Source organism: Streptopelia decaocto (assembly GCF_964273445.1).
Source record: "Streptopelia decaocto genome assembly, chromosome: 3".
NCBI classification, from domain to species: domain Eukaryota; kingdom Metazoa; phylum Chordata; class Aves; order Columbiformes; family Columbidae; genus Streptopelia; species Streptopelia decaocto.
This window is the reverse complement of record NC_138656.1, coordinates 34,162,990-34,234,911: the sequence shown is the minus strand read 5'-3', so window position 1 is coordinate 34,234,911 and position 71,922 is coordinate 34,162,990. Positions and strand designations below refer to the sequence as shown.

The following is a 71,922-nucleotide window of genomic DNA, read 5'->3' as shown; positions in this document are numbered from 1 at the left end:
ATAAGGAGCCAACTCCTATTTATTTTGATTTGTCTCACCATTGAAGTGTGGTAAATGGGGGGTCAACAGCACTGGATCTGATTGTTTCCAGTTTCCACAGGCACCACTGGATCATCCTGAGTTATTTGGTGACTAAACTGAGGCTGTTCTTGAGGCTTCAGGCCAATTTCTTCCTTGCAGTGTTGACTTGTCAGAGCTCCGTGTCCTGAATGTGCAGTGCAGACCTGGCCAATGCAGGGCACCCAGGAGAGCTGGCTGAGCTGCTGGAGGAGCTGCTGATGAGGCAGGGAGTGGCACTGCCCTCTGCACCAGTACCCCACTGGGGTGGCTGGACGTGCAGTGCCAGAGGCTGTGACGTTCGTGAGTCACTTTGCGGGACTGAGCGTGATCCACGCCCCTGCTGAATCGTGGGGACCAGTCATGGACTCAGAGACATCCCAAGAGGAACAATTTCTGTGTTTATGTTGTCTTGTCAATGAGTTGCGAATGTGTTGCTGTTCTGAATGTGTCCATCGTTGTGTAGGTTGTACCCCACAGCCTAACGTGTTGTACTGTCTGGACTCAGTCCTGCTCTTTAGCCTTTGTTTTCTCTGCCCTAATTTCACCCTATTGCTCTAGGTTTGCAGACGTCTCCGTAGATAAGTTCCCTCCCTCTTTGAAACGGACCCCTCGGATGCTTGTGGAGTCTCATCACATCTCCTCTGTGAACGTTTCTTGGCCAGTGGCATAAAAGGAAAGGTCTTCGAAGCCTCTGGCATCAGGTCATCGAACTCTGCCCTTGATCATTCCTGTTCCTCATGTCTCAACACCTTTCATGTATAACAATAATGCTCCTTTTCCCTCAAAAGACTACTGAACACAGGCAAAGGTGGATCACTCTAGAACCACAGAAGAAGAAACAGACAGCTGGCTCTGAACATATCCCCTTGTGTCCCTCTCTGGATGCATCCCTCCATGGTTGCTTTTTCTCAAGCTGTTCTGGTAGTTTTGCTTTCCAGGTGTCCCCTTCCACTGCCCAAGCAGATTTGCCCCAGATACATCAGCTTATCTTTTCCCAAGTTAAATCTCATTTTGTTTCCTGCCCATTTCTAATCTCTCAAAATCCTTTTGGAGAATTTCTGAGTTTGCACTGGAATTCACAATCACTTCTGCTGGAGGTGCGAGCTCAGGGAGTTCACGGGGGAACCTTCTCCTTGGTGCTGCTGAGTCAGGAGGCTCCCAGTGCTGGGGTGCGGGTGGTGGTGCCCCACAGTGTGGGTGCAGGTGCAGCCCTGCACGTAGCTGTGTTCAGTCATCTGGTGAGCTGTATTTCTCCCTCACCATCAGATAGGAATTGGCTGGCGCAGCTGGAGGAACCGTGGGAGTCAGTGGGTCCTGGTCTGTGGAGCAGAGGTGTGGGAAGTGAGGGAGCTGGCTTCAGTTCCCAGCTGGGCCACCGATGCTCTGCTTTCCCTCTCTGCCTTGATTTCTCCATGGATAAGACAAATCCCATTCTCCTTTTTTGGGACCCTTGACAGACAATCGAGCACCATTCGCTGCTTATTATTTTATTGCCAGTTAGTCGAAGGCTTCCCGTTTTGCTGACATTGTTAGAGAGGATCTCTGTGTACTTTCCTGAAAAGCAGGTAAGTCATTGTCCCCACACCACCCAGTCCCAGCTCCTGCTGTGTCTCCCTGCTCCTCTCCATCATTTGAGAGAGAACCTCAACAGGCATTTTGGTACTGATAGCACCTCTTTCCACCTGCGCTTTTGGAAGGGGACAGGAACATAAGGGAGTGAAGAGGAGGGGAACAGCAAGGCACAGCTTAGGAGGGGCTTTGCTGGCTGGGGACAGTGCAAGGGCAGTGAGGGGAGAAGGTAAGGGGTGCTCTGCGAGGTGGGAGGATGAGGAGACTGTGTCTCAGGAGTGGGGTGGGGCAGGCCTGAGATTATCTGGCAGCCTCAGGCACAGGGAACCCTCCCAGTTGTGAAACCTCCTGCTCTCCCATGGACGCATCTCTTGCTGGTGTGAATTGCTTTGAGTGCTGGAAAACTCATGGTTAGGGTTTGCAGGAGTGCCCGAGCTGCTAGCTTCACCAGCACCTGGGGAGCCTTCTCTGGGCAGCCCCTGGGCCTCCCTGTGCCACGGAGAGGCTGGCTGCAGGAAGGGTGGTGGTGAGATGCTGAATGGCTGCCTCCATGGCTATCAACTCCCTGGAGTCTCTCCTCTCTGTGGGGTGACCATGCAGGCAAAGAGGCAGCTGCTAAAGCCCAGGGGGCAGCTAGCGCTGAGAATCCTGTACTGCTTACACTAGGACAAGATCTGTGTGATGTGCCAGACTACCTGCTTTAAGTCGAACCAAAAAGCTTTCCATCCTTCACGCTTGTGAAAAAATGAAATCCAACACGACCCAAGCATACTCCAAAAGCGCGGAAGGCAAGCGTCCCTAGATTGTGTGAGTTTTCAAATGGCTGTGGGGTTCAGCTGGGCGGGTGATTTGCCAGAAATGACTTTCCTTCCTTGCCTTAAATCCTACCAGTGAGTCCCTTTGGGCACACTTCAGTCTGCTCTCCAGGCTCTTGCCATATCCCTTTACATCCTGGTTCCACCCTGTTTTTAATCCACTCCACATCTTCTGGTGTTGTCAATCTCAGACCTTTCCTAAGCCTGAAAGAGGATTGTTGTCTATGTCCTTGTCTCGCTGTGGATAGTTTTTACAGTTTCTCTCTCATTTTTAAGTCACTTGAGACCTGTTTGCCTTTTGGGTTGTAGATAGACACAAAGCCCATGCATCCTATGAGAAGTATCCACAGCAACTGCTAAATATTTTTTCCAGAGGGGACCTTCAGAGCCTATTAGTGGAGAGGTGAAGTTTTGGCTGTTCTGTGCCAGGGTACGTCACCTTGCACCTATCCAGGGGCTGTTTCAGAGGGCTGTTGCCCTGCGTCACTCCAAAGTATCTTTACATCCCTTTCAGGCTCCTCAGATATCTGAGCTCCATGAGCCAAACCCATTAGCTCCTCATGCCTGCTGTCCTGGGATCATTCAGCAGTGACCAGAGCATGGGCACCCTGCAGCTTCTTCATTGGAGCATTGAGTTTTCACTTTTTCTTTAATCACATCACCAAGTTTTAATGCTCAGCAAGAACTTTGACCTTTATCCAGGGATTAGTTGTTATCCCTAAGAGCTTTCTGTGGCAAGACCTATAAAAGAACTCCAGCTTTGGGGAATGTGGGCAAATCATGTCCACTGGGTTAATTTTCTTTATTAGCTGACTACCTCATTTTTCTGTACACAGCCCTCAGATATTGTCTCCTGTCTCAGATATTGTCTGCTGTGGGAGAAGGGCCATTCCCATCAGTTCACGGGCAGTTCACTGCCGAGATCCTTGTGATGACCAAGCCACCCTCAGCAAGAAGGGGAAATCTTGGCCTTCGTGAAATTAAGGGAAAATCGTTATGTTCTCTTGTCAGGCTGTTTTGCACCCTGCCCTGGCAAAATTAGGTGCTGATGGAGGGCTGCCAGGCAGAGACAAAATGTGTTAAATAGGGGGTGTAGAGGCAGCTGGGGTTAAGCAGAGTTAGCAAAATCTATTCAACTGTTTAACAAGTTGTCTTCATGAAAAGAAATGTGGGCATCTGTATGTCTTTCCTCGTATCTCTGTCACAGCCTCTTTCAAGTATAATCCTGCTTACTGGGCAGGATTTTATTAGGGCAGAAAAGGGAATTTTTGTTCTGGTTATTGACTGTTATTTTTCATGTGTGTGTGCAACGTACTCGGATACGGGAAAACTGGGAGCACGGTGTTTTTTGCTGGAAGTAATTAGAGGCAGGATTCACAGGTATATTCTGGCTGCTTTCAGCCTTTCCCGTGACAGAAAGCAGCTGCACACCCAGCATTAGCCAATCTGCTAATAGGCTGTGTCACAAGACACAGCATCACCACGTCTCACAAAGCAACTGCATTGTCCTCTCTAAGCTTATTGTGTGAAATATCACGGGAACACCACCAAATCATGTCCCGCAGACTGTTCCAGACTAAACATCCATGGCCTGGCTCCCTGACCCGGATTGGGGTCCTTGAGGGAGGAGAGGAGGTACCTCGCTTTTGCTGTGCTGGCAGCACAGGAGCACCCCGCGCTCGTTCTGCACCTCCACGAAGACCTGCCTGGATGCACAGTCTCTGATACATCCAGAGGCTTATTTTCTTGTTCAGATGATAAATGTACGGAACATGTTAGTGACAAAAATTGGTCTGTGGGTACCTCTGAAGCAGCTCCTTGGCTCTCCCAAGCCCAGGGGGCCAGGCAGAACGAGCCCTGCACCAGAAAAGAGTGGATCCTCTGAATCCAGGGTGCTTGCTGTGCTGGATGGCTAGTCTCTGGCTCATTGAGAGTGAGGGATGTGGGTAAAGATGGAAGGCAGGGTAATGACAGGAAACCTGCTTGAAGGTTGTTATAGAGAACAAAGGAAGTTTTTGATAGGATCTTTTTAGCCAAGAAGAACCAAAATCATGAGCTCTATGGAAGATATTCTGCCAAAGCCTGTGTTTGGGCTTGATGTGAAAGAAACTGGCTAAAAGTTATGGGCTTGTGCAGCACAGGTGATCCTGTACCTTGGTGCTGTGCCAGAGCTGGGACTTCTGGGTCCTCTTCCCACCCCTTTGCCCTGCTTGCTAATTAGGGCAGTGTCAATCACTACTCTGGTCTCTGCCTCAGTTTCCTCATCTGTCAGTGACAATAACAGTACTGAGCTACCCTGGGGGATGATCTGTGAGTGAATTAATGGTGAGGAGCTAAAGATGGATTAATTGGTAGCCTGTACTGAGTGCACAGAGATTCCACGATAGCAGGCAGTGAGCCGAAGTTTTACACACTGTGCAAAGCATGACTTTTGCTTACGCTGCAGCCTGTCTCTGAGTCTTTGCTCCTTTCTGCGTGACCCCAAAGGAAAGTCACACCTTGATTAAGACAAGCGCTCCTCGGTTACTTAATGTTATTCCAGGTGTGCAGCAGTCTGTGTTGGCAGGATGGAGTAGCTTCTCAGCTGCAACTGTCTTCTCCTGAAGCAATGTGTAAAGAGATAACGCAGGGGTAACATCCTCTAGGAGACCCCCACATATTGCTTGTGATGACAGACAAAAGGGAAAAAAAACCTAGAGAAAGAAGAGCAAAGTGGGATGTTGCTTGTAGAATACTAGTGTCATGGTAATTTAACCGTAAACTGGTAAAAGCTAGGGAGCACAGCTCTGGAGGAGAGAAACCTGGAGAGTGCGAAGCATCACACAAAGTCTGCTGGCAGACTGGTAAGATCAAGGACTGGCAAAAAAATGTCTGCTGAGAGCTGGATTGGGCCTCTGCCTCCACAGTATGAACTCCGAGTCTGGGCTGTGACAACTGCTTATTAGGTTTCAAGTTTTTTCAGTCTCTGAACCCCTGTCCCTCTTTCAGGGATGTTTCAGAGCTCTTCAGAGAGGTCAGCTGAGTAGATCTCTGCAGAACACCAAGCAAAGTGCCCTTTTTCATTCCTTCTTATGGATCACTAAGGAATTGTTGCCAGATCTGTGATCAGCTCTGGAACAGGTCGAGGATCACCCTTGGTGGATCATTTCACCTCTCTGCACCTCATTTTCCTTCTCGGTGGAACAGGAATGTTAAAGCCAACGTCCTCCTAAACAGCGGCCTGATGCCCAGGGGCTGTCAGGAGCCATGGGGCAGAAGCGAGGGGCAAAGCTGAGGGGCCACATGTAGATCTGAGTGAGACCCTGGAGGATGAGGAGTCTTCTTGAACAAGGGGTGGTGCCTCCAGCGCAGCCAAGTGCAGTTGATGGGAAGAAAGCGGATGCTCAGCACCAACACCTGCTCTGTGCCTGTTTGCACAGGTTGTGCTGCGTGTTACACAGGTCACCCCAGGGAGCTGGGGTCCCCCAACGCGTGGGTGCTGCCCTGCATCTCAGGTCAGGGTGCTCTGCTTGCAACCCCCTCCCCTGTGCGCAGCTGGTCCCCAAGGCAACTAGGCGCCCACCTCACCCCCCCATCCCCACAGCTTCTGTCTCCAAAGATGGAGCCTCTTTCCCCTGAGAATGGAGCAATGTGGCAACGTGCTCAGACCTTGGCTTGTAACAGTGGTAACCTCTGAGCTGCTGACTGTTGCTCAGCAATAAACACCACTCATGCTATTAATAAACACTATCTGTCAGCCTTGGTATTTTTAATGCCGGGACACTGTGCCCTGGCATGCGGAGCCACTCAGAGACTGAAGGCCGGATTCAGAGACGAGTCTAAGCTGGCGTAGGGTGCTGCATTGTGCAGCCTGTGCCTGTTGCAAGATGGAAGATCTCTGGTCTCCTTCATGTATTAGACAGGATCCAAGTTCCTCCCCACAAGGGATTTCCTCTCCCGCCTGTTGCAAACCCAAGACAGAGACTCAGAGACAGGCTCTACCCGCTTTTATAGCCTGGGATAGATCTAACAGGATCTCTGGACCATGTGAGTCACTGAAAATACTTCAGCTTTTTCCCCATGATGTGCTGGCACACTTAGCTGAATCAGCAAGGGAACGCTGCCTACTTACGCAGTGTCTTTAGACTTGCAGTCCTGGTATAGGAGGTTTCAAGCACCAGCTTAAGATGTGCTCCCCTGTGCACAGAGGTTGTAAAAAGAGTCCTGATGGGATTGATGCCTCTGAACAGTGCTTGGATCCTGCCCACTGGGTGTGACTCCTCTGACGACAGCCTGGATGAAAAATAGGAATGAAAAGGGAATGGGAAAGGGAAAAGGAAAGGGAAAATAAAAGGAAAAGGAAAAAAAGAAGCATATATGAGAACCAGTCATGTTGTACTGAATCTCTTGGCTGCTTCCACTTGGCTGGGTGCATCAAGCTGGTGTGTTCTCTGCTGGGGTTAGTCTACACCCAGATGATACTGTGAGGGGCATCTGTGTGGGAGAGGGTCCGTGGCACTTGGAAAGAGCCAGTTTCACCTGCAGCCTCAGCGTTTGGCCCTGGCAGTGCAGCTGGGGTGGTGGGCGGGTGTCTCCTCCCGTGCTGTGGGGCAGGGAGTGGGGCTGTGGGTGCTGGAGAGCCGGGGTGGGGTGCGGGTGATGTCAGAGGGGAGCAGCGTGGCCCCAGCGCTGGCTGCTGCTGGGGGGCACGTCGGGCTGCCTGACTGGATGGGGCTGCACCCCGGGGATGCTTTGCCCTTCGCTGCTGTGAGCGCGGCAAGGGCGGTTGCAGAGGGTTTTTGGAGGAACGGGGAGGGAGGAACGGCCGAGCAAACAGTGAGCTGGCCGAGCAAACAGCCACCAAAGTGAAACAATCGGGTCCTGTCCTGGTAAAGCTCAGCAAATACTGCCTAAAGCCTGCTGCTGGCAGCGGTGCTTGCCCTAGTCATCAGGTGTAGCACTATCAGAGGGCAGATACAGAGCAGCCTAGAGAGGCAGGGAGAGGTTGTGTAAGACAAAGCTCTGGCCAGCATGACTCAACACTCATTAACAGTGGCACACCTATGAGAAGCCCATTAAAACTGAAAGGAAGATCAAGCACCTTATTTCTTCTCTTTGCTGTAAACCATCTCTTTCCCACGTGCACATCTCAGTGTCTGCAGTGACAGCAGCATAGAGAGAAGCATTAGAGGGTTGTAATCCCTGGTTCCTGGAGCTGCACAGCATTTCTGCAGAATTAGTCCTCCATCTGAAGAGCTTCCAACATCACTGAAAACAAGTCATTATAATGGAGTGCACGTGGCCAGAGGAAAGCCGGGTCGGAGAACGAAGTAACAGAGATAATTCCTTACCCCATCACTTTAACCCCCTTTGAGTTCCCCACAAGCTTCTGCCCCAGGCTCCCCAGCACTGTCTCTGCCCCTGTCCCCTGCCCCATGGCCCCTACCAGACCAGCCCCAAGCCCCTAAAGCTCTCTCCATGTGATCCAAAGCTCATTTTTTCAGCCTCTGCCTTTGACTTCAGTTTCTTCAGAGTCATCCACCCTCATATCTGCAACTTCTTATAACGGATGAAGTAGCCAAGGGATGACACTGCCCTTGTGCACTGTGTGCAGCCCAGTGCTGGGCTGACAGTGTCTGTAGCACAGTTGTAGAACTGTGCCTGGTAGAAGCCCTCAGCATTTAGGATGAAGCTATGCTCTCCGAACACCATCCACCCATCATTCTCCCCTTGCCTGCTGCCTGGTTTCTTGGACATGTGCTTGAAGAAAGCACCAAACTATAGAGGGAGGGCACTTCTGTGTGTGTAGGTATAAATTCCCTGACCTGGGGTGTGCAGAGTGGAGACACAAGCAGAAGGCATGTCTGCAGCACACCTCCCTGCCAGTGGTATCTCTTGCTGGTGCATCACTGGGAAAATGGCTTCATTTTTGTGCCCTCATTAAAGACACAAAAATGTAGGTTTACCCTGAAATGTTTAGTATGTAGCTTTGGGACTGGCCTTGGAGTAAAACTCCCTTAAGCCACTTGTCCATTAGTATTTTACAAGGAGATAGCTAAATCCAGTCATCCCTTGGGTATGTCTACATTGCATTCCAGAGGTGGGATCACAGCTTGGTAAACACACGCTAATGAGGTTGGGTTTTAATCTGAGTTTTAACCTAGTTTTCTGCCTGTCAGCATGAGTACCAGTAGCAGTGTGTCACTGAGATGTCTGGATTGTAGACCCTTCTTAGGCCAAGCTTGGCTGGCTGCTGCTGCTGCTCATTCTCTCCCATTAGTCTCCAGCTAGTTTGAAGCTGGCTCAAGGATGTGTCACCAAGGCATGTTCATGTTTTTGGACTGCTGGTTTTGCTCTTTATGTCACTGTCAAACTCTCAACCACACCCTCCAGTCCAGAGCCACCTCAAATGCTTCCTTTCTCCTTTGCTGCTCCTCATACATGTCTGAACTCCTGGGCTTGGTGGTGTGGACCAAGGTGTGCAGCCGTCTTGCAGTTTGTGAGAAGGGAATCACTCTGTGAAGGCAGAAGTTCCTGGAAGTGTGCTGCATGCCGCAGCAGGGATTGATGGTCCCAGTCGTCTGTGCCGAGGGTGGCTTTGATGTTCTAGACAATCATCTGCTGCAAAGGCGACAGGTCATCCTGCCCCATCCTTCTTCCCTGTGTCCTTCGCTCTCTGCCCCACGGTGCTCAAAACAAGTCTTTAGGAGGGATCTTCTCTCTCAGAAACACCATCCTAGGCACACTGTCTTTTATCTGATTTGGATTATGTTTCTTTCTGCTTTTCTTTTCCCTCTTTTGACACACAGAAGAGTGATACCCCCACAGGGGAGGGTCCGGATGTACTCCAAATGATGTCAGCTTTGATTTATTATTGTTTAATATCATGTTGCTTACTGTTGCCATTGTATGGAGTTAGCTCGGTTCGGGAAAGACTCTTCTTTGAACAGGAGACATGGTCTGAAAATTATTTTTTCCCCTTGCCTACCTAAATATCCAAACCAGACCTAAATATCCAAAGCAGTCTGTTCTGTCATCAAAGTTTTGCTTAGGCAAGATCTTTCCTCAGCAGAAGTGGCAGGGGAGAAGGTGGGGTTAAGGGGGAAAATAAAAGGGGGATGAGTGTGCTCTATCATGGTTGAGGTTTCTCAGTTTGTCTCCTTGTCTCCCCTCCGCAGAGCCTCCTTCCACTCCTGCCAGTTTCCCAGTGGTCTTAATTCAGAGCTGTCTGGGACGGGGCCAGTGCCAGACACTCCAGGGAAGAGGGGTGGGAAACGTGGCTGCAGGTAATTATGAACCGACCTGCTCAGATGTGTCGTTTTGTCTTAATTCCTGTCAGGCAGGGCTGGCTTGTATCCTGGAGCAAGACGGCTTAGATTTCTTAAGTTTTTATTCTATCTCGTGTAGCTCTGGATGTTCTTTTTTATCCATTGAAACATCTGATCCTTTCATGCTTCCTGCAAAGCTCTTGGCCTCCCTGATGACAATGATTTCCATCTGTGCTCTCTCTCAGATCATTTCCAGGCTCCTTTTGCTTAGTGTGTGGGTTCATGGGGATCTGAGCTCCCGTTTTGCGAATGAGCGCAAGGGCTTGCTGGGAAGGCTGCTTCAGCTCTTGCTGCCTCGCAAGCTCCACAAAGCTCAGCTCCCTGGTCCTGGCCAGTGTAGACAGGTCCTGTTTTGCTTCTTGCCAGGGTCACAGACCGAACTGTTGGGTTGTTCAGACCAGGGAGAAGACTTGAGAAATGAGGAGAGGAAGGGAAGATGCCCAGAATCCACATATTCAAGACAGCTCCAGTTTTAATCTTAGCAGGGATGCTACCTGACACACACTTTACTTCTTGTATGTCTACCAGACGGAAGATGCACACTACATTTGTTGCCACTACTACTTTTTGTATGCAGCTCTCAAATGCATAGACCTATATTGTCTCAAAATGTTCGCTTATTTTGTTTGGCGTGAATCCTAGAGGACATAACTGTGGGTTTCCGAATATTTAAGGCCAATGTGTTATTTATAAGCCATGTCGGAAACATCCCGAGCATGTGGATTTTTAGTGAGGAGAGTCTGGGTTTGGTATGTCCGCACACCTCGGGTTTGCCATTCTGCAATGCTGTCTGTGGTGATTGCATTTGAGGTTAGCAATGTCTGTAGCTGTGCTGGTCTCATGACATTCTCCTCTTAATGTCTTTGAGTCTATCGCCAACAGCAATGAAGTAACAAGGCGGGTAGCGAAGGGCTGAAGGAGACCATGTCTGCTTTTGGATCCCTTGCATGGCTTCTGTTTAAACTCCTAGCAGCCGTCATACTCCTCCTCTCTACTCTCCTTTTCCTCTCTAACAGAGCCCTCACCCTTTTCATCTGAGATGGTGACTGCCATCATTGACATGGCACCCCAACCTATCCCCTCTTCCCCAGGGAGGAGCAGGAGATGGAGAAGTGAGCCTCCTCTTCTCAGTACTGCTCTGCACACCCATCCCTCAGGGAGCTTAAATGGAGCCCATCTCCACACTGGCTGTGCACAGCATCCCTCATCAGCAGCCTCTCCTCTGGGATACATGATCCCTGCAGCACAACTGCCCGGCAACTAGCCGAGAGCCAGAGTAGTTCCTGGGGCTCATGTTTTCCTTCTCCTGCAGCAGGAATTAGGCTGCTCTGAGGCCATCTTCATCAGGCTGATGTTATCTCCACCATGACGCAGGCGAGCAGCCCTCAGCCCTTGTTTTAACCATGCCAGGGTCACTCTCTCCCTGCTGCCTGTGTGCCTCTACCTGCAAGATAGGCTGAGCTCCAGGACTCTTCCAGCTATCTTCAGCCAACGAGCAAATCTTTTCCTTTAGCAGCGCCAGACCTCGAGAAAGCCTCTCTGCTCTGTGCTTGAAGCAAGCCTGAAAGACTTTTTGGAAGGGAGATGCATCCCACAGCTCCTGCAAAAGCCACACTTTGGTGTGTTGAGGCCAGGGAGCTGCTCCAGCTGGAGACTGGTTCTCCAGGGGAGAGCAATGGCTTTCCAACCAAACCACAGAAGGTCTGAGATTTTGCTGCCTGCTAATTGAGACAAGATAAAAGTTTGTGTCAGGGACGCCAACTCCTGCTGACACTGTCATATCCAGTGGGTCTGCTCTGCTGGGATGTTAATTGTGTCTAGTAGCGTGCCCAGCTGCCCTGTGTCACTACCCAGGGAAAACTGATCTCTACCCTGGAAAGCTTTTACCTAATTAGACAAGACAGATAGGGAGGGAGACAGAAAGAAGGAAGTGGCAAAAAGGCTTGCCCAGGGCCACGTGTTGGGTGAGCTGCAGCAGCAGGACATGAAGCCAGGTTTGTGGCACTTACACTATGGATCACACTGGTTGTCTCCACGGCGGGGCTCCAGCACAGTGTGGTACCAGACCTGTCTCAAACCTAGGCATCCTCCAGCTCACCCTTGCCAATGCCTGTGGGCTGCAGGAGGGCACTTTTCTCTCCCGGCGTGGAGCACAGCTCAACAGAGAAAGCCTGGCCTGGCTGGAGGGGATGGGAGGATATGGAGGTGAGCACTGGGCAGCTGGCAGTCCCTGAGAGCAGAGGTTTTGGGGCACTGTCTGCAAGTGGGTGGTCACACCTGGGGAAATGAGGGCTATGTGGCCCTGGAGCCGGGGCAGACAGGTCTTGTGGCTGATGCTGGTGACAGACACGCAGCCATGAGTGTGAAGTAATGAGCCATTTCCAAATACCTGCGAGTAGGTTCCCCTTGCCCAGAGAGATGGCAGCATTGATCACTAGGCCTGGGGACACCTCTCCGAAGACTGTGACATCTGATGCTGCACCAGCCACCAGAGAGAGAAGACCACCAGCCAGGCTCTGCACACGGCACTGGTCCCATTGCACTCTGTTCCTCACTAATCCGAAGTTTGCCATGGGGCAAAGTGGTGGGACTGGCACCAAAACCACCTCCCTAATACCTGCCTTGCCTTGAGCGTGGATCCTAAGTAAAATTAAACCAGACTACTGACACTTCTCTGTGGTGCAGGACACATTTTCCCAGGCCAGTGAGACCCCTCAGCCCAGCCCTCATGCTGGCCAATATTCTACCCTGTATCATCCAGTTTTGCTGCAGAGCTGAGGGGTTTGAGTGACAGGTTATGAAAAAGGACCAGTCCAAGCAACGGCCCTTCTTGCTGAGCTGTTTTATTCTGTTGCCCAGGAGTATTTGGGGTACATCAAGATCTTTAGTTATAGATCCTGGCAGAACACTTTATGTCTTATGGTGATTGCACGTTCTTTAAACAGCAAACCAAGGTCTTGCAAAGGAGGGGAAGGGCAGGGGTGAAAAAAAATGGCCATGAACTGTGAGACACAGAATGGAAGAAAGATCCTTATTTCAGCTGTTTCAGCAGCCAGAGTTTCCTCTAAATTCCAACAACCACTTGGGAGCTACTTGCTGCTCCCCAGAGCCCTGAAACATGAATGGGAGAGAAGGTAAGTCAGGAACGATATGTTTCCAGCAAGCTGGGAGAACTATCGCCACTGGGCTTCAGGCTTGGCCTAGTCTGCAAACCATTTCAGTGTGTGCATGCTGGCATGTTTTTGTCCACAGGATTACATTAGTGGGACTCTTTTTGCCCCATTCAGATATTTCTGATGTTGGGGATCTCCTGACATTTTGCTCATCGGCTTTGTTAGTTGAGGAAAGTCAGCTGGGGCAAGCAACAAGGTGTTTCACCTTTCTCCCTGATCAGATGAGCTGGTCTCATGCAATTATGCAGCTTACCTCAAGGCAACAGAAGCCATTATCTCTGGGCTCCTCTGCTCTACTTGAACTCTGTTATCCACGCTAAAAATTTCAGAGAAAGAAAACATCTCCTCTTCTCCTCGGCGTCTCCCTGGCGCTGGCTGAGCAGCAGGTGCATATCTGAGATACCTGTATGTACATCTATCTGATCACCCTCTCTCCCCACTTCAGGCTTTCTCATTTGGGGTGGGGCGGGAGTCAGTCTCATGAGAGAGCAAGAACACCTGGCCAGGTGTGACTCTCAGTCTTCTTTGGGGAAAACCTCTTTGGTTTGGCAACCTTCCTACCTCTCAAGAAGAGAGTTCATCTTGGCTGTTGAAGGCACCATGCAAAATTCCCCTTCTTCTCCACTGCATCTGTGCCGGGCCTGCACCAGAGGAGAGGGGATGCGTGGGGAAGGTACGTAAAACACCTCACTTTCAGTTAAAGGGTAATACCCTGGCTTTTTATCTGGTAGGTGAAGAGCCTGAGCTTGGCATGTACTGCAGGGCTGGGATTTTTCAGGCAGATATAAATACTGCAAGGATTATTCTGTTGTGCTTACAAATGTTCATGCTGCAGTCCTGCTCTCCCTATGTGGGCAAAAATGTGTAACATTCAAAGAAAAACACACACAGACAGAAAGGGCACATGTACATACATACATACATACATACATGTGCAATGCATTGAACTGATGGCTGTACCTAGCCCCAAACATGACTAATGCTTGAGGGCTGGGTGTGTTCCCTCCTGTCCAAAAACCACAGACTCTCTCTTCCTTCACAGCTGGTCCCTGTTAATTTCCTATTTACCCAGATGTCACTAAGCATTGTTCTGTTACTCAGGTGTGTTTCCTGGTCATAACTCTGTGTGGGTTTTCATATTCAGGTGCTATTAGCACCCATTAATGCATTAATAAAGACAATTAAAGGCTTTTTTTAGAAAGAAACCTCTTTGCAGTGAAGATGTCTCTAATCCATCTTGCTGGTTAGAAGGTTGTCAGTGTCCACTGGCACGACAATAGCTGTGTTATGGTGGTTGCTTCTAGCCAAATAGTCTAAGAAGGTGTTCCAAGCTCTCTGGGTAGCTCTGAAAGGGATGGAGGCACTTCCATAGTACTTCAAATACCACTTTTTCTACTGGCTGTGAAGTGGCCCCGCAGGAGATGTTGGTGCATATCATAGCAGCTGGAAGAGATGCTGCTTAGAACAGGACAGCAGAGCTCAGGAGTCAGGGCACGAAAGGCAGAGTCCACACCCAAGCAGGAAAGAGTAGGGAGATCTGTGGAAGGAAACTAATCCAACTTGTACTGGATACTGAAGCATGTAACCTCCAACAACACAGACTACTATGGACATAACTGGACTGTAGAGAGAGACCTCTCTTTTAGGAGACACAAACCTCATACTATCACCCTGAGTGAGAGAAGATCAGAATGAACTTGTCTGGCTCCAAGATGGGCAGCCACACAAGATTAGGTAGGAATAAGAGCTTTTATCCTTGTGAAAGACCTCTGATTAGAATTGAAAGTCTCAGGCCCCTTTTCTTGAAGAGATTGCATGGGATTTAAGAGCAAAGCCGCAGTAATGAGCAATAGAACTTGCTGCCAAATGGGGAAAGCTTGTCAGGGCAGGGAGGAGAGCTTTCTGGTGGGCTAGATAACTGTCTGCAAGAGAAAAGGACAATCATAAGCCTTTCCACCTTCTGCCTTACACATGAGGGCACTTCTTCAAAGCTGCTTTCTCTGGCTGCGATATCTGGTGAGCAAAATAAACCACTTGCATTACATGCGTACTTCTGCCTGTGGGAGAGGAGTGAGGAAAGGAGGAGTCCCATAGGGCAGGTGTCAGTCAGACTGCCTCAGGTGTTACTGGGGGTGTTCAGATACAACCACAAAACATTTGTGTAAGGAAGGGAGCAATTCCAAGTTCGCGTTACCGTGGGCTGGGGGCCACGGCTGCTGGCATGGAGTGTGACATTAGGGTAAGAGTCAGCAAAGCATCTGAAGTGGGAGAAATGTCTAGTCCTATAAAAACAACACATGGACTGGGGTAGAGAAAGGAGGGCCTCTTCTTGTGAAGTGGTATTAGAGAAGGGCTTCGTTTTTCACTTTAGCAGGTAGTACGTCACCCTGGGATGGGCAATGATGGACTAATTTCTGAAGCTGCACATCCCTGTGTTCCTGCAGACACAAATATTCCCCCCAATGCTTTTACAACACAGAGAGGAAAGTGACTTCATGGTATTCCTTTTCTGACTGTTTCTCTGGCATGTGCTTTCTAAACATAGATCTAAAAATCAGAAAGCACCAGGAGAATTACGGGTTTCTACACCCTATTGTGCTTTATAATAATTATAATTATTGTAAATAGGGCCCAGACACTGTAATTTTCTGCTCTCCATTGGGTCTTTCTTTTTCATTTTCTTCTTCTTTTTATGACTGTTTTCTAAGAAAGTTTTCATATGTCACCTTATAGATGGGAAATGGCAGAGTCAGCTCTTAAAATAAAAGGAGAGGAGTGGCTTGGGAGGGGGGGAAGGATGGAGAGAGGCATGAGAAGGGATTGAGGAGAGAGAAATGTCATATAGTCTGTTCTGAGGGCACTAGTGGGGACAATCAGGAAGCCTGGTGCTGCACCTTATCTAACGCTGACCCGCTGTGTGATTATAGGCTCCATCTTTGTACCTATTTTTGATTGTGGGGTCCTTGTCTTACGTCTTACCTCTTACCCTTTATCTCATTGCTTGATTCAGCAACTATTGAATCTTAAGTTTAGAGGTGCTGAGCACCTCTCACACGCAATGTCTGGTTATTGTCAGAAGATACAGTATAGATATTTGAATAGATGGTGTTTTTGCAGCATTGTTCAAATACAGCCAGGAAAATACAGTTTACACTATGGATAGATGTGCACTATGGTATAGATTCTGGTCCTGTGCCCTATGAGTGTCAAGAACAGAGATGTGGCTGAGATGTGTCTTCCTGCCCAGGCAACTTGGTCTTATTCCTGTGGACATTAAAGCATGGGATAGAGTGGAAAGAGACTGAGAATCAAGTATATCCAGGTTTTGTCCCTCCCAGGGAATCAGAATGTGACCATGATGTGGACTTAGACAGGTAGAGTAGGAAATACTCCTATACCTCAGAGACAGACACAACTAATGCCGTGTGGAGCTTTGCACAGGAGTGGCAAGGAAAGGAAAAATGCAGTAAACAGCATCAGGAGAAACAAAAGACAAAATATCCAGATACCCTGAAGTCAAGCAAGAAAGCTTGCATTGAATTCAGACTGAACTTAAAGAAAGAATTAGAAAGAAAATGGAAAAAGATAGGATAAGGGTGGATAAGGCCTAGTAAAAGATGTAGGAGATACAGCGTGGTGGATAGTAGAAAAATAGCAAAAATATCTGTCATAGAGAGAATAAGAAAGCAGAAGACAGGCAAAAGAGAGGTCACCTGGAATGAGAATCACTATTGTTGAAAAGGAACTGAGTCGAAACATCATCACCATAAACCTAGCGGAGATGCAGATTGAACTGCAATTAATTTATCCAACTTTGGCCCAAACAGGATAGTTGAGTAGTCTCTCACCAAGAACTCAGGCTTTATATAACTTTAGAGCAAAGGGAGGAGTCTTTCTGGAGGACTTTCTACAAAGACTGTAGGGTTTACAGTGTGTACTAGGGGCTTGAGAGATGTAGGTATTATTCTGCCAATGAAAAAAGAAGCAGTTCAGAGATTGCAGCTGGTGATGGGACTCAGGATTTTGGCTTTTAGTTCGAGGCTTAGGACTGTAGACTGGAAGCGAAAAATTGGTTAGTGGAGTTTAATTCCTGCCTTTCCCACTGTCCTACAGCAGCCTACTGCATCACTCTCTTAGTACCACAACATCAATCAGTTGCCTCACAGAGGGTTTTCCTGATGCTGAAAACCGTGTTTGCAAAGTGCCCAGAAGTCTGTTGGTGAAAGGTGATTCGGTGGAACAATGAATATGCTTTTAACTTACGGGGCAAGAACTTCTTACAAGAAAGCTTGTGTATTTGCCTCCAGCCATCCATAAATACACTGCTGTTGCAGGCAATGAAATAGGCTGAGCAGAGCTCTGTGCATCAAAAAGAACAGTTGCTTTAGTATTTGGAAATAAGTCAAATCTTCTGCTATCTGCGTTTCTTACAAATACCACAGATTCTTTACGTTTGTGCCTCCACCATTCCAGGCTTTTGCTTTGACTTGCTAATAGATCTCTGTTGTAAAAAAAACATGTGTGCTGCTTTTTTTTTTTTTTTTTTTTTTTTAATGGTGCTAGCACTCAGATGTCACTGTGTGCCCAGCAAGACAGCAAGAACATGGAGTCTGCTGGATTCCAGGAGGAAAGATTTGCAGGGATCCTGGAGGGAAAACTGACAGCCAGGTATTTATGAAAAGGAGGCGATCTGGTTTGGTTCAAGAATGTACTACAAGCTAGATGCTAATCTGGTGTCAATTGACAGTTTCATTGAATTAATTGGAGCTACGCTGATTTATAACTACTAAGGATTTGGCCAAGTCTACATAAACAACTCTAATAAAGCCCCTTTCAAGACAGCAAGAATTAGTACCAACAGATAAATCCTGATGAGCTACAGTTCTTTGCCAATTGTCTTCCCTACTCTGCTCTTTCTTGTCACTGTAATGAGTGTATGGAGTTTTTGTGATCCAGGTTCAGCCAGCTCACTCTTCACCTTTCTCAGCTTTGCTGATGCAACTCCTCCAGCCTGTGCTGAGTCATTGATCGCAATTTAAAAAAACCCAGCAAACCTAAAGGGATGGGCAGCCCCACAAGCAACTGCATCGGGTGAGAGCCAGTGTATGGAGCTAGGCTCATGTGGCAAATTCTAGCTTGACCCATGGAGAAATATATAGCAATGGAGCAGGATCACCAAGACTTGCACTCTGAAGTTAAGCTTGACTGACTTTCCAAGAGATATGCTTTATCTCACTTGGCAATCACCAAGTCTCGGGGAAGAGAGGAGTGGCAAGAACGTCATGGCTGGTCCTAAGCAGGTGTTAGGCAGGAAGCTGGACTAAAGGTTAGGCATGCAGAGGTCAGGATTTAGCCACTCAGATAGCAATCATTGCTTGGTGGGCTCACATCACCTTCCTGCAGACCTGCTTGTGTGGCAGCAATGCTCAGATGCTATTTTTCTGGCGGTGGGTGGCCAATACGTTACCCACTGCACTTCATTGCAAGCTTGCCAGAGAGCTGTGCGGCACCTGCTGCACTGCTCTGGGCCCTGGGTATTTGTTTTGCAAGGCTTGACATGGACCCAGGGCCTCAGGGCTGCATATATTGCTTAGAGGACTCAAAAAAGGGGAGAACGTGAGGATCTCCAGAGTAGGCAGATGGCAGTTTAATTTCAACATGGGTAGGTACAAGGTAATAGAACATGAAAGATCAATTTAAACTACTTATGTAACATGACAGGCCCTAAATTAATTATTTCTTACTAAGGGAAACATCAAGGTCCTTTTCAGGCTCCTTGAGCAACAGGAATCAAAATAGCTAGCTAGTACTGAAAAGGCTGCATTATAATACCTTCCTATGAATCAAAATTATGTCTACATTTGAAACAATGTGCCCAGATTTTGTCAGTTTTCTGAAAGACATATCAGAAATAGAAGGCATCTAAAGATAGATGATGCGAATTATTAGAAGACCTAGAAGGATTTCACAAAGAAAAGATTAGGACCATTAATTTAGTGAAAGGGATGTGACACAGGAATGAAAAGAACAATAGCAGGGAGGAGGCGCATGAGACCCTGCTATTTATCCTTTATTAAAATACCAGAATGAGAAAGAAAAAGCTCATGACTTAAAATACTGCACTTGAAGTACTAATAAAGGAACACACTGCGTTACGCCGTATGTAACCTGTGGAATTCACTGTTTGAAAATACGACTGGGGCCAAGAGCTTGGGAAGATATTACGCTCACATTTTCCATACAAGAGCAATAAAAATATCATCCACCCCTACACCAGCTGGGATAAAAACCTACATGGGATATAAATCTTCATCTGGCATGACAATAATTGCTGCGAGCTAGACAAAGAAGCCTATTGCATTACTGTCCACTACAAGGATTTTACTACCTCCCGTGAAGGATGTGGTGCTGGCTACTGGTGGAGCTGGGCTGCTGGCAGAGACACCAACCTTTTCCCTGCCATCCCTACCCTCTCCACACACACCCTTTCATAGAGCAGGTCCTGTAGCTGTGCTGGGGACCTCTGCAGTGGTGAAACATACACGAGTTGGACCAACCTCCTCATGCCTCTTAGCAGCGAGGGCTGTATTTGAGGTGCGTGGTGTTGTTCTGGCGAGCTGGATGACGTGAGACGTGCCACTGGCCTGGAGAGATGTGAAAGCTGGTGGTTACTCACCCGGCTCCCTGCAGGAGCAAACTCTAGGGGTGGGAACCAGCAGCAGGTAAGACACCCGTCTGCTCCAGACAGCGGCGTTCCCCTCGAGACAGAGATTTCTCGGGTGAATCACTGCTGCTGTGAGCGGCAGTGAGCAGAAAGCATGAAACAGTTCCCTTAGGCAGCCAGCGCCCAGCCTATGAGCTGGTTTGGAAAGGAGGGCTGAAAGCCTGGATTTGGCCCAAAATTTGGTATGAAACTGGGAACAAAAGGGTCTGGTGTTTGAAATCAGTGCTCAACTCAGAGTCAGGGGGAACAAATTTGTGGGCAGTCATCCCTGGAAAGACTGCATCAAAAAGTGTACCCAACAGGAAAGAGGTGTTGCCTTCTTCCCAAAAGATGCTTTATTACTGTTCATCTGCAGCATGGTTAGGTGCCAGGCAAGAATGGGACTCTGCAGCTCGAGGCAATGTTCATACAGAGCAGCAGATAGAAATCTAACAGATGTGGCTATTTCAATGTCTAGAAGCGATGAGGAGCCAGGGGAACACCAAGGCCATGGGTTGTTCTAACATGCCAAAAAATGGGGCTGATTATGTAAGTTCTTTTTAGCCCTTGCCTGCTGATTTTCAGGGCAAGACCCTCAACTTTTTCATGGAAAGAGAAATTATGAAAGGTAATTGCAAGCCAAATAGATTACTTTTAGAATTTTCTCTCTAAATGGCTTCTCACAGAGTTTCAAGTTTGGGATGTTGGGTTTTGCATTTTGTATTCACATCCTGAAATTTCAAAGCACCACTTAGAAATCCAAATTCATGTCCTTTTCATGTTTTACAATGATTACTGACCATTTTAGGATAAAAATTTAAAGCATAACATGGCAAGAGATTTGAAGCCTTCCATTCTTTAATTTTAAATGCAATTAAAGGCAGCTGCTATATAGTACTAATTAAAAAATCTCGTCTTTCTCTACAGATCAAAGCAACTTTTGTTTATTTTGTAATGAAACAGTCTGACAAAAAGTCAAACACAAAAAGTGTCAAACTGCTTCATTACAAAACAAACAGGAGACACTTTGATCTGTGAAAAAAGATAAGGTGTTTTAATTAGTACCAAATAACAGCTGTCCATCATGATTTAAGAAAGGAAATAAAACTCCAATATTTCAAGTCTCTCGTATGGCCTGTGCACGCCAAGGAGCTCTCATAAAGTTAAAATACATTACAATGGATATTGGGCTAAAATTTTGAAATTTCTAAATTTATGAAAATGTATTTCTCAACCCAGAACAAAGAAGATGCCCATACTGACATATTTTGCCAGGGGAAATTTCCATTGACATCAATATCTGGTTATTAAAAACAAAGCATTAAGCAAATTGGAAGGAGGATGAAAAGCTGTGTTTAAAATAATTCCAGCCTGCTCTGCCTGCAGGCACTGGTTTCGTTTGTGGCTCTGCTGAGTGGGATATGGAGGTAAATACCAATATAATGCAGAAGGAGCTTCACCAACATGTTTCTGGCACATCTACAGCCAGCTGTGATGCAAATGCAGCACTCCAAGCACTTATCACCTGGTTAAGTCATTCTGCAGCTAAGGCTGGGCCCTTGACACCTCTCTTCACTGCACCATGAAGCCGTATGTGTTCATGGAGGTGTTGGGGGGAAGGCAGGTGAGCTCAGGTCTTGCAGATGGCACTGGCTATTGGGAGGCAGCAACTGATCCCAGCCTTCTCTGAAAGGAATGAGGCACCCTCCTGGTGCGGTCCTGTTGAGCTTTTCCATGTTCCTGGGCCAGGGTAAGTGTTTTGAAGCTGGCTGTGTCAAATATTGCCAAGAGCAATGCAAGTCTGCTCTTACAAAAACAACAGTTATCTATTAATAAGTATTTCCACTGATTCTCCCTGGGTGTCTGTGCTGTGCAAACCCAGTGAAGGGAAACTCCTGTCTCAGGGAGTTACGCTGGTGGATAAACCACAGGACGACTCCATTCCTGATAGTGCGGTCAGGGTGATGGATGACCAGGTGGTGGGTGAGCATGTCAGAGGGTCAATCAATGTTCTGAATTTGTTTCACTCTTCTCTTGCACCTTGCTGTTAACAGCCAGTGAATTTCCTACAGGAACCCCATGGAAAGGGTCCTCGAAACAGTGTCCTGTGATCTCAGGGGCAAGCAAACATCAGTCTCAGTCCAATTCCTGGACGTTAACTCTGCCCCTTGTTCCCGGATCATTGAGAGCTGCTGGGCTATGCTGCTTGCTTTTCACGGCCTCCTGTTTACCTCACCTTTGGTCCTGCTCTATGTTTACAGTTAAGCTGCTCATTCAAGTGCCATATAGTTTGTCAGGATTTGCTGAGGGAGCAAAGGTCTTCAAGCAGAAGATGAGAGCAGAGGAAAAACAGCTCCTGGCTGCCACAATTGTCTATGACCTGCTTCAGAGACGTTGCTCAAGATGGTTTGTCAGCTAATATGTACCAAAAAAGATAGCAGTAGCAGTATGTGGGCAAAATTTTGAGGTCTCTGAGACTCCCCTTTGTTGTTGTATTTCGCTGATTTCTCAGTGCCTTTATGGTGATGATGATGATGCAGTCATTGTTGATTTTAGTTCTAGTATTTTATCGGGAATGTTTTTTATGGTTGCACTAAATTCTGAAATGTAGATGGGGTGAGTGCTTCTGCTGCCTCACCGCAGCCCTTCACATCTACAGTCTTCCACATTTGTGTTAGAGCTGTGGTAGCTAAAAGAATATAAATAAATAAAGTGTCATGGGGAGAAAGTGTGCCTTTTACCTGAATCAAATCACACAATTGGTGAAAAACACAAGTTTTCAGGCACCTAAAGGCAGATTTCCCCTCACTCACTCATATCCTACAGTAATATGAAGTAGGCACAGGCCTCCAATGCTGTAAGAATCCCTCAGTCATTTCTGTGGCTGGAATACCAAGAAATTATTTGGGATGCCAGAAATTCAAGGCTGTGAGTGAAAGGCAATAACCTATTGCTTAAGAGGTAAACAGAAATGGGAACCACTGGAGGAGAATGCTAACTTAGGCAGGGACTAAGAAGAACCATCTGCATATTAAAGGACAGCAAAAATATTGTCTGAAGGTGGAAAACAGGTGATTGTTTACACAATTTCAAAGGAACTCTTGAAATAATATTTACGAAAGGCGAGGAGAGGAAAATCCAGCTATTTGTCCAGGAAACCATACTGAATAAAACTGGAAATGGCAACAATGCTGGGGTCAAGACCAGGCATGGGAGTCACATTTCAACCACTTCCCTCAGGCTGGAGGTGACTTTAAGGAAGGGTGGCCACGCAGGTGGCTTGGGCCTTGGGTTATGACTCCCATGGCAGAGCAGGTCTGAAGAAGCTAGGTTCTGTGCAGGATAAGAGTTAGTCCCCTTGGTAGGCAGTGTGGTGTGAATGTGGAGGATTAGAGCCAAGAAGCTGAGGTGAGGAGGCGGCTGGGGGAACTGAAGGAATAAACATGTTGGAGGTAGAATTATGTGTTTTACTGTATCTTCCAGCTTGAGAGTCTGAGGAATCACAGCTGGGGTTGCAGGACTGGCCCTTAGCGAAAGATATCCCAGTCCAGAAGGACCACCTCCATCCCACATACACCTAAGGAGTGCGTGCCACAGGGACTATCCTCCTTGTGTCTCTTCTGGCTGGATCTGTCATTTTGGTCATTCAAAGGTTTCCTTACTTCCCATAGCCCATATTTATGTCACAAAATCTCAGGCCCTTTCTCTGCTAACCTCTCCCTCCCCAGGCTCACCAGAGAAGGTCAATCACGTCTCCAGGCATTAATCAGTTTCCTTGTCAGACTTTCCCAGGGAGGGGACCTGATATCCACAGCACATGCAGCCCATGTGCTCCGTGGCTGTGCCAGCCCTGCCCTCACCTCCTGAGGCTGCCCCTGAGCCACCCCATTGGTGGCAATCTACGTGATATTTCTACAAAGGCCCTTCATTGCTTTTCCTCTTGAGATCGTTCCCAAGATGAAATAATTCAACACACACAACACCATGTTGTGATGGAGTAGGCCCTGCTGGAGTTGCGGGGAGAGGGCGGAATTGCTTTCACAAAGGTCATTTTGGCCACTTTTCAAGTCTGCTTATCATAGGTAGAAACCCTTCCTTTTTCAAGTACACATCAAGAAGTGAGCTAGGCCTGGTGAGCCAGTCATCACCAATGTCTGTGAAAGATCCATGACATCATGCCATGTAACTCAGATTGGCAGTACAATTACATGCATGTGCAAGCACTGCCTTCAAATCTCAAAGAAACCCTTCAGCCCCATGCTCTGGAAGCAGCACAGCACTGGGCATGCCATAAACCTTACGCTTTTCCTCAAGGATGCTAAGCTGCCTGTCCCTGTAGAGATATGTCTCTGGAGATGTCCTCATTCTCCATGCTGCAATCACAAAGTGAGGAGACCACAGGGTGCACATATATCACATAGCCAGACAAGGACTATGGCCTGATCCTGTGCTCCACCATGGCAGCCTGCATTCTGTGTTGCTCTGGTTTACACATCTGGTGGGGGATCTGCGCATGTTCTGAGAGCTGGGTCTCCAAATAGGTGCATCAGCCCTCGGCGGGAGAGGAGCACAAGTTTTCAGGAGTTATGACCTCCTCCAGGGCACACCAGGAAATTTGGGGACAGGACATCTCAAACCCTTTTCTTTCTTAACACAAGGTCATCTCTAGACAAGATTATGGACCTTTGGCCTTAGCAGAACTTCCCACCTACTGGTTCCCCAACTTAATTGAGAATTAGTTTTCAGTTACTTCCCCTCAACAGCCACTCTGAGAAGCTCTGGTCCATGAAAACAAAGCACTTGCCTTGGCCTCATGCTAGAGCTGAACATGCCAAGCAGATAGCCAGTCGGCCGTTTCTTCCTATCACTCTGCTGGGAGTGCTTTGATCATGTCCTCTAAGTGAGGGCAGCTGGGCTGTAAATCAGGGTCCCTGCTGCTCTGAACACTTTCCTTCACCCGGCACCATAGAGAGAAGAGACATGTTTTTCCACTCCATGCAGGGGTGAGCCAGGGTGAAACCTAGACCTGGCAACTGGGCCAGTAGACCTCTCTGTGTCATTCACTTGTTGCATTTGCAGGAAATTTCCACCTTAAAGACCCATCGCTCTTCTTCCAGGTAAACAACAGAGGTCAGCCTCTTTCCCATATAAAGAACAGCCACATTACACTTAGAGAATAAGCTGAAAAAGTGCCAAATTTCTTTTTATAGCTTCTTTATTGCTCCCTGTCTGTGTATACAGAATGAGGAGAGCTGTGATTTACATAGTAACTTTGAGGCTGCTCTGTGAAGGAGTCAGGGAATTGCAGAATAGACCCAGATCATCTTAAGGCAAACAGTTAATAAAAAAATAAACAAACAGTGGATAGCTACTGAAGCATGCATGCTGCCTCTTCCATCTTAAAAGGCACCAAGGCAATTCATGTGAGGGCAAGGACAGAGGATTAGGAGGGAAATTTGGATGAGGCTCCATACTGCTTCTGATGGTTGCCTGACCTCTAGCCAAAGCTCCACTTCTGCAATCACTTTTCCAGTGAGCTCATGACCTCTGTTAAGCATGCTATGACCCTGGAGGGGTTTTGTTCAGTAACTGGGCTCTGAAACAGCCTTCTACTCCAGGCAAATACTTATTCGCTTTTAAGATGGAATTCAACATATTTCTGAAATGTGGTGCCTGTGAGTACTGAAGACCAGGCTGGGTGAGCCAGGCAACCCATACAATCTCACATTCCTTGGTTGGAGACAGGTAGGAGATGTGTACAATTCTTGTACAAAGCAGGACTAGGTCTACATTACACCGGACTTTTCTCTCCCCCTCTCTGGCTGTCACTCTGTATCACCCTCCCCATTTGAAGTTCCCAAGTCTCTCTTTTCAGTTCCAGAGGGGTTTTGTCCGGCAGACAAAACATTAATTAGAGGCTATGTTGATACTATCACACTCATTTTGTGTCCTTCCAGATGCCAAGTGAGTGAAACAACCTCCCTGGCTGTGCAGTCCCCAGAGGGCTGTCTCCACATTCCACCTGGTGCAGGAAAACACCAGGGCATTAGAAAGACACCCATAACCTTTGTATGCATTTGTGAGTCCTTTTCTCTACAAAAGCGCCATGCTCCACAACTTCTCTACTGGGGTGTGCAGGCCGTGCGTTTGTATCCAGGCCCAGAGAAGCTCCGGATCCAGGCTAGGAGGACAGGGCTTCCTTGGGGGTTGTGGAGGGACTTTTCACTGCTTGCACCATGCTTTCTGGTATCAACATTAAATCCTGATGGCAGGCCTCAAGCAAATGAGGCTGGCTTTTGGACTGGAGTAATTTAATTTACCACTATGTATTTGACAGCAGACTAACTGGCTCATTGCTTTGCTCGTGGTGCTGCCCCTGCAGTGTGTTCATCAGCTGACTCTGGTGAGCAACGGCTCAAGTTGCCATGAAACCTACCTGCCTACCTTTTTTGGGATCTCACTTCCAAGTTCAGTGACAGACAAGGAAAGGACCAGGTCTAGTGAGCACTTAGCATTGAGGTTTGTTTGACTGGGCTGCACATATGCATTAGGAATTTTTCTTCTTGGGACCTGCCTTGTTAAAAGTTGGGTGAAGGGACCAATTGTCTGAGTCCTTCCTGCTGCAAACACTGGCTCCTCAGGTCACTGCTGTCTCATGTAATCCCCATTCAGGCTGCTCTGAAAGGTGCTTTGAAACAGCTGAGGGTTGAGCATTTTAGCTTGTGGTTCTTGCATGAAGGTGCTGGTGATGTGGATTTCAAGGCCTTTGGGGCACTTAGAAAATCTCAGTCCTGAGATTCAGAGCAAAGACGGAATGAAAAGGTAAAACTCAGGATGTACAAGGAAGTCATTGCTTCCTCCCAGGCAGCAGTTTCCCACAGACAAACAGGACACGTCTGCCATGCGGAAAAATGACAAGAGTAAACACTGCCCATGCCCATTGGCCAGATCTGTGTTTTGAAGAGGCAGGAAAACCCGTCACGCTGGTGCAGCTGCCCGATGAAAGCAGGTGATTAGAGAACAACAGGCAGCCCTGCAAAACCACCAGGCTGATGCCAGAATCCTGCAGTTGCTGTGGACCATGGTTGAGTCATGTGCAGGGTCCAGAGACTTCCCTTGTGGTGCAGAAAATGAGCAAGGCTTTCCTCTAAATGTTTTACTCTTCCTGGTGCAAATTGCTGTTGTGACCTCCAGGTGCAGGTACATTAATTATAAAACCACACAAATTAATGTCTGCCCCTTCCTACAAAGTACCAGCAGAGGGAACACACAGGAAACATCCTGAGCCATGGAAGAAACTCCAAGTCACTCAACCAAGCAAAACCCAGGCAGGGTAGGTAGACCTAACAGCATGAACTAGGGGTGGCAACTGTGCTACACCATGCCCCAAGGTTAGCATGTCCAAAAGTGTGCACAATTCTTAGGGCACCTGTGGGGCTTGCACTCCCTTTGAAGATAGTGCCTCTCTATTTCTGTAACTACTCAATGTTATGTCATCACTTGATCTCAAGGGGTTGCTAATAAGATCTGGGCATGTTCTGTTCCTGAAAGGGCCAAATGGGACATCCCAGCTACAACATGTGGTGCTTGGGCCAGAGGTGAAAGGCTAGAGCTCAGAACCAGAATCTAGGGTGCAAGTGCAGCATCGAGTACACCAACAGATCTGCCCGTTTGTAGCACTTGTCACTCCTGGTCTTGCCTAAAGAAAAATTAGAATTAGGTTTGTTCTGAAATATGTACTTAGTCAGGAATAAGCTCTGCTCAGGACTCACCTCTAGAGATTTTTATTTCACCCGTAACAACATCGCTCTTGAGAACCTTCCAATATGACATGAGTTGTGGTGAATGGATTAAAATCCAGTTGTCAGTGGGTCACAAGTGGTGTTCCCCAGGGCTCAATATTGGGGCCAGTTCTGTTTTATCACTTTGTCAATGATGCGGATGAGGGGATTGAGTGAATCCTCAGTAAGTTAACAAACAACACCAAACTGGGTGGGAGTGTTGATCTGCTGGAGGGTAGGATGGCCATACAGAGGGATCTGGACCAGCTGGGTCATTGGGCTGGAGACAATTATATGAGGTTCAGCAAGGCCAAGTGCCAGGTCCTGCACTTGGGTCATAACAACCCCAGGCAGAGCTACAGGCTCGGGGAAGAGTGGCTGGAAAGCTGCCTGGCAGAGAGGGATCTGGGGGTGTTGATTGAAAGCTGGCTGAATATGAGCCAGCAGTGTGCCCAGGTGGCCAAAAAGACCAACAGCATCCTGGTATGCATCAGGAATAGTGTGGTCAACAGGACTACAGAAGTGATTGTGCCACTGTACTCAGCACTGGTGAGGCCCTACCTTGAATCCTGTGTTCAGTTTTGGGCCCCTCACTACAGGAAAGACATTGAAGTACTAGAGAGAGTGTAGAGGAGGGCGATGAAGCTGGTGAGGGGCTTGGAGCACAAGTCTTCTGAGGAGTGGTTGAGGGAAATAGGGCTCTTTAGCCTGGATAAAAGGACGCTGAGGGGAGACCTTATCACTGTCTACAACTACCCGAAAGGAGGCTGTAGCATGGAGGGTGTTGCTCTCTTCTCCCAAGTAGCAAGTGATAGGATGAGAGGAAATGGCCTCAAGTTGCACCAGGGAAGATTCAGACTGGATATTAGGAAACATTTCTTCATGGAAAGGGTTGTCAGGCACTGAAACAGGCTGCCCAGGGAAGTGGTGGAGTCACCATCTCTGGAGGTGTTTAGAAGGCACATAGATGAGGTCCTTAGGGACATGGTTTAGTGCCAGAGTTAGGTTATGGTTGGACTCAATGATCTTAAGTGTCTCTTCCAACCAAAATGATTCCATGTTTCTATGACATTGGGCCATGTGGCTCTGTCTGAAGGCTGCAGGACAAGGGCATCACTGAGTCTCTCAGAGTCTGCAGATGCAAGCATTCCCCTTGTGTGTGGATTCATGTATTATACCAAACAAAAGCCACATTGATATGTGGAAGAAATCCTCAAAAACTGTGTAAGTCCCAAATCCAGCCCAGGGGTTTGGTTTTCCCTGAGGAGTATTTGGCACATTATGTGAGCCTCACAGCTTTGGTGATCTCAAGATTAAACCATGCTGAGTCAACTTTTTACAGAGTGCAGACACAGTAAGCAGAGGTCCCTGTGCTGGAATGGACACCACCTGCAAGCAGCAGGTGATCTTCACTGTGGGGATGCAGGAGACCTGGGTACGTTTCTGAGGGGATCTGTGTGTTGTTTTGCCAGCTGCTGCCATACACATTGTGCTGCCAGCTGTTGCTCGCTGACATGGGGCACGCACATTACCTTGGCTGCTGACTCAGGCCCACTGGAAGTGATAAGCAAGGAGGATGGTGTGTCTTTCTAACCTGGTGTGACTCCTCCTGGCAGCCAATACGACAGAGGGATGGCTCACTGCGACAGATATTTACTTCGCAGGTGTGGCTTCCTGAACGCCACCTCTGCCAAGGCAGGCAGGTCATGGGGCTGCACAGGGTTCCTGGGCAGAGTCCACAGGGCAGGGGTGCACACGCGTGGGGCTCCTCACACGTTCTCGCTGGTGACGTGGGCAAGCTGGTGAAAGTGGAGGTCACTCTGGTCTGCTCAGCTGCTGATGACATGATAGCAGGAGTCAGGGTCCCCAGTGGTGGTGATGCTCATGGGGTGCTGTGGGCACTTTTTTATCCCCCAAAATTAACAGGCTGCTCTGCTGCTTGGGGATATTCTTGACGATGAAGTCACAGGGTCACGTGTGATCTTGACAAACACACAATCACTCCAGGGTCAGGCTGTGCAATCATTTAGTGCATGAGGCATTTTAATCTTGGGAGATCTGTCATCACTTGACAAGTGAGATGTATTTGAGTTTCTGGTGAACTTATGTTCGCATAAAAGAATAGAAAAGACCTATTGGATCACATACAGTACATAAAAACATTGCGATGGCCTCACTGGATGGACCTAAACACCTAGGGCTAGGTGTGAGGACCCAGGGGGTCAGGCAGGTTGGGATGGAGGGGGATGAGGTATGGGAAAGTTTGAGACAGAGGCACTGGGGGACATGTGCCCTGGCTGCCAAGCATGAGGACACCTGGGATTCTCAGCCCGAGGCTGCCGTGTGCTGGTGGAGCATGGGTGAGGACACTGCCTGTGGCCAGGTGTCTTCTTCATGGGCTGCAGCCTCCGAGAGTATGCACCAGTTTCAAAGCACTGTCCGGCCATAGGCACAGGTAGGGGAGAGTATCAGCTGCCAGGAGGCTGGGGAACCCAGGGTAACTCAGGAGCACGCACATTTCGTTATTTCTGGGCTGGTTTGGCACAGGGAAGAAATTTATTACTGACAGCAGGTTTTCCAGAGCAGTTAAACAAAGCAGTGTAACAATAGGAATAAGCTTTTCAAATATTTGATTTTGCCTTGTAATTCCCTGTAGGCTGCTCCCAATTAACAAGGGGAATTTTGTTAAGCCTAAAGCGACTTTGATATGGTAGACAAATTCTCAGCTCTTGATGGTTAAATGCTGCCCCTCTGCCTCCCTCAGCAAAAAAAAAAAACACCTTTTTTTTTTTAAAGTGGCATGTGTGGACAGTAGAAAGCTTGAAAAAGGGAGTGGTTCTTGTCTCTTCTGCAAGTAGCGCATGGGGCTAGGGCATGAAAGGTTAACAAGGATAGGAATTTCTCATGTCTTTAAAGCTACACTTTTATAAAAGCAATTTAGCAATGGTACGATCAGTCCCAATGTGATGCTTCTGATATTTTATCCAGACACTTCTGAGGAACAGTGCTGATGTCCATCTCTCACAAATCCACCTTGGTTGCTGAAGCTGACTGTGGTCTACCTTGCCTTGCCACGGTGCTTATTGCTGCCAGTTAAGTGGCCTGCAGAGTTCTCAATCCAGCAGAGTATTTTGACTGCACCTGTCAGCATGATTTACAAAGGTGTTTTTGAGCACATTCATGTGTTGTGGTTGTTTGCTGTAACAGAGGACTGTATGTGAAAGGGTCTTTCCACTTCTTTGATATCCAGACTACCAGGTGAGCTTGTCATTGCTGATTTAATGCCCACCAGGGAGGCTGGCATCCCAGCTCATCTAGGCTAGTTTTGCCTTGGAGTGCAACCTTCTGAGAAGGTCCTTTTCTTCATGCAGGTAGATACCCCTACAGTAATGCCTGGGGCCTTTTTCTGTAGGGATTTTAACCCTAGCGATTCTGAACCCTAGTTACAAAAAGCCAAGAGCTTGTAGCATCTTACACAGGTGCAGACCCTAAATGGCAATTCAGACATGCTTCCACTACTGCAGAAGTTCACTCCTATTCTCTGCTGGCAGAAAAATCCATGCAGATGTTTATCATTTCAGAAGACACAAAGATAAATGTTGCTTCTCAAAGCTGACTGGACTTCTCATGGCTGTGTAGCTAGCAGCTAGGATCTACTTTTGGAGGCAAGTGATGTAGGGCGGAGGTGACACTGACTTTGATGGCAGACCTAGAGACAGAGGTAGCTGGCCTGGAGGTGGCAGAGGCCTGAAGAATCTGTTGGTGCTTGTCTCTGAGAAGATGAAGGTTGAGTAGTGTCTGTTCCCTCACCCCTACACACCAGAACGGCCCAGTCAGTGGGCTGGTTACTAGTCTTCCACCCTGGTGGAACCAGCAACACTCGCTGATGATGATAAATACGGGGCTGAGCAGCTACTTGGCATTTGCAGCTGCTGCTGTAGAACAGTAACTCAACTGAAAGCAAACTAGACACAGCTTCTGTGAGTCCCCCCCAACACATACAGAGAAGTAAGGCAAGAATACGTGTTGACAACCCTGCTTGAAACTTGTGTCAAGGGTAGCATTAGCAGCATATTCTATCTCAAGCAGCCAAAGGCAAGTGGAAGAGTTGTCATAATGGATGGCTGGAGGACATGCCATTGCCTTCCTGTTCCCTGCTTCACTTTGAGGCCAGTTGCATATACCAACACTTTCCATCTTAGACATCACAGAAACAAACCCATAACCTCTTCCATCTTTAGCCTGAGTCCCCATTCTGTCTAGGAATCTGACCAACCTCCTTTTGGCAAGGCAGGTCCACAGAATAATAATGGGTGGGAAGGAGAGTCTGCCTCCCTGGGACTCGTGGCTGAGGTGGTGAAAGGCAATAGTCTGCCCTTCTCACTATTGCTGGAAAACGACAGCCTTATTCTGCTCTCACTGTTGTCATTTATACACGTGTCATTCTCCTAGCTTCAGTGGCACACTGGATGGAAACAGACTGCTTGTCAGCAAGGCAAAAACCATTTAGCTTGTGAAAACACCAGTGGGAATGTGTTGTCATTTTACTAGCAAAATAGTCTGGAATGGTTTCCCTATGTTATGAATGGTCTCCAGACACTACATGGTCACGGTGGCCCCAGGCCTATTTGCTGAGTGGAAGGACCATTCCCACCCCTCCTTTATTCCCATTCTCTGTGGGATTTTCCCAGCTCATTTTCCATGATCGGGACTCTGCCCTTGCTTTTATTGAGCTTCACAAAAGGGCAACCGATCACCCAGATGGGAGAGCAAGGAGGAAGCGAAACAAAGCCTTCACAGCTGCTGTTTGAAATTCCCGGGATGCCAGCTGGGTCTCCTCCATCTGCAACATGGCAAACATCAGTGCAACGCCTGAGTGCGAGGTGTCACAGTCCACCTCGCAACCAGCCTGTCACATCCTGGATGGAGGGATGAGAAATAGCAGGGTGTGCTCAGCTCCGAGCAGTGTTGTTGACAGGCTGGAATAAGCTCCAGGGAAAGGCTCTGGATCTCTACCAGTGACCTGAGAATTTGGATCAGCACAGCAGAAGGAAGAAACTGAGAGATGGGTTTCTAGTATAAGGGCTTCAATATGTGACAGGGACAACAAGTCATCACATCAAAACCTGTCTCTGATCTGCTAGTGGATATTTCTAAAGAAAGGACTCACACAGAGGTGGGAGGTCTAGAAAACCTTCCCACAGGTAACGCACCGCCTGGGTGCCTATGTAAGCCTGTTTTAGGGGAGACCTACAGCACTAATGCAGAGAACATACTCTAAGAGCTGTCAGGTGACAATGGGGGATGGCATGGGAGGGGAGGGGGGTGTAGATGTGGAATTGAGAGTCGCAGTTTTGCCACAAGCTTTGGTGAACAGTATCACTTTCCCAGGCTTTCTAAGTTTAGTATTTGCTTTTGTGAGGGGTGCTTGCAACTAAAGATGCATAGCATGACAGGCACATCATCCTCTCCCTGACTGTTATTCTCAATACCAGGTCATGCTATATATGGCTACTGCTTTTGTCTTTTCATGATGTGCTACAGGTTTCCATGGCAGGATTTCAAAGCTTGAGAGAGCAGAGGCTGCCCTGGTTAGTTTTCCATCAAAGAGATGTCAGGAAACAGCTCTCAGGAGGATGATGGTCACGACTTTTTATCAAGAGCACTGGGCACCGTTAATTTGAGGGTCCCAGCAAACTCCCTTTTTCCTTTGCCATTCCAAAACGCATCTTAACTTGAACCCTGTACTGCTTTCCAACCCTGCTGGGTTTTATTCTGCTGTTTTTAATACTGCCTGCCTCCTGGAGGCCAGGGTAGCTGAAGGAGTTAAAGAAACCAGCTGGCCAGGAGAATTCAGACATGCAAGAGCTGCCTAAACACACGTAGAGAGGCGGCTGGCTGGCACATGACCCACTGAACAGATCAAACAACGCTGCCAGGAGCCAAGAACAATTTCCAGTACCTACTGCAGTGCCCATATCTTCCATAGGTCCCACCCCTCAGCCTTCCTTTTATAGCCAAGTCAGGGTAATATCCTCCAATGTTACTGAAGTGCCACGCACCTGGTTCTGAGCACATGTGCCTCACAAGGTGACAGCTGTTCGTGATTAGGCAATGTTTGTGCCGCTTATGTCCGCGATGGCATTTGAGTCAACAGATCATTTGGTGTGAGTGCATGTGCATCCACTGAAACCGAAGTGCCAGGGCCACAGGGGTGTAAAACAGTGCTTCATATTGTATTCGTTATAGAACCCCTTCCTGTCCTTCTCTCCTAATTGAAGATAATGACTCACATTAAACATTGATAAAGAAGACAAACACTTAGGACAGTTGGTTTTCAGAGGCAGCAAAATCACCATAAGATATCACCTACCTTGCCAATGCCACAACACAGAAAACCCCAAGATGCTTATTGTTGCTGAGGGCAGATTTGGGATGCTAGGGTGGGCAGCTATTAAGAAAAGTTGGAGAGCGTGTTCTTCCCCCACTCTAGATGCACAAAGAGCAGCAACGTTTACCCCTCTCACCCATTAGTCCCAACATTTTTTTCCAGGGAAACAAAATTCATTTTTCCCTACCATGTTGAGAAGCTTTGAGCTAGTTCTGTGCAGGGATCCTTGCAGGCCCTTCATCACCCAGTTTCTGAACAGCATGAGGATATGCATGGTTGTTGTCAGAGGAAAGGTAGAATGTCTTGGTGTGCAGAAGTTTGGGTTGGGGGGTATTTTTCCTTTCACTTTTGTTTTGTATCTTTGAAGGATGAAAAAGGTTCTTTGAAGAAATGACCTCACACTTGCAGTAGAAAGACGTGCTGTCTTGTAGAAGCCCACTCTATGCATGAACCTGTGTCTGTTCCAGCCACCTGGAGGAAAGTTCATCTTGCTGTTGAGATATCCTGAATGCTGGAGAAGTCGATCTGTCAGCCATGATGTCTATCTCAAGTGGTAGCTGGTCCTTCAGTTTTCCTGACCCTTGCAGCAGGATGCCTTGAAGTTAATGACTCTGACCTTGAATTTAGCTGGGTATAGTGTGGGAAGCCAAGCAAGACAGACAGAGATCTCAGCGGTCCTGGGGACAGCCTTACCTGCGGTGGCTCCACACTGCAAGGAGTTTCTAACAGTTGGAAGGTTTTATGCACAGCCACATTGCACTGTGTGATCAAATCAGGGTGAGAAATAAGATAGAGCAAGCTCTTGCAGTCCACCCCACTGTGGGAGCTGGCTGCAGTGCCTCTGCCACTCTGCATCAGTTCGATGTCACTGCACACTTTGCTCTCCAAAAGCAGTGGAAAACTTTTCAGTGATCTTGGACAAAGCTCTGAGCTAACTGGAACCTTACAGCTACCCTTTGTAGTTATTAGGAGTTGCTCCTTTTCCCTAGGGAGAGACAAGGTACAGTGACATTGAGAAGGAAATTCTGCTGAGACTGAAGACTATTCTGAAGGGCGATGGGCTGCAGGGGCTAAATTCTGCCCTTAGCTGCCTGCCTTGCTTGGTGTCACACAGGGGTGATGGGAAAACCACAAATTAGGTATTTATGCATATTTGGGTCTGGTTCTGGCAGGGTGATGGGTAAAACTGGAGAAGCAGAATCAGGTTGCAGGAGGGATTTTGACAGAGGCCAGAGCTGGCTGCTAGAGGACATGGAGCAGCTCCATTTGTCTTGGCATTACTGAAGTCAATGGGATTTTGGCTATGGTCTTCAAGAGGGCTAGGATTTCACTAAGCATGCCTAAGAAAGCACTGTATCATACAGTGTGTTGCCTGCCATGACATTTACTGCTAGAGAAACCAGTGTGCCCTCGTCTCACTTGTCTCCTTGTCTCTATCTTCATAGCTCTTCACCCGGGGTTTTTCCTCTCACCTACTGTCTTGTCTCTGTCTGTCTGTCTGTCTATCTATCTATGCTTTCTTCTGTTTCTGTCTGACTGCTGCTTGCTGCCCTCCCTCATTGTCTTCTCAGCTCACTGTCTCATACACTCTACAAGGAATGTGCCCACAAGAGATATTTTTATTTGTCAGCATGTTAAGCTTTCTGTTTTGGCCGCAGGTACTGAGATAAGCAACCAATGAAGCTGAGATCTCCTGTGTCACGTTTTAGTTCTTTCCATCTGATAGAGGAGATGACTTCACTGGCTGACTGTGTTGGGGAGGTCTGGTTGCAAGGGCAAAGAAATTAGAATTAACCTTGAAAGAAGCAGCACAATGCCTCACATATGGTTTTAGGCTGATTTGCTGTAATGCAGGGGTATCACAGGGGACTCAGGCATTACTCCAGCACAGAGGGCATACAAAGATAAAGAGGAATCCAAATAGTGGGGCAGCAAGAAACTTTTTCCTCTGCAACTTTAGCAATAGGAAAAGGATACCAAAGGGGCTTCATCTGTTCCTGAGGAATATCCTCCTTGGAGTAAGTTGTTCTCTGATCAACCTAGAGGTGATATAAGGTGCTATATGACTTCGTGTTGTTTTGTGGAATCATATCAGGCCACAGTGATCCCAGTATAAATCAGGATAATTCAGTTTGAGGTTGCCATGGAGGGGCTGAGCCCTCAGCACAATCTGCCACGAGCAAGACAAATTTAATGTAATCCAAAAGAAATTTAATGCCATCCTCCCGTAAAGAAATGTAGGAAAACACTGCAGGTGCAGATGTTAAAGCCTTTTCCTGCACTGAGATTTGAAAGGGCAACACTGGCAACCTGTGAGAACATTTTCAGGACATAGTATTTATTTCTGCAAAATCAGTGAAGAACTGAGGGGAAGTTGTGGTCTGAGCTGTCATGAAACCATGACCCAGGCAGGCCTGGGGGAAAGACTGCTCCGTATTGTTTCAGTAGATGAAGGCTCTGGAAGTCTACCCTCTTATCACACAGCACCAGATAGTGTTTAAACTCTGGCTGCAAGTGTGAAAAAGCCCCTGGTATTCTGAAGACTTTATGTTGCGTACTGTCCCACTACCCTTCCCAGCCTTCCGATATCTGATGTTGGGAAGGAGCTGCCTTCCCCTTCTGAGCAGAGCTGTTGTTGCCAAGGTGTTGTAGCAGCACAATGAGGGGGTGGTGTGTGTGTATCTTGGGTAATGAAGGTCCATCTTCTTTTTTGTCAACTTGTCCATCATGCCTTGTGCACACCCCTCTGGAGACATTAACTCACTTTTCCCTCTCAGTGCAACATGAAGGAAGCCATGATGCTTTTTCAATAAGATGTGTGCGTGCCCATACACAAACCAGGCTAATTCTGGTCTACGCAGGTGCTAGCTCAGGCTGTGCATCCTTGCACGTAGTAGCGATGGGGCGGACGAGGGTGTGTGCCGAGACAGCCAAACTGCTACGCTCTGACAGCCCTGCTGCGTGTGTTAAAATAACATCACCCTGGCTTGTTGTCTTTCCCCTTCCACTCTCTCCCCCCACTCAACAAAGTCTAAAGGGAACAAGCTGCAGGTATTAAAATAGCTCCCGTCTAGCTTGTTCAGTCTATTTCAGGAGGCTGGTTCCATCTTGACACAGATAGAATACAGAGACGTTGTGGAAACCACAGCCACAAGAGGCCATCGGCCAAAATGAAATGATTTCCCAGTGTATGCTGAGCAGTTCATTCCCCCCTGCCCCCTCCCTCTGTCCCCTCTCCTGGCTTAAAATAACAGTGGGAAGCTGTTTGGCTTTGTTATATTGGATTCTTCTGCTCACTTTTCTCAGTCTAGTGGTGTTGACATGGAAAGTAGAAGTCAGTTTTGCAGTGTCAAGGACTCGTTGTCTTCTGGGCTTTTAGGCGAGACCTCCAGAACCACCAGGGAAATGAGAGCACCACAGATATTTTTGGGATGTGTTTTCAAAGAGCAAACAATCAATTGGTGCTACTGCAGTGCTAATGCATGGAGTTACCAGCTTAGACTACAGATCTGGTTTCCAAGCTATCCTTAGACTGACTAGGAAGGCAGGGGATATCTAGAAAGAGGTTAGGGCAAATGTGGCTCAGGGGTAACTAAAGTCTGATTAAGCAATCTGCAGGGCAGGACTCATTTTCTGGTTTCTAGGACCCTCTGTTTCTAAACTGGGGCTTGTGACATGGAGATGCACTGCTTAACACCAGCTGAAAGTATGGCTCAAAATATCCCTCATCTGAGGATCTCAATTACAAGGTTGATATGAAAACAGGGCACAAATGCTCATATACCTCCAATCTTCCATCTGTTTGCTTGGAGTATCAATACTTTTTTTATTTTCTCGCCTTCAGTTTTGTAGGTCTCCTTCTAGCTCCTGCTCCTCGCTGGGGTTATCTCTTTCTCCTTCGAGGACAACAAATAACACCAGGCCTATTCCACACAGGGCTCAAAATGAGTGGGTTAAAGGTCCATCTTTCAGTTTAAACTGCTGAATATTTCCAAATATCTCTTTTGGATGTGAAGGCCCTCTTAACCCTTAAGAAGAAGAGTCAGAGGTAAAAATATGAACTCTCACATCTTTACAAAAATACTACCCCTGTTTCCTCAAGACATGTCAAACTATGGTGAGCAAATTATAGTGGGAAACTGCAAACATGAACTGAGCCTTGGAACCAGATGGCTCAGCACCAGAAGGGTTCACAGGCAGCTCGGCCTCAGGGATGCCCCTTGCTGCTTGGCAAGTGAGCTCCCAGGGCTTGCTCTCAGTGGTGCTACACTGCAAGGTTTAATATAATTCTGTCATGCCACAAATCTTATGGCCTGAGGTCTTCTGTGACTCGTCTCAGGTGTTTCATTTTAAAGAAAAAATAAAGAGATAATGTATATGAGCAGTATTCAATGGGCACTTCTGCCTTTGCAAGCAGAAATAGTGCATGGATGAAATGTTCAACCTCAAGCAGCAAAGGTCTCTAAGACTGATTCAAAGGTAGTCAACACTGCGTGTGTAAGTTATGACATCTCCATATCAGAAACATAACTGATTTCACATAATAGCAAATCTGCTCTATAACTCAAGCTATGAAAATATTACTTTTTTTTTTGTGTGTGTGTGTGTGTGTGTGTGTGTTCACTGCTATGCGTCAGGAAAGCAGAATACAAATCAGAGTTTCTATTCAATGAAATAGATGCCTCAGCATTTGTTTTATGACAAACATAGAAGTACATTTGAAATACAGAGGCTTTTTGAATGAAAAATTCTAAAATGTTTACATCTGTAAATTGTTTTTATTGACATTTCTGAGGGGATTGAACTATTTGACTTTTCCAGGTGGCATCATTCTGAGTCAGTTCATTTAGTTTACCAGAATGCTTCCTTTTGAGTTCATTCAGTATTACAAAGAATATCTGTATGGAGGCACATGACCCAGGTTGAATGGTACCCCCATTCCCTCATGTGAACCAGAAGATTCTTGTATTATGGGAAAGAAATGCAAACACTTAGCAGACAGTGCATTGCAGTGTGCAAATGCACTCGAGAGTATTTTGGGCCAGGTCAACAACATAACACATAGTCACACTGAATTATCTGATTTAAAATACACAGTTTTGATTTTCCTAGTGGAAAACACCAAGAAAAAAAAAGCCCTTGGGAAACAAAACCTGATGATATTTGTAGAAAGTCTGTTACCCTCACAAGTACATTACAGCAGAAACTTCCTGACTAGATCTATTCTAATGTACATGGAGTTTATCTATCTATCTATCTGTCTGTCTGTCTGTCTGTCTATCTTTCCAGCTTTCCGGCTTTCCATTTTTCTGCCTTTCCATGTCTTTGGGTTTAATCAAGGTTTAATAATTCTGCACATAAGAACAGTCTGTCCTTAGACTTTGAATCAAGTCCGAAGTCACCTGCGTGTGTCAAACTATGAAGTATTTGCCATGTCCCTCTCTATGGGCTAATCCACAGACGTTACACAGCTGAATATTGTCAGTAGTTGAGTAATTACCTCAATTTGAGCAAAAAGGTCAATGGGACCAAATGTTGCTGTAGCTCTGTGGTTGGGGTATTACACATCAACCCACCCACACATGTTGTTATTTGCTCAGTGTTCTTTTTTTTTCCCCTCTATTTTTTTTTTTTTTCCACAAACCATAAAAATAAAGAAGCTGTCTCTGGCTAGAAATGTGAATGGAATAAATTGTAAGTTCCTGAAATGCTACATGTCAAATTAGGCTGTGTAAAAATGCTTTCCACTTACATTGCTTCTAAACACTGCTAGGACAGCCTGCTCTCATCGAGCCAGACATGCGAATCCCTATTTCAGGAAACATGGCACAGGACGCGTAACCCAGCCAGGGCAAGGCAAAGTCAATGAGGCCACCTTGATTTGCTCTAGCAGAGGATCTGCTTCTGCCCCCACACCCAGCAGAAGCCCTCACCCGCGTTTCTCTTCGCTTTGGAGAAATGAGGAAAGGGGTGCCTGGGTGCTGGCAGGGGTGTACTCCAGGGTGGAGGGTGCTCAGCTGAAGGCAGGAGAGTCATCTTCACAATTTATAATACAACATGTGGTTTGGGAGCTGAGTGTGTGTTTAACCAGACCCACAGCAGACAAGTAGCATGTCTTGGGGATCCCATCACTTGGTGCTCTCAATGAGAAGGCATTCTTCAATGAGTCTCTGAGAAACAGGAGCTTCACAGTGAACTGTTTTATAGGTATACAGAAAAAATCTTTCTGGAGTGTTTTTTATCTGCCATACAGAGAGGCACAACCCAGCATTTTAAGGCTTGCAGGAGGGAGAAATCTGGGGTTGGCAGGCTGTTCACATGCACCATCAGAAGTTAAAAGGGGGGGTGAGAAAGTCCTGTATGTGTCAGATAACACCTCTGGCTGCCAGGGTAACAACTGCAACAGAGTTGCTCCTGATTGTCACCAGAGAAACTACAGGCACCAGCCCACCCATTGTTTCCTTGCTGTACCCACCATGTTCCTCAGGCCACCCCCAGGAACACTGAGCAAGGCAAAGGGTCTGTTTTCACAGTGTTGAGGCTTTTCCAGCACAGTCTGCTTTCTCATTAGGCACTGGCTGCCACAGTGTGCTGGATTGTCCCTCTCCTGAGGCTTTGATTAGCTGATCCCCATGATGACAGCACCTGGGCAAGCACCCAAATGCCAGTAGGACTGGTCTGTACAGGAGATGAGTGGAACAGTGAGCATCAGATGATCCCGTTTCCAGAGGGGGAACTGGAGCGCAGGCAGCTGAAATTGTTTCCTATATGTCACAGAGGAAATGTGTGTCTCAGTGTCATGAAGGGCCTCTGCAATGGGAATTAAGCACCTATCTTCCCAGTACCAGTCTGCTGACTTCTCCGTAACACACTCCTCCAGCCTCTGCCTGGACCATGACACATCCCTCCTGCTTTTCTGCCTTTGTTTCCTCATTACTTGATGCACTGATGTTCTGTGTCTTTGGCTGTGGAAGACAAAAAAGCAATGAGTTCTAGTAGCATTAGGATCCTTTTCTAAATAAGCCTCTTTAGAAAGTCTTTTATGGGGTCCAAAACGGGGATCTCCATTTTAGATGCTCAGGACACCTGGCAGACTCCAGCTCAAGTGGGCATAGCAAACTGTGTCTGAGCCTGTTTGTTTTCTCAGTGGTTCAAGTGACAGCAGCAAAAAAGATGCAGCCTTGAGGCAGCAAGTGCTTGATGGAGACCAGGTTCCTACAGGAGAAGACAACCTTTGCTGGGGTCCTTGCCAGCATGCAAACACTGCTCTGTGTACCCAAAATGGTTGGCCAAAAGCTGGCTGCAGGCTGCTGCTGTCAGACCTCCTGTAGTGTAGGTACCACCGAAGCTGATACTTTCCATGCCACTCCGAGGTCTGGCTGTAGGGGATGTTTACCAAGTGCTGATCTCCATTGAAATCACTGCTCAAATACCTGGGCAGATGTTGGGTCTGGATGAGACACTCCCTGAACCTATGTGGGTAATGGGTGAGACGTTCCTCTTACATGGCTCTGCTTGTTACCATCTTATTGTTGACACTGCAACTGTGAATCCTTTGTTATCTTTTAAAATAAATATTTCTCTTGGATTTAAATCTACACTGAAAAGTCAGTGACTTTCCCAGTCACAGGAGGCATCTGACAGCCTTCTATATGTTGTGAATCTGGCTCTTTTCTGGTGGCTCCTTCCGTGGTTTGAAAGGGCTAAATCTCCTCCTCCATTGCTCAGTCATTGTGACTGTGTCTGGCACTGGATATTTATTTACACTTGTATGAAATGAAAAGTCTTTTCCTCTATGTAGAAATGAGGGTGCAAAGCAGGATGGGAAACAGGACTCTAATCCAGAAATAAATCCGTTTACATTGACAGTTTAACTCTTTGTGGATACTTCTCTGTTCATCTGAGTCTGCCCAAAATAGTGTTGTAGAGAAAACAGATTGGAAAATGCTAGGGAAACGGAAGAGCTCAGGTTTCCATTGCATCCACTCTAGCACAGAGAAGAAAAACCCTCAGTATGGCCCTTTGCTCTGTTTAGCTACATCTTCATAAACATTTTGGCCACAGTTTTGTCTTTGTATGCCCCAGACATAATTTTCTAAGACAGACTCATTTTAGTGTGTGGCTTCAGTCCCATTCCTTCCCTGCACGTGACTATACTTGCAATCACCTGATATAAAGGTATTGGTTATGGACAAAGGGAAAGTATAGAGATATTCACTTTGGACAGTGTCAGAGGCTGCTCATGGATGAGTGCTGAGGTTCTGCAAAATCACGATGTGGCAACAGCAAACAGAGTAGTCACTATTTTGCAATATACTGACGTGACAGTGATCAGTAACTGGCATTTACCTGCGCTCTCCACACTGCATTATTGTGTGAGATGTTGTTATCTGACAATGACATTCATCTGACTACACACACCCTACATGTTCACAAGCTGGCTCCAAAGACGGAAGGGTTGGTTTATTTTAATAGGTCATAGTGAATATTTAATCTCTTGTCGTAGGGGAACCTGGTGTTCATGCTTAAGGATGCCCTCACATGGCTTCTGCTACCTGATAGATCTCACGGATCACACAGGAAATAGCAGAGACAACATTTGATGTGGCAGTGGTTGTTGCCCACAAAGTTTATGAGACCAAGATCTCTGCATCACAGTGTGAGGCACAGGTGCACTGTCTAGATAATGTTGGTGGAGAAGTCATCCCATCCAGGGGGATCCTTTTGTGGCAACAGTGACATAAATACCCCTTGCATCATCTGCATTCAACAGCCTAAGCAGGAATGTGGTGGGATTGAGCTCTGGGAGTGGAGATACTCTAAGGGTAACTCTTTGTTGTGAGCCTGCTGTGCTGGAGAAACATGAGGTGTTGCAGCACAGGACCTTGTGGACTAGTTTGCAGAGTGTACTTTTGTCTATAGAGAAGCTTTAGACCTCTTGTTCCCAGGCTCACAGAGCCCCTGTGACAGCAAGAAGAACACCTTCACCTCTGCAGGCTCTATTGCTTCATCCTTCCTAGGGGATGTGAATGGCAAACCCCTCAGCCTGCAGGCAGCATTGACCTCAGGTCTCATGTGAGCTCTGATCAATGGTGGGTGGAGGCAGTACCTCCACAAGCAGTGGGCTAGCTGTGAAAAAGCCCCTGTAAACACCTCTTGTCAGGAAGCAGCTGTAGTCCTTGGGTAGCCCAACCAAGCCATGAAGCCACATCTTGAGGGGAGTGCTCCTCGGCAGGAACTAGGTGATCAGATGCCGATACATCCTGAGAAAAAACGGTTTCCTCGGCACACCTTGGTTGTGAGCTGAGCTAGAGACAGGATGTGACCAGGCTGTGGATTGGGACCTAGGAATGAGTTTTTGCTGTTGTGATCTGCATTTCCTATACAGCCTGAAGGACCAGGGTACGTTGCAGTGAGCCTCGGCTCTCTTGGAGGTGAGATGGGCACCCCCAGAGAGTGTTTGATTCAGATTCAAGTTCCCCACGGTGGCATCTATCTCACTCTACATCTGGGTGACTTTTGTTACATGCCTGCAGTCAGATGGATGTAATGCCTCATTGAGCAGTGATGGGGCTTGGGCTCCTAAGTCACTTCCATACTTTTGAAAATATCTTTATTGAAAATAAATACCTTTATGGAAAAGGGTAACACTCAGAGATCAGGGGTGAGTATGGCAAACTGACAAGGTGTCAAGTGCAGGAGGGAGTGGTATATCATCATTAACCATACACAGCACACAGAACTTGATCAAAGTGACGCTGGTTTCCTTCTTTGTGCCTTAGAAGTGTGAAATCTATCTGGGGAAGGTGCCACTCACACTCCCTGTTTCATGCCTGTTCTTCTACTGGGAGTCTGCAGAAGAAGGAGTCTTGAAGAAAGCAAAAAATACCATGTAGTGTGGTAAGAAAGTTATTGAAACCTGCTATTGTCTGTGTTTTACATCTTGAACCTCCCTCCTATACCATGTTACCCTGGTCTGTGCTGCTGAGCGTAGAGGACTGTGACTGCAGTGTCAGTGAAGGGGATGGGAACCTTGCCTTGGGCTTTGGCAACATCTGGCCGTACTGCTGAGCTACCTGATAGAGGCCCATGCTTTCAGGTTTGGGGTTCAGTTACCACTGCTGGGCTCATCTGCAACTGCTCATGAAAAGCTCTCCTCTACCTCCTCCCCATGTGGCCTGTTCTTTCCCATATCATACTTCTTGGAGTCTTCCTCATGGCAATGAACCTGTGCTCTGGGTTTTGCTGCAGAGGTGCAAGTGTAATTTAGATGGCTTGCTTTTAAGACGTGAAAATGGGTAGGGAAATTAATAAAAGCCAATTCCATATGAATATGACAAAAATATTCTCTCTAGTAGAAATCAGTTGGCACAGATAGCACATTCTTAGTCACCAGCACTTGGGAGAGGCAGCAAATCTAATGGCAGTCACTAATACCAAATTTCTGTTACCCTTTCATCATGTTTAGCACAAGTGATCTGCACATGTCAGTCCAGGAGGCTGGTGCATCTCCTGCTGATGGACTGTTGGATGTGGCGCTAGTTTCCCCTCCTTCTGCTGACTGAACAGTTGGGTTGCTAGATGTGACTCTGCAATGACGTATCCCAGAACTGCTGATTTTCTAATGCAAATCTTTTTATACCCTTTCTGGGGATAAACCTATACAGGGATGCAGCAATCTGGGTCTACTGGTTTGACATTTCCTTCCTCAATTTGGAGGGACGATCTCTTTACACCCCTCCATGTTTTACTGGCAAATTCCTCGTTTAGAGTCTTTTTATGGCAAGTTTGCCATCTGCCTGTAAAGGAGATTAAGCTGGCAGTTTTGCAGTGAGGTCCCACCTCTCTGCTTTGTAATTCAGAGTTGTACTTTTCTGCTTAGATTTGCACAAAAATCCTCTTCTTGACATGGAGGATGTTCAGTCTGAGAACAGGCATGCGTGCGTGTACTGCGTGATCTGTGGAACGTTACAGTGCACGTTGATTATGCTCACAGACCAATAGATTGCCAGCTGTTACTTTTATTTATTTTATTTTTCTTTTATTTTCCACACATGTGACTGACCCTTGGATAGATAGTCCTGTGACTAATCTGTGCCAGGAACATCTTGGTGGACTTCCTGATCTCTTGTGCACTGTAAACTACCTGGGCTTCCTGACTGACGAGGAAGTTCAGCCCTTTTAAGACACAACACAGTGCTATTGCACTTTCTTATTTGTACCATGATTTTATCAGGCAACATCCCAACTCCTTACTCAATATTTTTCTTAGCCTTTATGCAGGCAAAACTCCCACTAAATTGGTACTAGCATGACCACAGTGATAAATTTGACAGGAGAGGTATCGCTCTTGTGCAAATGCCATATTAGGGACAGCAATGGGTAAAGTTAGCCAGCACTTCGTAGCCAGCACTTTGTCTAATTCTTTTTTTCTTTTTTTTTCCCCTCATAGTTGCTCATACCATTGCCAGTCAGTATTTTGCTTAAAATTTTCCATGCTAGGTCTCTTGCTTGAGGATGATTAATTAATCACTTAATTATTTTTTTTTTAAGTTTTGGCTAAAATGATACATCAGTTTCTGAGAATAGGTTTAGGGAAACCACATTGCTTTGCCCTGTAATAATCATCTTTCCATTATTTTCCCAGTAAGGGGTAAATACATTATTGATTACCACTCTTGTTATAAAATGATCTGGAGCTAACCAGGCTATAAGGTCCAAAAGCTGCAGTGGGCAACTGCTTGGCCAAGGTTTGTGAGAGTTTGGCTGCTAAATTCTCCCAGGGGTCTGCCTCCATCACCTCTGCTCCAGCCCTTCCCAGGGCTTTCACTGGCTCTGGCATGCAGGAGAGCCTGCACTGCTGTCTCAGGGATCCCTCCTCGCTGAGCAAGGCTTTCTCTACAGTTGCACCACAGGCACTGAGCCTCAGGCATGTGGGAACTTGTGGTGAGTCTCTTTTCCAGGTAGTCGTGGCCAGATGTGACTTCAGACGATGTAGGGGAGGAGCATCCTGAGTCTTAATGTAGGAAGATAATAGGTAGGACAAGAGGAGATGATTAGGGGGCTGGTTGTTGGAGGCTGCAGGGAGGACAGTAGGAAGGGGTGGGGAAAAGTCAGAAGCTGTAGAGAAGAGAGGTGGGAAGAAACAGGAGACCACAGACAAGCAGGAGAAGACAGGGAAAACAAGGAGCTGGTGGAGGTAAGTGAAACACAAGAGGAAAAAGTGACTGAAACAAAGCAATTGGTGAGTCCTAGAGCAAGAGGCTGTTCCCCAGCCTCAAGAACAGTGAGGGATGTCCAAGCTGTTCTGTCCCAGGTAGCTGGGAAAACCAGTAGCAAAATGGGTGCCTTGATTGTGTCCACTTGGTGTCCAGGATCCTCCTGGTCACCAGCTCCATCCTTTTGTCCCAAGACAGGGTCAGTACTGCCTAAACCAGATATGACCAACCTGTGTTTCACAACCTCCCGTGGCATCTCCACACACTGTAGATCACATCTTCCTGAAGAGGAAATCTAAACCCAACTGTCTAGCACCAACCCACAACAGCCTCATTGCATTTCTCTGGTCCTGTCCAAGTAAGCAGTAGGAACAATTCATTCCCTTCTTCTCCATGGCAGATTTTTGCATATGCAAGGATCATAATCTTATCTCCCGTCAGTTCTGTCTCCCAAAGGCTAAACAGCTCATCTCTTCTGGACATGTATCTACTAATCTCCTTTCCTCTCTTGTTTCACCTCATTTTCCGACATGTGGCCTTCCCTTCCCCATCTACAGGCTCAGGCTGTCCAGGAGAGATCACCTGGACTCATCCTGCTTCTCCAGCACACTCTACACAAAATTATCACTTTTGGGGAATAGTAGGACATCATTGGCTCACAGCTAGACACGCATTACCACATTTATCAATCTGAGTCATGTTAGCTCTGTGTGAGGTAATATGAGCAGGTTAAACCCTCTGACTCACTGGCGGGAAGGGATTACCTTAGCAGAGCTCGTGCCCCTGCTTGCTGCTATGCTGCTTTCCCACCCCGCCACGGGGACAGCTCTGGTGTACTACTGGTGAACTACTGCTGTGTACAGCCTGTGCCACTTCATCCTTCTGCACTGGGCTGGAGACTGAAGGTGCTACCTGAGCTGCTGAGCAATGCCTGCTCAGAAATGAAAACCACTGAGAAGCAGCAGGAAAACACCAATGGATGGCAAGGAGGAACCATCTCAAAATAGGTTCAAAAGAGAGAGTCTTTACCTGCAGTCAACAAGGTGGTTGAAGTCACTCACTGAGGAGTTTCTAACTCTGCCCACTAACTACAGAGGTGACATCAAGCAGCCATTTTCCCCACATGGGGACCCCAGGTGGTGTGGGGGGAATCCAGATTGAATAGAAGACTAGACTGGTGGATGATCCAAAAATTTGAGGCTTAATCTTACCATGTTACCCTTAATCTCATCAATGTTTATGAGGGAGCATGTACAACGGGAAAAGTGCCACAGCAGGAAATGAATAATAGTATGTTCAGGGCAGAGGCTGAATAGAGTGGTAAATAAACATGGGAAAAACAGGAGGGAATGTTGAACCTGTACAGATTATATATTATAGTTTGTTCTCTGCGGACAGAAAACCTGTATGGCAAAAGCAGGTGGCTTTTGCATATCAGGTCTGTAACATGGTGTTTATATCTGGGGGAAGTGGCAGAAATAGGATTATACAGAGAAGTCTAACTTACGTTCTTCCTAACCTGATGGCCCTTGAATCCGAACAGAGCTTTCTGTGCACAAGAAGTGAGCTGAGGGAGTGCTCTGTTGTAGGGGGCTGGGGCTCCTTCACACATACAAAGTCAGAGTAGGTAGTTGCATCCTTGAGCAGGGGAGGACTGGCAGCAAGGACTTGGGGCCTGCTTATGGAGACCGTGGCTGTGTCTTGTTCTTCCTCCAGACCATGGAAAGAACTACATTGGAGAGCTTTATGGGGGTAAGAGCATGTGGGGAAGCAGGGGGCACAGCAGGATGCTATCTTTAATGCTGCCTTGGGTTTTGTCTGTGGTCCCTTCCCAAGCCCTGACAGTTTGGCCTCGCATGGTCAAAGTCACCCTTGTGCGGTGGGTCCACAGGAGGTCTGTGTCCTGCTGATGTCTAAAACCAATGCAGTTGAGCTGATGGATCCCTTTCCATCTTACCCCCATGGACATCTCCTTGGGACAAGGGTGGTGTGTGGGAAGGGACCAGCAGGCAGTTTCACAGCACTGTTCATTAACAGAACTACTGTAGTGTTACCCTTTATGGAAAACACTACTTTGAGGAGTGAGTCTTCAGGGGATACATTAGATGCAAATGCATGTGTCAGCCCAGTCAGACAACTTGAGGGTCAACAGGTTCCCAGGCTGCATGTCCCCAGGTGCCCAAGTCCTTATGGGGAGCCACTGTATCTGGGTTCTCTCTATAAGCAAACTGGAAGGAAGCCAAAGAAATTAGAGCAGCAAAACGTTTACCAGGAAACCAAAGATAAATATTCATGTCTGGATTCGTTTCCCATTGACTTTTTTAATTACATAAGGAAGAGATGATGACTGCAAAGAATTCCCCTTCTCCTCCCACAGGATACATAGCTCTTTGATCCATGTCCTTTTCACCAAGAGGAATGCTCCTGAAGTGAGTTCCTAGAAAGTCCCTGAGGAAGAGATCTTCATATTTTCTATAACTTGGCTGCCAGATTTGAAGAATGGGATGGCTGAGATTCCCTTGCCCCACGCAGTGGTGGAGCCAGAGGCCTGTTCATTGTCTGCATGACCTGTAGCCCTCCAGTCTTAAGAGGCACGGGGGAGCAGAGGGTCAGCTCTGCCATGAGGTGGCATTCACCTTTTTATTACTATATTCATAATCACCCTCACATTTCTTGTACAGTTTGCAAAACCTCTTTTTTTTGGCCCTGTCTGCACAAGGATATTTTAGTTGGTAGTTAACACCAGTATTTTTGGGGACAAAACTGCACTGCTGTTTACACACAGATGGTTCTTTCCCTCCCCTACCTACTCTCATTTATGTGGCATCCCACTCCCCATCCAGTATTTTGCTTAGGAGGTAATTCACTCTCATTTGACATCAGATCCTTCAGATCGCATCCCCGTTTTGTGATGAGCCCAGGTCTGCACACTGCTGGCTGTGGCTTGCTTGTGCTTTGATGGGAAGACAATTTTCTTCTGGGCTTCCGCAAACAGAAGCGTGTCCAGCTGTAACATAGCATCTGCTGGATGGGTGAGACCTGCAAGGACTGTCAGGCAAAATGAACTGGAGGAATTCAAGATATCTAGCAAAGTCCTGTGTAGAGCTAGGCTGGAAGTTTGCCAGATGGGCAACCATATCCTGGACATTGTGGCCAACGGAGCATGGACCTGGCCAAGAAGAGACCTCTTGCTACATTTACGTTTTTCTGACATGTCACATGCAAAGAGAACCATGGAAGAGGTCCTCAAACCCAGCCAGAGAAAAGCTGTCCATGCTGGGAGCAATCCTCTTCCTAGAAGGATGCTGTGCTATGTTGCACCACGGCTGCTGCCTGGCTGGTGAGGAGCCTTGACTCTTGCACCATGCTGATGACTCCCTTGCTCTGCTGCTGGCTCCATGGAAAAATTGAAATGCCAGAACATTTTATTTCTGTCAGGCATCTAATCATATAACCACTGGCCAGTAATGCCAGCTCCATTCCTCTGTTCCCCCTCCCTTTTTCTCTGTAGCCACCTGTTGCCACCTCTCCCCAGCCCAATGCTGACACCCTGCTGTAGTTTGGCAGAGCATTAAACAGGAAAACGGAGATACAGGTTCCCTATTTGATCAGTGCCCTCGTTTTCAGATGATATTTAGCTGCTGCAAGGTAAATTGCCCAAATCAAATTGACAGAGATACCTTCAGCTTTGGCAAAGAATTCCTACTTATTTTAATTGCTTTTAATAAGAACACTGACTGCAAAAATATTTTGCAGTACAATTTGTATTTGTGTGCAGGAAAATAAAGGAGAGTTTCTAGTAAACATATTTGTTTTTTGTCAGGTACACCATGAGGCAATATAATCCTGCTGGAGCCATCAAATAGTCAATAGCTTATTGCGCTCTTTCACTTCTTACTATTTTAAAAAACAGTGAGAGTAACAAAGTCCTCTCTGCCTTTGAAGGGCCAGCCTACTGAGTCCTCAAATAGTTGGTGAGTTCCTGTTGCCCTTGCTAAGTTATCTTCCTTCCCAGCCAGCTGAAAACCAGACCAGGGTCTTCTACAGGAGAGACAGAAAAATGTGGCAAATCTCTTACTGTTGCTAAGCTCACACCAGTTTGTCATGAGCAGATGGAGGAAAATGAACTATTTTCCTGCAGCTGGCATAAAGACTGAGACACCAAAGGCAAGGCTGTGTCTCTGTTGTACTGTTTCTTGATGTACCATGGCCCCATAGATGGGAATGTTATTCTTGTAAGAGTATCTGGAACATGCCTGTTACAAGATCTGGAAGGTAGAAAGGACTCAACTGCATCCTAGAAGAGTCAGAAAGGTGATGTGGGAGGGCTGTGAACAGCCTAAGATGTCTTCAAGGAATTCATTAACAAAGCAATGGCCAGACAGTGCAGTGCAAGAGATGAGGTGGGGACAGGCTTCCTAGCTAGAGTGTATTTACTGTTTCTGCTGACCCCTGGGAGTGTGGAGGTAGCCTTCCTAAATTTGGCTAAGGTGTACACAACTGCTACCTGCCCCTCATTCAGAAGAAGGACATGAGCTCTGGAGACACCCACAGATATAGGGGACAGGCTTCACCTTCACCCTTTTTTCCATCAAGACACCAAGACTTGCTACAGCCTTCCCAGCATCTCATACTGATGACCCCAGATGAAGCTCACATGGACAGCCCAAAACTGCTGGAGCAAGGGCAGCAGTGATGGTGCTCACAGCCCTCCACAGAGCACAACTGGTGCTGCTGAAGGCAGCAGGCTTGAGCATCCTGGCACCACAGGCTCTTCCAGAGTGTCCCCTGTCAACATGGGCAAAGCTGTATGATGATCAAGCAGGCTTCTCAGAGCTTCTCCTGTGCCTGGGTCAACACTGAAGCTTGAGGTAGAAAGCAAAGGCAATTGAGTCCGATGGATAGTGACAATTCAAATCAGGAACCTCATTCATGTAAATATATCAATAAATGCTTTGTTTATGTTGGCTGAAGTACTTCTCACTCTGAATTGTGGCATTCACCCAGTATTGTGCTTTTCTCAAAACAAACCACCGACTTTCTGGGCAGATATCCCATGGTACAATGTTTTGCTGCCATGCTCTGATCATGCTGGCAATGGCTATACCCTTGCTATATTGACAGACGATGAAATAAAGCCTCTTCCTTGGCTCTGGGGGTCTGTTCCCATCTGCTTTCCCTCCTGGAGGTGTGTTCCACATGGGGATAGACTATCCCAGCCTGCATGAGGTTGCTGCCCACACAGGCGCTGCTGCCATGGGGCCGAGCATCCCAACATCCCCTGACTAGTAAAAACACACGATAAATCCTGCCAGTGCCTGTGTGGTCGTGCCTACAACCCATTTTGGTACTTACCTAGCTAACTGCCATCTAACTGCAGTGGTCAGGGGCAGCAGTGGGTGGCAGTGACCATATTCTCTGTTCCAGATGACTGGTCTTCAGCTGTTGGAGGGATAAAGTGAATATGCCACAGATTTCTAGGAGAGGGACATTTGTTCTGCTCAAGCTCTAGTATGGTCCTACCAGATACACGTTGTGCTCTGCCCCACCAGCCGCATCACACTGCACAAGCAGTGGCCCATCAGAGAAGTCCATTTCTGGAAAGTTCAATCTATAACCCAAGTTGATTTCCCTTTCCCACCACCCCAGTGCCACTGGGACCAGCAGTCGGAGCCACTGGTGAAAACAGCACTTTGCATGGGGAAGTGTGTTTTGGCTGTAAGGCTCATGACAGCACTCTCCTTGAGAGAAGCACATGCTCTGGGAATAGTTGAGATATGAGTCTTGGAAAGGTGAAAGAAATGTAATGAATCCAAAAGGCTCCACTAGGCAGATAAGCCGTCAAATTCAGCTGGAGGCAGTAGGTGGTTATTCAACCTGGCAGTACTTGTGGTCACTGAGCAGAGAGGGCTGAACTGGGACGGGGACAGTGCATCTGGCCCCTGTGCTGCTGAGAGGTGGTGTTTACACTACAGTAGCCTTCCTGTTTGCCAACCGACCTTTCCAGCCTCATTCCCGCTCCTTTCTGGTTGACTTTTGACTGTCCTCAGTTAATCTCTTGCCATGCCCTTTCCTTTCCCCTTTCTAGCATATTTGCTATTCAGCAGGTTCACACAGCAACAAATGATTAACCAGCAGATTTGTTGCTCAGTCCCTTGTTGGAATGCAGCGAAGATCTCCACTAACTTTGTACGTAAGGTGTAACAGGGAGGCAGGGCTTCTGTCACAGCATCAAGCAAGCTTTCACCTATGCATTGAATGCAAGTAATAATGAGAGGAAAACATTTTGTTTTAAACAATCACATTGACTTTAGTAGGGAGCCAGTTAACCCCAGGCATGCTGGGGACAACATTATGCATATGCCACCCTCATGTGGATAGCAGGGACATGCTGAGTAGCTGGGCAAACTTCAGAGAACCACCACTGAGACTAGCAACCACCTGTCTCAGCAGGGAGGGCTGGGAGGAGGCAACCACACCTCCCTGCCAGCCCTACATGAACCAGCCACATAGAAGGTCTTGGCTTGGCTGGCTGGGGGCATGAGACTGGGGCTGGGGCTGGCACAGGCACAGCAGCTGGCTGAGCACCACTGATGTGGGAGGTGAGGGAAGATCTGGCAATGCAGAGAGAAGACTTTCTCCGAGGTGACCTCCGCCCCTTCAGAGGCAGCCGGAGAGCAGCTGGTGGGAAGCAGAAGGCACTGAGCTGCTGGTGCCATCGCACCCCAGCAGGCAAGGAAGAGCTGGGAAAACAGAAAACTTCCCCTTGCAGGGTGCTTTCCTCCCTCTAACAAGGTAAGCCGACAAATGACTCAATTATATACTGAAGAACAATGAAATAAATGTCTACAAGGTGCCTTTTTAAATGCCAAGAGTTATAAACCAGTGAGTGGAAGAAAGCAGGAGTCAAGATTTCCTGGTGCCCAATTCAGGCAATGCTTAACTACTAGACTGTGAGTTATTGGAAAGGCTCCAGTTCCTCTTCTGGCAGCTCTCCTCCCAAATCACAAGCACAATTTTTCTTTTTCATTCAAAGAAATAAATAAATACCGTCCTTAATTGTGTTCTGTGTGAGTGACTTCAATGCAGAAGAGAGCGGAAAGCAGGAATAGCAGTTTTGCCAATTGCGCCTGTCTTTCCAGGCTCTTCCAGGCGCTGGCATGTACCTAGGCCCTTCCCTGGTTACAGATGTACATATAATTAGCACAGCACATTATGCATTGCCTTCCTATTTGCTGGCGCATTCTGCTCTGTGCAGCACAGCACAATGCCTGGGTGCCACTTATGTGCTATCACCAGCCTCAGCTGTCCCTTGTCCCAGGTCAGACTCCTGGAGGTTTGCCTTAAAGAGCACAGGCACTGAGAAGAAAGATAATTGGTACAGGGGGATTGATTTGCCTTTCAGTTTTCAGAAAGCTGTTACCTTTCACATTGTGAAGTTTTTCTCATTAGCATAAGTGTCTGCAAATCAGCTTTATGTAAAAGTTAAAATTGCTGCACTATAGCAGGACTTCTGGAGCTGGAGTTGGCAGGAAACCCAACTCCCACTGAGACAGGGAAGCACTATCACGGTCCCTTCCCAGTTGCTCTGCAACACGTTTATCTGTGGCTACAGAGGGGAGATGGAAGCAGAAAGAGATGCCCTGGGCAACAGTGGACAAAACAATCCAGCTGTATGGCCTCATTGACTGCCTGTGTCTGTAATTCCTGATCAGAGCATTGCGAACTGGGCAGGTGGTCCTTCCCCCTTAACCTTTCATGCCTGGAATGATGTGTCAGGTCACAGTCCCACCAGGTGCTCCTGGTGGGTGTGTGGGGCCCATGCTGAAACGTGTCAGAAGATCAAGACATTTTTCCAAGGGGGTTTAATGAGTCAGATGACTTTAGCAGGGACAGGCAGCATGAGAGGTTTAGACATCATAACACAAGCACCTGTAACCCAAATTATGGGGAATGAAAGCACAATTCAAGAGACTAAGCGGAAGAGGAGGTGAACATATGACTAGGCTCTTTGAATGGCTTAGAAACCCCAACAGCTCCTTTTGGAACATGGACTCTCCTACTCAAATCTACATGGGTAACACTTTGGGGATTTGTTAACTGAGGCCCATCACAGCCGAACAAACGGGAACATGCAAGTGTGCTCTACATGGGGCAGGGCATTTGGTGCCCCTCTCTCCTGCTCTCTCTAATCACTGCCCATGTATCAGCGGAGCAGCTTGAGAATGTTTTACTACTGATATAGGCAGGTGATGCATGCAGGCTATACCTTCCCCAGCCACCAAGTGTGAGGGGCTGTACCTGCTCTGCTAGGGTAGCACAGGGCTGGCATCAGCCTTGAAACTACTCAGAAATTCAGGACAGCAGAGATGCAGGAGCCTTGAAGACAGAAGGGATGGCACTGGAGCTTCTGGACACGTCTGCTCTTTACGCTGCTACTGTACTTGCCAACTCTGAACCTAATAACTTAGACTCTGCTCACTGGCTGACTCTGCTCTTGTAACTTAGGAATGACATGCAAAGAGCAGGGCACAAAGGCAGCTGCAGCTGCCTGGCGAACCACAGTGCCAGCATAGTTCCAGGGAGGAATGGGAGCAGGGTACGAAAACGGAGGCAGGAGTGGGAACTTCTGCAGCTTAATAGGTTGGAATCTTTGAGGACCCAAGACTTATTTTCAAAATCTGATGCACTTTAGAAAACTCTCTTGCTGAAAGCCCTCCCCCAACCCACTTCCGAAACACAGGTTTAGGATCTGAAGTTGCTGTGTCACCACTGGGAATGGCTTGTCTTCCATGTTTACTTGCATTCTCTGGGGGAAGGAAGGACTGAAAGAAGGTTCTCAAATGCCCCATATATAGACCCAAGATTTTGTACCATCCCTCTTTTTCCTGAGTTTCCTCCCACATGCAGTGATTCCACCAGTCCCCTTGTAAGAGAAAATGTTTATCCTCATTTCTGCATCTCTCAGCATTAGATGTGTCTCCTAATGTGTAGGTTGTGATTGTAGGTAATAATTCTTACTTATTTTGCTGCTGCTGCAGCTCCATTATTTGAAAAGCAGTCAAGAATACCAGCTGTGCAGTGGCAGATAATTAAATACTTTGGAACAGTTTAACTGGCATGGCTACCCCCTTGTGCTGCTCCCATCGCAAACTGTAGCTCTTCCCTGCTTCCCCTTCCTATACTTGGGTGAGCTGGCTTGGCTTTGCACGTGATCAGGCATCAAGGAAAAATAACTGCATACCTTTGCATGGCAGAGGTTCCTTCTATCAGGGTGACTCAGCAGGACAGCCATGCATTCCTATGCAATGTCCTGGAACAGACCGCTTCTTCTTCAGACTGCATTGGTTTTGGGGTGGGACTTGGGCCTCCGGAGCAAGGTTGGTGCCAGAGAACAGCTTATCCTTAATTACATTTCCATGATAGGATTCAACTGCGGAAGAACAAACACCAGTGAATTCAAGGTGATAGAGCCAATTTTTAGGAGAGGTAAATCAGAGAACTGGGAACCTGAAATTGAGTGTAAGTTCTGCAGAGATAGAGATTTCACCATCTCAGAAATTGCCCTGGCAAAGCCCCAGTAGACAATGTAGCTAAGTTATCCTGTGGCTTTCACGTTCTTTCATGTGGGTCCTGGGTAGCTAAAGCCTAACCACAATTATAGTCATTTTATTTTAGGGAATCACACAATGGCATGGCCATCTACTCAGACATTTTGGGTGGCCCCTAAGAGGGACATATTGGTGGCATTTTCAGTCATTGGCATCATGGGATGGCAAGTTTCCTGCAAGACTATTGAATGCAAAGCCAATACTTTTTTTTAAATGTTTATAGTCAAACCTCTGGCTTTTTTTTTTCTTTTTTTAAAGTGTCTGTATTTACTGTTTGTATCCTTTCACAGATGCTGGGGCAATGCTTTGAGGTCCTGGAGGCTAGACAGCATTTGAGGTGCAGGGCTGTTTGTTAAAAGCATAACTGGAGGGTGTTTGGGTGCCTGGCAGAAAGTGGGAAGTGTCCGGGAATTAGTTTTTCGGAATTGCTCTCGAATGGCGCCAGTCTGCCTGTTTGCAACATTTCACCCAGTTTTGCAAATCTGACAGCCCTCTGGCCAGCGTTACATGTTCTGCCACAAAGCTTTGCGAAACGTCCTCTGTCTCTTATCGAAACAGCAACAGGGTAGAGTTCTGCTTGTGGTAAAAGTTCACAACACTGAAACAGAAAAAAAAAAAAAAATTTGGGAAGGATCATAATCTAACTTTTTAATGACATTGCACTAATTTGCACCACCTGAGGATATTGTAGCTTGGTAGTAACAGCATTAAGCAGACTTCCTTGGCACATTAACTTCAGTGTTGTGGATGCTTTCCCTTACCACACTCTGATAAACTGAAGATCTAATGAGCTGTCATCTGTCTTGCTGTGGCCATCAGGGCATTGCTGCATTCTTAATGACTGTCCAACTCTTAGTGGTTCAGCCTGAACTCTCCTGCTTACAGACCTCCCTGTGTTTTTTATTTTTTTAACTATGTCCCAACCTGGAAGATCAATTTCTCCAACATGTGTTTGCACACATTGGCAGGTGCCCTTGTAACCACTGGTTAGGACATAGACATAGATGTGGACACGGTAAGCTGTAAACACTCATGGCCTAGTTTCCCTTTCCCCTTGATCTTAGTTTGATCTGAGTTTCGCTTCCAGTAGATGCCATGGTGAGAGGTGAAGAAAGGAGAAGACAACAGAGGTGAAGCTTGGGTGTTATCTGCAGGTCATGCGTGAGTTATGCACCATCAGAGACAAACTGTGCCCTTGAGATGAATGTGCTGAGTCTTTTATCATCCAACCCCTCTGACCTTCCTGCATCTCCCTTTCCCACCCTCAGCCCCCATGCTGTGATTTATACCCCTGCTCTAATGTGTCTATCTGTTCTTTGGGACAGGTTTGTACAGCTGATGCAGACCATATTACAAACAGGGCTTAATCTTTACCTCATGTTTTCAAAGTGCTCCTGAAAAATAATAATGATCACGCTAATAAACTTCGTAGTAGTTGGGAGGATGTAGAGGTAGATAGGTTCTTGCAGTTTATAAACCGGCCACAGGGAGGATGGTGGTGGTTATGGAAGAAGTCATGCTCTCCGTTGTCAGGTGCCTCACTGGCACCCCTCATCCATCAGACTGCTTGCCTGAGGTTCCCTAGTGCTCCAAGAAGACAGACAGCCTCCTTAGAGCTACCACTACACCCCACCACCCCTTGAACCAACTTCTAATGAAGTGTCAGACCACAGATGACAGAAAAACTGAGGGCCCTGGGACTTTCAGGTTTCCCAACCATGGCTCATGTTTGCAGTGCACAAGCATGCCCTTGATGCTCTTTGGCAGTGGAAGGCCAGGCCCTCCATGAGAAATCCCATTCCTGATAACTGGTTTCTGTTTCCCCACAGAGCTGCAACATGTAGGCAGGAAAACAGGTGATGCTTCACTCCCTGAATAAATCCAGAAATCTTTCTTCAGCAGAACCCAAGGGCTTTTAATAAGCAATAGGCACATGGACTTTTTATTCCCAGCAAAGCCAGCTGCTTTCTCAGTGGATGTTGCTGCCAGCAGTCCTTTGCTTTTGCATGGCATGCTTCAGAGGAGTTTGTGGATGAGGCCACATCAGAGACAGGCCTCCTGCAGAGGTGGTCTCAGAGGTACTCTGTGATGTGCTGGGACTTTGAGATGGACCTGTGTTCTGTATTAAGCTCATGAAAACGAGACAGAAGGTTTAAATAGCATTTATTCAATTTCTCTGTGGGTGTTGTTTGGTTTTTTTTTTTTGGTTTTTTTTTTTTTTCTTGAAATAAAGCTCTTTTCTCTTTTGTTTTATTGAAAACACACCCACAGCAGGGTGTTCAAAATCAAGCAGGGCTGTGCTTGGCAGGCACCCACGGGGAAGCAGCACACAGTCCAGCAGGGTAGCTCCTTGGGTGTATTCTGTGGTTCTCCATCCTCCCTTTTGACTGGTCCATGTCTCACGTTCACTAGGTACCAAATGACACTTGGGCCCCCTGGCTAACTCTGCCCCTCTCTGTCACACCAGCTGCCATGAGGCGGGTGTAGGCCTAATTGCACCCTCTAACCATGGGGCAACAGGCCACTGCAGATCACCATCCCTTTCTTTGAAAGCACTAAATCTTCACCAAGCAGGATTCACTGACGTGGTCTCCCTCTCTGCAGGGCCACAGGAGGTGTCAAGTTGCTGTAAAACAGTGCCTGAGATAGTGCTCATTACCATGTTGTACCCTGAAGGTCTTGATCTGAGTGAGGTTGGTGCTTCTCACACTGGGCTTTATATATATATTATATATATATAAAGAAAGTCCCTGCCATCTGTGTGAAAAGTTGATGGCCTTTGCAAGTGGTCTGGTGACTAAAAGCTGTCAGTGGGAGGGGGAAGCAGCTCTGCTGGAACATCATGTCTTTGCCTACAGACAGGGAACCACTGCCCTCCTGCTGCATGAGAAACTGAAAGCATGTGCTCATCTAGCATGATCACCTCTTGAAAATTCGATTTGTGTCAAATAGCAAACCTCAGAGCATGCCAGCATGGGCAAGGCCCCTGAACAATGATAGATGGCATTCTTTTGCCACGCAAACAACAGGAAAGCAGCAGCCCAAAGCCAAGCCAGCAAGTCTCTGCTGAATCATTGATGAATGTCATTCAGGTTTAACACGGTGTCTGGAGCAAAACAAGTCGGCTCTTCAGACCTGGTATGGGAACCATCTCTCTATGTCAGCACAGAAGATGCCTCATAGCTCCATACCTCTAACTCAGGTGGTGAATGCAATGCAATGGAGCTAGGTTCTGCAGGGCAACTTTGCTCTTCCGTGTCAACAAGAGGATGGATGCAAAAGTCATGTTTGTTCTCTAAGATGGCCAGGGCTGACCCAAGGTCGAGGAATGGCAATGAGAAGCTTCACAGCAACTTAATTCTTTGGAGAGTGTCTGGAAAGGTATGCCCTCATCCTTTGACAAATGTTTAGGAAGAACTCACAGCTGGAGCAGGATGTTGGACCCTGGAGCTTCAGTGCTTTTGTGCAATGAGTGAGATGGAACTGTGCAGCTCCTGCTGCAATGGATTAGCACTAAGTAGCTAGCTGCCGTTCTAGGAAACTATTCAGATGCACTGAGGTGTAAACAATCTCTTTGTGGAGGAGGAACCCAGAAAAGGAGTGAGGTGTCTAGTCTTGTTCTTCCCTCAGAATTAGGACTGGCCCATACAGGGATCTGAAAGCAAACTGAGAGTGACTCAATTGAGATAAGACATTTGTGAAGCTTATTAGATAAGAGAATTAGAGGGACACAGTAAGCACTGTCTGTTGTGGACACCTGTCTGGCTCCTGCATAAATAGGTGCATTTATTTCTGTATGTTAATATCCTTTGCTGTAAGGAAAGCAACCAAATCTGAATGTTCAGTCATCACCTGCTGCAGGGAAAGGGTACATGCAAGAGGAATGTGAAGGAACTTCTTGCTGCCAAGGAAAGATGAAAGGCTTTTAGAAAGTGAGGTTGTGAAAACAAGTAGTACTGGAGAGCTTATCCATGCATAAATGAGATGGAGTCTGAAGTGACAGAGTCCCCATTGCTTCCTTAAAAACAGGAGGACAAAAGAAAAAGAGAGGCTGAACAGGATGTAAGGCAGAAAACAAGATCTGGTAAAACTGCGGACAGTCAGGGAGGGAAGGAAAAATGTCAATGTGTGCAAATCAGCTTTGATTTGATTTGATTCTTACTCCAATGTCCTGCTACAGAGGGATAAGCTTGCAACTCTCCTCCCCCCCAAAAAAACCCAAATGGAGCATGCTCCCAGTTCTCTGGGTCCATGCCAGACTGTGAAGTTCACTTTCAAAGGCAAAGCTGACGCGGAGACATTTGACAGGACTCACGCTCCTAAATCACGTGGACGCTTTTGTAAACAATTACTTCTGGGTGTACTTAATATCTCCACTATTAATCGGGTTGCGGGGAGTTAAAAGCCCGTTAATGGCATTAACAAATGCTATTTAACTGGGCTGAATTGCAAATGCAAGTTTAGGCAGAGAACAAATACAATGTGACTTTGGAGGATCAGAAAGCCAGCCAAAAAAAAAAAAAACCAACATTTCATCTTGAAAAAAACCCTGCAAAACAAACATCTATTAATCAACCCAAAACATGTAGCCTGTGAGAAGGGAAGAAAAACCTTGGCAGATGTGATATTGAAAGAACTCGAGAGTGTCTTGGTTAAAGCCAACTGCAGGGCTCAACAAACGGAAGGTAATAGGTGGACCAATGCATGGAACAGGTTTGATAAGATCTTGGCATGCAGTGTGACCACAAGGACGGTCAGTGGAGTTTGGTCGTGCTGGCACAAAGAGCACACAAAACAGGATCAGGAAGTTATGATCTTGCTCTGAAGTCAGTGGTCTGCCGAGTGAGGGAGGTGGCGATAAACTGGCTGGTCTTCAAAGTGCAGCAACAGCAGGGTCTCAGGGCCTGGAGGGATCATCCGAGCCTGTTTGGGTTTTTGAAGAGTGCAATGGGAGAACAACCCAAACCTGCTTGGTTTGGCTATGTATTGGCTGGCTGAGTCTGTAGGGGCATGTTAGCACCTGTTCACACTTACTGGTTTCTGAGCAGGCAGGACAATGAGTCTTTAACATGGTGCTTGCTTGTATGTAAAGTTATAAAAGGGGAGGAAATTGGGTTGAGGAAAAAATGTAACCTCAGTATCATGGGGAAAAATTAAACAATGAAATGCACAAGAATATGAATATCTCCCCAGGCTCTTTGCCTTGGGCTTTCAAAAGTAGGTAGTGTCATGTATCCTATAAAGTCTAGTTGTATACTGTTGCAGAGGACAAATGGATAATCAAACAATTATTTTATAAATGTGTTATCTGTATAGTATTTCAGCTAGATGAACACATATTTTTATATTATCAGTGACCTAATTACTTCTTAATAATGACATCAAAAATGACTGTGGTTAGAAACAGGAAATGCTCAGAAAAAATAAATGCTGAAGTCATGATTGCTCCTCATGCCTTAATTCAAACTCCTATATGTATCTGCACTGTGTCACAGTCACAGGATTGTCACTGTGTAGGACAGATCGTCACTGTGCTCACTGAGTAACTGCTCAGAATTTCTTCTTATCCTCATCACTTGACCTCAGACCTTATTTACCAAACACCACTTAAGCTCTGCCTAGAACACAAACTGATTACATTTCCTCATGGGCTTTCCTGTGACACTTTCACTCTAAATCTGAGCAATTCACAAACATGAACAGATTTCTCTTCACCACAGCCCTTACGAAAAGAGGAAGGAGCTAGTACCGCTTCCATTTTACCAAATTAAAATGAAGATAAAGACATTATCGTTGGGACCACTAACTCCAGTTGTTCACTTTACGGCTACACAAGTTTGCTTTTTTGGTGGGGTCTGTGTGTGAGTGTATGTGCTCTATATGTTTAGATGTTGGCACGTTGCTTAAATCCACAAAGAATTTATCCAAATGACTGTTGTGAAAGACAAAGTTGCAGATATATAACAAAACCAATTGTTTTCTGAGAATGTGAGAGCTGAGTACTTACTAAGACAAAAGAACAAGAAAAATAAAAAGCGTTGAGAGGACCAGGGTGGAGAACAGGGAGGGAGAATGGTGTGTGGACAAGAAAGTCTAATATTGTGGAGGGTTCATGAATAAATAAAATGAGTACTTAAAAAAAAATAATCAAATGAGCACTCTTCAGGCAGGACATGGAGTTGAGACAGCAGAAAAAAAGATGAGCTAATCAGCCCCTAAAATATCCTTGTTGGCAGATTTTGATGCTGAAGCCACCCAAAGTGGAGAGGGAATCACTGGCAAACCTATGATGGCTTGATATAAACTGTCTCTAGGGAAAACATATCCTTAGCTGGGAGGATAGGAGTATGGGGCAGGGAATTTCTGAGGATTTCTTGAACCTCTGGCTCTAGGGACTCCCATCATTTAATGTTGAAGGCACAGCTCCCAGCAACTTTGCTTGCAATGCAGAACACTCAGCACCTTTGCTAGTCTGGCCCCAGATGTCTGTGGCTTGGCAAACAGGATGGGAGGCAGTAGCCAACTTAGAAAATGCTTATTTATTAAAAGTGACTTGCCAGTAGCACACAAGGACTGAGTGGCAGGAGCAGGGCTGGGCAGCGTTCAGCTGCATTAATGACCAGATCACCTCTTCTCCCCCTCCAATCCCCTTCCTCATTTCCTACACACCCCTCCAGCTTGGCAAGAAAGGATGCAGGGGTCCTGTGGGAAAAACCCAACAAAACACTATGTGATCATGTAATTAAAGGCTGTACTATAACACACAGGCACAAAGGAGTTGAATTAATGCGGGGTGGAAAGCCTCTGGAGCAGCATCTCCTCACTTTGCTATGCAGTCATGATGTTCCTTTAACATAGTTCTCCATGTGCTATTGCACAGGCTTGCGGGGGAAACCACAACACAGTTTCAGTGCGTTCTCTCTTACCCCTGAGAGAGTGCACAGTGTGGAGGCAGGCTGACCCTGGCACAGGTCACGGGGGGAGAGGGACCTGGAGATCTGCAGCCCTCTGCCACCTGAGGTGACGGGAAGGTGGCAGCAGGGACAGGAGCACACTGGGCTTGGTGTTGGGGCCTGGGCTTCCAAGGGACATAGAAGCGCAGACTTTCTAAAGGGGGTATTTCTATGGCTTTAGTGCTCTTGCTCTATCACTTAGATCTCAAGTGAGGTACTCTCATGTACCATGGTACTTTCTGCCTCCATCTTGTTCCTTCTTTCACTCATACCCCCTCTCCTTGCAGCTCTGGCTGGTGCCTCATGCTATTTTCATTCCTACCCCCAGCTCCTTCCAGTTTGTGTCTCCACTTACCTCTGCCTTCGAAGGTAGAGTGGGTACAGTCCTCTCACAGCTGGAGATCTCAGCAGGAGTGGTGGCAAAGGGAATCCTGCTCGATCCTCATGTCCCTATGCAGAGACGGCTTTGTGACCCTACATCTCCTGTATGGTTGCTCAGAGGAGCTGAAGAGACGGGGCACGAACCCGGGAGAGATATCCAGGAAACCTTCAGGAAAGACAAATGCTTGCCTTGCCTCTTCTGCAGACAAAATGCAAACGTTGGCTTTTCTGAGGCTTATGAGGTGGCTGAACAGGGGTAGATTGTACCAAGGCTGCCAAGAGCATGTCCCTGATATGAGTGCAGCCCTGTATTTTAGTGGCTGCTCTGAGGCATGGGAGCCACAGGCCAGTAAGGATGTTTCACCATGAGGGAAACAATACATTTTTCTTCTCCTTGTTCTCAGAAACAGCCGCACCACTTAAGCAGAAATGCAAAAACAAACGAACAAAACGAATTCAGCTTGAGGCAGACACCCAGCATGCGGAATTGCAGGCCAGATGGTTAGTGTGACAAAGTTATAAGTGACTGAAAACAGCCTTTTAATAAGAAGTATTGGGCAACTTCAGCATTAGGTGGTACCACCTCTACTGAAACTCCATCTCCCTTTCTTTTTTTAAAGACAGTTTTTCTAAATTCAGCTATACCAGTGAATTTGCTGAAGAAGCACAACGACGGAGTGAGAAAAGCCCCGTGGTGTAGCTGTTGCTGTTACATCAAGAATGTGTCAGAGGACAGCGGACGCCTTTCCAACACTCGTCCTGCTGCTGGGTCCTGCTGCCTTCTCCTCCTCTTGGCCCCATCCCCTGGGCCAACTGACTTCTCACCCACCCCGCGGCTGGTCCCTCAGTGTCTGTCTCTTCTCCCTTGCGGCAGTTGCCTGCTCAGCCTCCTGTCCACCTCTTTCTAGACTGTCCCACTGCTGGCTCTGGCAGCATCAGCTTGGAGCCCACACTAATAAGCCCAGCAAAATTCCTTACCTTGGCTCCCTGCCTCCCCTTCCCCTCTCCTCTGCTGTCAGTTCATCTCACTGGTCTTTTGGAGAAATCTCTGTCTTCCTAATCTACCGTAAAACAAATGGGAAGGGGCCAAAACCTCAGCTCCTGACAATCACTGCTGCTCTGTTGACTTTGTCAAGAGCCAAGGCTGGGTTATCGGTCTACTGACTTTAGTGGGATGACACTGCTTCATATCACTCAAGGATGAGACTTGCTTTTGTCAGTGGACTGATGCCAACTTGAGCCAGCAGCAAACCTCTGTTGTTGGCTTAGGTTTTAGTGCGGCTGGGCTGATTGGTGTCAGAGGGAGACCGACCCCTGACTCTGACTCTGGACACAGCTATGTATGCCCTCCTTGTCCGCTTCACCTGCTTTCTGCTTCCTTGATCCCAGAAGCACGTGCACATACAGGGAATAAGCATGTTCATGAAATTTGCAGTTGTTGTATGCACTGGTGATTGCTCTATTTTGTTCTTGGAGGATTCCCATGTCTCAAGAGATGCAGTGCATGATGCACGGTGCTTTTACTGTGTTTGCATGAGCTGTTCCTGCTTGTTCCACATCATCAGGCTATGTGCTGACAAGTGGAGCATATGCTCTCAACAGCATGTCTGTTGTGAGTAAATCATATCCTGGGTCATCAATTCAAGGCTCACAATGTGCTCTTCTAGTTTCAGAGGGAACTGTTGTCTGCTTGCATTGTTTATAACCCTTGGGAGACATGGGCAAATCAGGACAACCATGCGCAAGACTTAGCATTGTTTTCTGAAGCTGTGCAAGCATTTGCTTTACCTCCGTTGGTCTCTGCATGTACTACAGGCATCTACTTGGTCGTGCAATGTGTTGGGTGAAGGAGAGCTTCTGAGCCACCACTGTAAGCATGTCTGTAGAACTCGATGCTTTTAATAGGCCCCCAAAATGCAACCTAGATTAATAACAGTACATACTACAAATGGTTAAACTTTCTGTGCTGTCACTTTGCCTTGACAGTGTTTGGGAAGACATTTCACACAGGTTGTGGAAATCTTGTCATGAAGTTATGGACATACCACGTGTGAGAGCCAGAACTTTAAATTTGCTTTAAGATCAGCATCTGTAATAATTAGGATATTTCTTTCTCTTTCTTCTTCCTTCTTTTTTTTTTTTTTTCAACTGAAACTTCATTATGTTTAATTGAAACTTTTCCCCACTTGCAACTTCAGTAAGTGCATGCTGAAATAATTCCTGATACTCAGTGACAGCTCTGTCCCAGACAATTATGTCATCAGTAGACACTTCAATTTTTGCAGGGTTTGTAGCATCTGTACAACAAAATGTTTTGGAACCTGCCCAATAAATATATTGAAGGTGTTCAACCCTGGGCTTTCCATGCCAAAGGAGATCTGAGAAACCTTACCCGATCATCTACTCTGCTGAAGAACTTGGCTTCCACCAACTGAGTCAATACTTCAGTCCAAGTGGAAATTTTCTCTTCGCATGTTCCTGTTCCAGGGGCCATTTAAGGCTGAATCAACTATGCTCTGCTCCATAATTAGAAAGGAGCAAGCTTGCTTGCAGCCCCTCAGTTTTGCAAATACTGCCACTTACTGTCATGCAGTATCTCCAAGGCCTTCCACTGCAAGGCTGGAGGAATGTTTTGGATTGTCCAGATCCAAGTTTCCATGACATCTTTGTCTTCGCTTGGATTCCAGAAATGCTTTGCCGTGACTGAGATTTCACTCTCCCAGACACAGTCCAAAAGTGTAATGAGAGAGCATCTTGAGTCCAATTACATCACAGGCCAACAAGGAGAAATGAGCTATTCCTGCTTCTGTTCCTGTGGAAGAAGAAAGTGTTTGCTCTTTGTCTCCTGAGTTGTCCTGTAACTATAAAGTCATCTTCCCACCCTCTTTCATTGAGCTTACCTTACCAGAAAAACTTTCTTTTTCTTTCTTTCTTTCTTTCTTTCTTTCTTTCTTTCTTTCTTTCTTTCTTTGACTCAGTCAGCATCAGCATTTCATGGCTCAGGGTTGTCACAAAGGTCATCTCCTCCTCTTCTCTTCTCTTCTCTTCTCTTCTCTTCTCTTCTCTTCTCTTCTCTTCTCTTCTCTTCTCTTCTCTTCTCTTCTCTTCTCTTCTCTTCTCTTCTCTTCTCTTCTCTTCTCTTCTCTTCTCTTCTCTTCTCTTCTCTTCTTCTCTTCTCTTCTTTCTCCTCTTCTCTTCTCTTCTCTTCTCTTCTCTTCTCTTCTCTTCTCTTCTCTTCTCTTCTCTTCTCTTCTCTTCTCTTCTCTTCTCTTCTCTTCTCTTCTCTTCTCTTCTCTTCTCTTCTCTTCTCTTCTCTTCTCTTCTCTTCTCTTCTCTTCTCTTCTCTTCTCTTCTCTTCTCTTCTCTTCTCTTCTCTTCTCTTCTCTTCTCTTCTCTTCTCTTCTCTTCTCTTCTCTTCTCTTCTCTTCTCTTCTCTTCTCTTCTCTTCTCTTCTCCTCTCCCCTCTCCCCTCTCCCCTCTCCCCTCTCCCCTCTCCCCTCTCCCCTCTCCCCTCTCCCCTCTCCCCTCTCCCCTCTCCCCTCTCCCCTCTCCCCTCTCCCCTCTCCCCTCTCCCCTCTCCCCTCTCCCCTCTCCCCTCTCCTCTCCTTCCTTTTCCTTTGTTTCTTCTTTCTTTCTCTCTCTCTCTTTCTGACTGACAACATCACACCCACACTACTGGAGGACCCTCTGTTTTCTACTTTCAGCTCATGGCACAGCTTGCAATCATTACAAAACGATGGGGTATTTTCTGGGTGATTGTTAGAGGGAATTACAGTCTGGCAGACTGTGAAAGGCATGTGGATGCTCTGATATTTGATATTCTTTTCCTTTCTGGTTGCCATTTCCCTTCTGTTTGCAGGGCATTTCTTTCTTTAAAGCAGTGTTTGTGCCTATACCCTACTGAATTCCCAGTCTAAGATCATCTCCCATAGTTATTGAAACTCCTGGTGGAAACCTGCGGAGCTACAATAGACTGATACTGCTGTCACTGCAAACAACATTTGAGTCAAAACCTTGTCCTGTGTAATCTTCATCTCTCAGTGACCTCCTTCTTTTTTTTTTTCTTCTTTCTTTTCACTATTTTATAGGACAAGATTCCCAACTGATGTAAACAAGTGTGACTTCACCGAAGTCTATGGGTGTAAATCAGTTTATACCATCCCAAAATCTAAGATCTTCAGGGAAGAAATCTGTCACGTATTGAACTATAAACACTGCTTTTTGAAATGTGTAAAATTACTCTTTGATTCTTTTTATGCGTGTTTTATTTTCCTTCTTATCTCCTTTTTTTTTTTTTTCTTCTCCCCTTCTCTTTTATGTAACCAGGAAAAAAAAAAAAACCAAACAGTAAAAATCAATGGCTGAAAAAGTGCTGTGTCTCTTTTTTCCCGCTCACAGTTCAGTTTGCTGGCTTAATCATTTGTCAAACCTTCCTAAGTTTCAGAGGCACTATTGGAGCTTCTTGTCATGGTTATGCCAGTCTGATGCCAGCTATTTAAATTGTGTGGCTTCTTGCTCCATGCCATTGGACAGGCTCATAAAATTCTGAAAAGCATTTTTTCACTCTGCAACATTGTGCACAGCAACTTTATTTTCAATGAAGAACTGATTTGGGGATGACTCATTTGAGAGAAGAGAGATAAATAGGATTTTCCTTCAGTTAGTCTGACCCTTTCCTGAGCCCAGGAAAACCTGAAAGGACATTGTGGCTGCAGAGACTGCCTCCCCAGCACATCCCTCCTCACCTTGCTGGCTGTGCTTGTACGTGTAGGTGTGGTGTGGAGAACCACAAAGATGTTGTCAGGACTAAAACAAAGTGGCCCACTGCATAAGTACATGTCTTTACCTCCTCACCCAGGATGTGGCATATCCGTCGATTCCTGTCAGAATTGGACATATGGTGGGGGCATGAAGGCTCCTCACGGGATGGGGTGTGGAGAGATACCTTGTAGGGAAAGGTACCTCTGGGATTTACTAAAACGCTCACGAGATGCAAATTTGTTATACTCCCGGTTCATGTGGTGAGTCAAAAACATCCTTCACTGGGGAACAGTATGAAGACAAATGGCCAAAATGCTACACAGCACGGAAATGAATTGTCACCCTCATGCTAAGGCTCTCCTACCACCTCCTGCACAAGGCAAGCTCAGGAGGTAGAAGGACACGCTGGCATTAAAGGAAGCACAGAGAAGATCATATTGCCTCCTACCACTACCTATTTACCATTCTCTGAATCAACATCCCCCTTCCTTGGCTCCAAAATTAAGCCACAACTTTAAACTCAGAATGTTTAAAGAAACAAGTGGGGGAAATAAGTGTCTGAGCCATTCTTCAAAAGCCTCGTGTAAACACTGGGTGACCCATTCCTTGTTCTTTTCCTAACCTAGCTGAACTCTGGAAGCAAGCAATAAACAGCCAAGGTTAATTAAATCCATTTCTAAGTTTAACACCCCTGCCTCCCCACTCTGCCCTCACCAGACTTTGGGGGCTGTGTGTTATGGGCAAATATAACCTGGTTTGAATTCCAAACCATGATTTCAAGCTTCCTTTAGAGACAAGGAAAACTGATTTCTATATGCTGAAATGAGCCATTCAAGACAGGGAACCTAATTAGGGTTGCAGCAGCAGCTAATTTCCCCACCAAAAAGAAATCTTGTGCACTAAAGAATGAAGTGCTAGTTCCGGGCAGCAGCACCAGGCACTCAGTGTAATTATAATTTATATGGCCCTCATTGCTGTAGTAGTTAAGTGCTTGACAAGAACCAAGGGATTTACTCTGAGGTAGGGAAAAGTTTTCTTCTCTTTACAACCAGGGAACCAGAGATGAAATGACCTGCCCCAGACTACTCAGTGGATTTGGCCGAGCTGAACACAGGTCTCCCTAAATCCCTCACTAATGCTTTCAACAGGAGATTCAGAGCCTGCTTTTGCCCTCACCTCTGCCCTGCCTGCAACCCTGAGAAATTTTGACCCTCCTTTCAAGCAGGGCTGTGAGGGAAGGAGCAGCCTCCCCCTCTGCAGCAGAGCCAGTTCAAACACCAGAGTATTTAAGTCACCAAATTTCCAACAAGACATGAGAAAAATATTTCCCAGATTTCAAAAGGTGAAGGACTCAGCATCTGGCCCACCAAGGATGCCAGGCTGCTTTAGCTGTGTCACATCATTTTTCTGTAGAACTAATTCCTGACCCATACCTGCCACCATTCAGATGCATCACCCGGATGCCAAGTACCTAAGCAGGGTTAGGTGTGAGTACACCTGCCTGCAAAACTACATCAGAGGATGCCTTCTCTGCTTTTTTGGCTCTCCAATAATTGTATAATTCAAAATTTCTCTGCAAGTCCAAGAGGAACTTCACCTCCTGGAAAAGAAGCATAGAGCTGGTGTGTCTTTGGGAGTGGGTTAGGAATGCTGCTTTGCTTGAATGAAAAATCTCCTCTTTAGGAAAGCAAAATCCAGGCTGCAAACCTACAGAAGAAAGCCTCTTCTTCCTGAAACCAAGACATTTGGGTGTCTACACTGGGGTGCCATTACTGGCCAGAGTTCCTTGGAGGTTGGCAGAAGTTTCAGAGTTTGCCAGTGACCCTGAACTACGTTTTGAGTCGAGTGGGAAAAGGTCAGCTCTATTTAGCAGTGGGCTAAAATGCCTGTGAATCCAGCCTTGGGGCCTCAGTCACTCATGCCGGTGCAGGAGAGCTGGGGCTTGCGGCAGGGCTGGGGGCTTATTCCCACTAGCTCTGGTCCAGCTGAGGAACGTGTGATGACTTGGTGGTTTGGCACAGCACAGAGGCTCCCTCCAGCCAAAGAGCTTAGCTCTGCCTGAGGTTTTCTCTGGGCCCCAAATCCTCCCTCTGTTTTGGGGACTTTGTTCAGTTTTGGAGGGCAGCCTGGAGCAGCTACGTACAGTTTTGCTTTTTCTCTAAGAGGGTATCTTTGTTGCAGGGAGCTCTTACAATAACTCTGTAAACCCGAATGGACATGTTTCCCTGATAATGTCAAGTGAAAAATCCCATATTTTTCTCTTCCTTAATGAGCAATTCTTGCCCTTCAGTGTCTCTGACCTGGAGCACATGTTATTACTGTCGGGTGACAGTGCTGTAATCCCATTCTTATACTTGATTAATGAAGGCAGGGCCTGGAGCTGCACAGGGTCAAGGCCCCGTTATGCTAGACACTGTATGGGCTCTTAATGAGGGAGACAGTCTGTATATCTGAGAGGATGGACAGAAGGTGGGAGCAAAAACAAAGGCACAGTGGATGAACCGGGAAGGGAACTGATGTCTCCTGAATCCTGGAGTAATAGCCCAGCTGGTGACTTTGCTGCCCCTATAAATATTCCTGACTTTCCAGCAGCTCTGCTGTGGTTCTAGCTCTGGCGCCAGAAGAGCCTAGTATTTTGTAGTCGTTTCACCTAATGGGTCAAGCAGCAGTTACTGGTTGCACAGACACAATAGTGGATTTAAGCAACACATATGAACTTGATTATGGTTTCCTAGGGGGAGAGAACCATGTCTTCTCCTGTGCTTCAGGCATCATTCAGGGGATGCTTTTTTCTGGCTCCTCAGGTTGGGAGTGCCTGTGTAAACCTAACCACAGTGACGCACAGAATCAAAGGGTGGATGAGTTCAGCAATTAAATAGAAAAATCTGCTTAATTAAGTGAAAAAAAAATAAGTATGCCATATTGACTGATGACCTCAGAACAGATGCTGATGAGCTTTGCATGGTGCCTGAAAAGTTAACACTGGCTGCCTCTCGTGGCAGTCACATGGACAGGAAACCAGGGCAGACAGCGGAGCACGGCTTTCCCGTTTAATGGGGTCTCCCACCTCTCTAAGAGGAACAACACGAAGCAAATGGTCCATCCAGTGTTGACTGTAGCTTCTGTGTGGTCTGTGAGCTCAACGATGTGTGGATCCCATAGGGAGTCCTACTCAAGGGGTGGTTTCTGTGAAGCATTTCAGCGGAGATGAGAGCAGCCACACCAAGTGCCGGTGGAGAGCAGCACCTCAGCTGCCTTCTGCCATGCAGGAGCCGTCAGGACAACGTTGGTCTGCAAGTATTTCTTGGTAAACTGTGGGGACTCCTGTGCAGAGAAGGAGATAGAGTAAATTGCTCAGCTCCAAACAAGACCTGAGATTGCTGTCTTTCCCCTGCCCCTTTGCCAAGAGACACCCTAAACCCCACCCAATTCCCCTGGAATATCCTCCCTGTGCTCTAACAACAGCAAACCACAGACCACCCACACCAGCCTTTCCCTTTCCTGACCAGCCTGCCTCACATCTCTGTTATCTAGGTTTTGCCTACCTGGGCTGGACAACCCCTCTTTCAATAGCCTTTTTCTGCACTTTCTTCCCATATCCATCACCAACAGCAGAATTCAGGATAACTTCAGGATAACTGCACAGAAGCCTGCCTCCTCTCTGCTCTAAAAGAAGACTAAATTTTGGGAAGGGAAGAAGGCAGAGGGAGAAAGAACAAGTCCTCTCTCACCCCATGATGTGCACACGTGTTTTCTGCTCATGTCCTTATTCTAAGCTCTCCCACTCACTCCTTTCCCAGGTCCTTAATAATTCCAATAAATGTCAGATCCAATCTCACTTAATGAAATGTACACCTATGAAACAAATTAAGTGGAAAAACGGCTCACTTTGACTCCCTGCCTTGAAACTGAGCTGTAACACATGCTTTTTACTATGCAATCAGATTATTTTTACCAGATCCCTAGGAAATTTCCAGTAAAATAAACAAACTTTAAAAATCCTATGAGATTCCCAAATCACTTCAAGGGGCAACCCTGAGATGTTATTCAGTCCTTGGAGCCATTTGTTTCACATGGAATCACAAACACTAACCAAAAAGGCAACATAATATGATAGGTATTTACAACATATCCATTATCTTATCAGAGCTTCAGGTACAGCTGTAAATAGCCTGTTCCAGCTGGGCAATCTGCTGAGT

At 46.8% G+C, this 71,922-nt stretch overlaps 1 long non-coding RNA gene across 1 annotated transcript; it reads right to left on the bottom strand.

Moving 5' to 3' along the window:
- Positions 1–39,053: 39,053 nt before the first annotated feature.
- LOC309437892 lies at positions 39,054–63,145 on the bottom strand. Its single transcript, XR_014183665.1, has 4 exons — positions 62,937–63,145; positions 55,262–55,450; positions 51,373–51,459; positions 39,054–40,764 (listed from the first exon to the last, which is right to left on the bottom strand). It is a non-coding gene; the product is annotated as an uncharacterized lncRNA (long non-coding RNA).
- Between the last annotated feature and the right edge of the window lie 8,777 nt (positions 63,146–71,922).